Source organism: Rhincodon typus, chromosome 2 (genome assembly GCF_021869965.1).
Source record: "Rhincodon typus isolate 14 chromosome 2, sRhiTyp1.1, whole genome shotgun sequence".
NCBI lineage: Eukaryota > Metazoa > Chordata > Chondrichthyes > Orectolobiformes > Rhincodontidae > Rhincodon > Rhincodon typus.
In genome coordinates, this window is record NC_063333.1 from 138,257,146 (window position 1) to 138,328,904 (window position 71,759).

Consider the following 71,759-nt stretch of genomic DNA (forward strand, 5'->3'; position numbering starts at 1 on the left):
AAACAATGTCAGGTTTCAGCATCAGTGCCAACACCAGCACTTACTGAACAATAAGTGTCCATTGACATCAGTTTGAGTACCGCCAGGGTCACTCAGCTTCTTTTCTCATGGCAGCCTTGGTTCAAGCATGGATAAAACAGCTGCACTCAGGAGGTGAGTGTGATCACCCTGGACATCAAGGCAGTATTCAACCAAGTGTGGCATCAAAGAGCCTTAGCTAAACTGAATGGGAAGCCAGGAGAACTCTCCACTGTTTGGAGACATACCAAGCACCAAGAGTGATAGTGTGGTTTTGGTGGTCAGATATGTCAGTTGTGGGACATCACCGCAGAAATTCGTCAGAGTACAGTTCTAGGCCTAGCTACCTTAATCAATGCCCATTCTTCCATCATAACGTCAGAAGTGATGTTCACTGATGACCGCACAATGTTTAGCATCATCCATAACCCCTCAGATACTGCAGCAATCCAAATCCATAAGCAACAAGACCTGGACAATGTTCACTATTGGGTTGACAAGTGGCGTGTAACATTGGTGCCATATGAGTACTAGGCCAATTAAATCTCACATCTCTTGACGTTCAATCAATCCTCATCATCAATATCTTGGGAATTTATCATTTACCAGAAACTGAACTGGATTAGCCATATAAATACTTCAGCTTCAAGAACATGCCAGAGGCTGAGAATTCTTTGAGCATTGGAGGCTGAAGGGTGACCTTATAGAGGTTTATAAAATCATGAAGGGTATGGATAGGATAAATGGACAAGGTCTTTTCCCTGGGATGGGGAAGTCCAAAACTAGAGCGCACAGGTTTAAGGTGAGAGGGGAAAGATTTAAAAGGGATCTAAGGGGCAACTTTTTCACACAGAGGGTGGTGCATGTATGGAATGAGCTGCGATAGGAAGTGATGGAGGCTGCTACAATTACAACACTTAAAAGGCATCTGAATGGGTATATGAATAGGAAGGGTTTAGAGGGATACGAGCCAAACACTGGCAAATGGGACTAGGTTAATTTAGGATCACTGGTCAACATGGACGAGTTGGACTGAAGGGTCTGTTTCCACGCTGTACATCTCTATGACTCTACGACTCTAAGTAACTCAACCTAATGTGTCTCCAAATCTTGTCCACCACCACAAGGCACAGGTCAGGATGGAACATTCTCTACTTGTTTGAATGTGTGCAGCTCCAACAACTCTCAAGAAATGTGAGGCCATCCACAATAAAAGAGCCCACTTGTATGACACCCCGTCCACCATATTCAAGTTTCCTTTTCTCCATCACCAACGCACAGTGACAGCAGTGTGTACCAACTACGAGATGCACTGAAGCAAATCAACAAGGCTCCTTTGAAATCATCTTACAAACCCAAGACCTCTACCATCGAGAAGGAGAGGAGCAGCAGTCACACAGGAATACCACCACCTGCAAGTTCCCATCCAAATAACACACCATACTGACTAGGAACTATTTTGCTATCACTTCACTATTGCTGGGTCAAAATCCTGGTACTCCCTGCCTGATAGACTAATAATGGATGTACCATTCTAATTCTTCCAGTACTGATTCAAGGTTCATTAAACTGAAACATTCTCCATCCACTGATGCTGCCTGTCTGCTGAGCATTTCCAGCATTTTCTTTTTTCATTCCAGATTTCCAGTATTTGCAGTATTTTGCTTTTGGAATATATAACTCACTGATAGCCCACAAAAAATCGTTAATAATAGGTGTAACAACCCAATATCATACCTGTAATTAGTAGCAATCGTATAGATTTTCATCTAGTAATTATAATCAGAATCCTCTGGTACTACACAAACAGTATTCAGGTTACTTAGTAAATATGACATGTAATATGATTTATGACTTCTTGGACTTTGGTTTGAAATCAAATTCTATGTGAGGGTGAACGCTCTTAAATGCAAGGCTATAGATTTGGAACATATTATGTCACAGAGCAGCCTAAAGCAAACTAAGAGATTACCGAAAGAGCAGCAGGTTTAGCGTTTCGAACAAATTTCATATTGGATTAAACCCAAGACCAACGTTTGTAAACCAATACCTGAGTTCAAATGTAATTGAACAAGAGTTTTTATAGAAATTACAACACAGGAGAAGGCTATTCAGTCTCGGTACCAGTCTACTACTGGTATTCCCTGATATATTCTCTCTTCCCAAGATCATTTTACATTTCTCACTTACAACTATTTACACGTTACATTTTAAATGATGTTGTCATCTCTGTCTCATAGTCCCAGATAGTTCTTATGTTAACCTTCTGTTCAAAAGAGGTTGTCCCTCCTTGGTGCTTTAATTGACAGTTCTCGGTCCCCTTTTTCTCCTCTTGCCTACAAATGCAAGAATATTTCACTATTTACCAACAGCAAATTCCACAGGTTTATTCATCCCTTAACTGGCTGCTTTCCTCAGTAACACTCTTGCACTCATCACATTACTGTTGTTGCCTGCACGCTGGAAACCCTGGGTCCAATGTCAATCTAATTCCTGTTGATCACCTCTCTGATCTTTTGCCCAGCCTCCATCAACCACTGCCCAATCTCCTTACCCCACTCCCTCTCTCTCCCAAAGCCCCCATTCTTGAAGTTTCTCCATTCTGCCCCTCTATGCATGAGTCTCCAAACTCCCCTTCCCCCATCTCCCTTTAGCCAACACCCTGGGTCCTCTTGCACCATTGTTCCACAGCTTCACAATTCTCTCCCTCCTCCCCTTGGCAACTTACTCATCCTGTCTCCAGATACTTCGAAACAGGAAATGTTGTGAGTAACATCACCAAGATAGGGCTTTCTCTACATGCTAGGCTGTGGCCAGCTCGAAACAGAGTGCAGTATGAAATTTAAAGGATGAAATTCGCCATGGGCCTGAGAGATTCCTGCTCTATTTTGGGATAATCTCAAGGATTAGCAATCCCTGTTAAAAATAATATAAATTCAAAACTTAATACATCTGACAAATGCACAGTTGCAACCAGCAAAACCAATATAATGCTATACTGCAGAGTTGAAATGGTAGAAGACATGCTAGAGGAAGCTGTAATCAAATTCTGTTGTGCTCTGGTGAGGCTGCACCTTTGGTCCTGACTCCAGTCTTCATCTTAGAGGAAGAAGAGGCTAGGTGCTGTACACTGCACAGAAACATTTAATTGATTTGGAGTGCATGATAAATGCAACCCAACATTGATAAACATCTAGCACTCTCTCACGATACAGCATTTTAATATTAAGCCATGTTAACTTATTTGTACCTAATTTACTTGTAAATTACAAGTATCAACACACTTGCTGTATTTTATTTCCAACATTGTCTGTTTTTATTTCATATTTCTCATTTATATTGAACTACCTAGTTGCCTGTTTTCCCCAGTGGCTCATCACATTAAATGAGTAAGCAGCTGAGCTTCAGATAGGCAGGATCTAAGTTCAGTCCTCAGCAATTGTCTTAATATCTCTAAATTAGGAACAAGAAGAATTCTAATGATTCCAGGACAAAGTTAAATTTAACTGTGAGGAAATTTTACAACACTTGTTAGGTTCACACAATAATAACAGCAGCAAGGATAAAAGAAGCACTGCTCAGGGAAAGGTTAACACCTTCAGCAGAGCAGAAAGGAAAGAGAGTTGCAGAAATAAATGTTCTGTTGTTTTCATCTTAACAACGGTGTGAATGTTGCAAGGAGATTTATAGACTAGAGAACAGGAAAACTGATCTCTTCTGCTAGATCTGCCATTTTATTGAGTTACCTTTTGGGGTTTTAGAAAAAATATTTATCATTTTGTGCGAGAATTGCACAATATTCAAGTTAATGCAAGCTAACATGATTTCATGTTTAAAAAACACACCAATACAGCACTTTCTTTTCATAACTGATTATCAATGATTATCAATGTAAAATTAGTATCACCATTAAAGTTTGTGTTATGCATGGGCCCTTGATGAACCAAAAATAACTTCAAAAATGTCAATATAGTTTAATATGCTGGAAAAAGTATTGGGGGAATTCACCTTTAATTGGGATAATAGAAAAACAACTGTGTGTGCATAATCTCTTGGAGCGTGCAACTGTTTTAAAGTTGCATGTCAATACTTTATTTCTGCCTTGAATGTAGGCTAGTGAACTGGTAGGATCAGAAATGACGGTTATCTCTTGTTCCCTGAGCAACACAGGAGACATCACTGTTAATAGAATAGTTGACAAAAACATTGGTTGATTGCTCAGACTTCCTGAGAAACATTAGTAGCTAATGTAGGTCCTCTGTTCGAGAAGAGAAATAGGGATAAAGCAGAAAACTATAGACCAGTGAGTCTCACATTGGTGGTTGGGAACCTATTGGAGAGAACTCTTAGGGATAGGATTTATGTGCATTTCAAAAAGTGTGGCCTAATTAGGGACAGTCAGCATGGCTTTGCGCAGGGCAGGTCATGTCTTACTAACTAGATTGAATTTTTTGAGGATGTCACAAAGGTGATCAGTGGATGTGATCTACATGGATTTTAGAAAGGCTTTTGACAAGGTTCCTCATGGTAGGCTCATTCAGAAGATTAAGATGCATGAGATCCACAGTGACTTGACCACATGGATCCAGAATTGGCTTGCCCATAGCAGGCAGAGGGTTGTGATGGAAAGGTGTTTTTCCTGGCTGGACGTCTGTGACTAGTGGTGTCCCACAGGGATCCGTGTTGGGACTTTTGCTGTTTGTGATATATATAAATCATCATAGAATCCCTACAATGTGGAAACAGGCCCTTCGGCCCAACAAATCCACACCGACCCTCAGAGAATCCCACCCAGACCCATCCCCCATAACACACCTAATCTACTCATCCCTGAACACTATGGGCAATTTAGCATGGCCAATCCACCTAGCCTGCACATCTTTGGACTGTGGGAGGAAACTGGAGCACACCCACGCAGACCTGGGGAGAATGCGCAAACTCTACACAGACAGTCGCCCGAGGGTGGAATTGAACCCAGGACCCTGGTGCTATGAGGCAGCTGTGCTAGCCACCATGCCACCCCTAGCCACTGTGCTGCCCCTTGGATGACTTGGATGAAAATGTAGATGGGTGGGAGAGTAAGTTTGCAAATGATACAAACATTGGTGGAGTTGTGGATAGTGTAGAAGGTCGTCAAAGGATACAGTAGGATGTGGATCAGTTGCAGATATGGGTGGAGAAATGGCAGATGGAGTTTAATCTGGGTAAGTGTGAGGTGCTGCACTTTAGGCAATCAAACGTTAAGGAAAAGTATACAGTTAATTGCAGGACCCTGAACAGCATTGGTGTACTCAGGGATCTTGGGGTTCGAGTCCATAGCTCCCTGAAAGTGGCCGTCCAAGTGGATAGGGTGATAAAGAAGGCGTATAGCATCCTTGACTTTATTGGTCAGGGAATTGATTACAAGGGTCAAAATGTCATGTTGCAGTTTTATAAGACTTTGGTTAGGCCACACTTAAGGATTCGCACTCAATTCTGGTCGCCACATTACAGGAAGGATATGCAGGCTTTGGAGAGGGTGCAGAAGAGGTTTACCAGGATGCTGCCTGGATTAGAGGGTATGAGCTATTCGGAGAGGCTAGAAAGACTTGCGTTGTTTTCTCTGGAGCAGCAGAGACTGAGAGGAAACTTGATAGAAGTTTATAAAATTATGAGATGCTTAGATAGGGTTGACAGTCAGAACCTTTTTCCCAGAGTTGAAATGTCTAAAGCTAGGGGCATGCATTTGTGGTGTGAGGGGCAAAGTTCAAAGGAGATGTAAGGTGCAAGTTTCTTACACAGAGATTGGTAAGAGTCTGGCATGTGCTGCCAGGGTGGTGGTGGAGGCAGATACGATAAGGGCATTTAAGGGACTTTTAGATAAGCACATGAATGTGCAAGGAATGGAGAGACATAGACCAAGAGCAGGCATAAGGGATTAGTTTAATTTGGCGGCACATTTGGCACAACATTGTGAGCCAAAGGGCCCATTCCTGTGCTGTACTGTTCTGTGTTCTATGTTCTAACAATTAATTTGGGAAGAGGAAGATTCGCACTTAACCATTTCAATGTAACATTCTAAGTTACCAAATTGGGAAACATCTTGGAATCAGTCTACAATTGCCCTAGTTCACTTAAATTTTGGAGGCTCCCGTGGTACACTGCTGGTGTCCCTACCTCTGGGCTAGAAGGCCCAGGTCATAATGCATCTGAAATGGTTGATTAAGAAAGCTACAATTGTCCTCATTAACTTCTGCAATTGCTTAATTGTGGAAATCAAACTTTTAACCTCCAATTAGATTAGAACTTTAAGTTAAATATGAACAATATTTAAGAAGAAACAGGGATCAGAGCAGCTCAAAAAACTGGAAATGCAAGTGACCCAAAGTTCTGGCAAATTTAACCATTATTTACGTGGTGTCTGTCTTGATTGCTGCAGCTGGTACCTCAGGGTATCTGTCATCTCTGTTAGTATATGACACAGGGTAAGGTTTGTTTGCCATAGTTCACCTCTAATTATCATTTGCAGAGGATAGATCACAGATTTGTCTAAGCAGAAGAGCTGCATCTAAACTAACAAGATGGTTTATTGCATAATAGCAATGACTACATTTTGTATTACCAGTCAGACGTAATTTCTAAGAACTCTTGGGATATGTAATAACATATCTGCTCCCCCAGAAGGTTAGTGTCAAACTCCCTGTCTCCACACAAAGACCGTGTGTAACATCATCAAATAGGGCAGAACTAATGCAGCTTAAACATTAACTCTTTCAGAACCATTACCTCAGACAACGATTTAAATATTTTTGTTTTCTGACTGGTCATGCATGTGTAGGAAAGAGGGTATGAGCTATTAGGAGGGGCTAGAAAGACTCGGGTTGTTTTCTCTGGAGCATTGGAGGCTGAGGGGAAACTTGATAGAAGTCTATAAAATTATGAGATGCTCAGATTGGGTTGACAGTCAGACCTGAGAGAAGGGGGCAGGACGGACAGACATCAGAGGCCAGAAAGGGGTGGAGGATGGGCAATGGAGTTGGGCGTGGAAGAGATCCTTAACTCAAAAACATTTGCCTCACCTAAGTAAGTCATGAACTTTTACATTGCCTGTAAGAACTGGAACTTGTCCTCAACTTGTTGAATCAGGAATTTTGGAACAACAGTTCCTGGAATGCTTATACTATAAGCATGAGATCGGATCCTTTAATTAGTGGAAGGCAATGATCATAACCGTATGGCGCTACTAAATATCACAAACCAGTAGCTCAGCTCAATACCTTTGTGATATTGGAATCAATGCGGATCAAGAGGCAAACTCTCTGCTAGTTTAAGTCAAACCCTGCCACAATGGAAGATGGTAGTGTTGTTGGAAGTCAGTCATCTCAGCTCCATGACATCTCTGCAGGAGATCCTCAGGGTAGTGTCCTAGGCCCAACCATCTTCAGCTGCTTCATCAAGGACCTTCCCTCCATCATGATGTCAAAAGTGGGGATGTTTGCTATAATGATTGCACAATGTTCAGTAACATTCGCAGTTCCTCAGGTACTGAAGTAGTCCATGTTCAAATGCAATAAAACTTGGACAATATCCAGACATGGGCTGAAAAATGGCAAGTAACTTTCACGCCACACAAATATCAGGTAAAGACCATCTCCAATAATAAATGGTCTAAACACCACCCTTGGCATTTAATGGTATTATCATCACTGATTCCTCATTACCAAGATCCTGGGGGTTACCATTGACCAGAAACTGAACTGTATTTGCCACATAAATACTGTGGCTACAAAAGCAGGTCATAGGTTGGGAATACTGCAACAGGTAACTCATATCCTGACTCCCAAAACCTGTCTGCCATCTATAATACACAAGTCAGGAGTGTGATGGAATACTTCCCATTTTCCTGGATGAGTGCAGTTCGAACAACACTCACGAAGCTGGACACCATCTAGGAGAAAGCAACCCACTTGATTGTCACTTCATCCACAAACATCTACTCCCTCCATCATTAATGCTCAGTCGCAGCACTGTGTACAATCTTCAAGAGGGACTGCAGAAATTCACCAAAGATCCTTAGATGCACCTCCAAACCCATGACCACTTCCATGGAAGATTAAGGGCAGCAGATACATGGGAACAACACTACCTGCATGTTCCCTTCCAAGCCATTCACCATCCTGACAAATATATATCACCATTCCTTCACTGTTCCTGGGTCAAAATCCTGGAATTCTCTCCCAAACAGCACTGTGGGTCAGCCTACAGCATAGGGACTGCAGCAGTTTAAGAAGGCAGCTCACCACCACCTTCTCTAGGGCAACTAGAGATGGCGAATACATGCTGGCCAGCCTGCAATGCCCATATCCCATGAGTAAATAAAAAAATTGCACTGTCTTGGATCTATTATTGTCTCTGACCATCCTGTTGATCTTGAAACTCATCTTTTCTGTCATTTAGCTTTCTCCTCTCTACTGAGTGTTTTCTCCCAAGATTTATTTCAGCCCTCCTTAGCTTCAATCATTAAGTCGTAGTCAGGAGGAAAGACCTAGCCAATTTTTCACCCAAAGACATGGACATCAAATTGCAACAAATGTATTGTTTTCGTCAACTGGTTTCAGTTAAGACATTACACAAATATTGTTTTTTGAGTATTGTCTATTCATTTGAGAGATTTAAAAGTATACACTGGAGTATTTGATCATGCACGGACATAGCCAGTCTCAGCCACCCAGAAGGACAAGGACAATGGACAAATGGCAATACCATCATCTGCAACTTCTCCCAGCCACACACACTTCCTGACTTTCAAGTATATCACTGTTTCTTCACTGTCTATGGGTCAAAAACCCGGAACTCTCCAACAGTGTGAGTATACCGTCTTTTTCTCTGACAATCCCTCAGCATCCAGGATTACATGCTTTCACTCTAGAGGGGTGGCTTCTATGGTGGCTGAATAGTCCAATCCTGAAGCTACAGGTTTGGCCACAAGTGATGTTGAGGAGGCAGGTGGGTGAGACATTCTGGATTCTGCATGCTCTTTCCACTGCTTGTTGTTTAGCCTCCAAATGCTCTACTTGGTGATGCTCACAGTGGTTGGCACCTTCGAGGATGCTTCTTCTCTAGTTTGTGCGGTCTAGGGCAAGTGATTTCCATGTGTCGGTAGAGATGTTGAATTTGTTTAGGGAAACTTTCAAGGTGTTCTTGTAGTGCTTCCTTTTCCCTCTTAGTGATCACTTATCATTGCAGTGTTCAGAGCAGAGTACTCATTTAGGATGTCTTGTGTTGGGCATGCAGACAATGGAGCCTGTCTATCTCAGCTAGTCGTGCATGATCGATACTGTGATATTGGCCTGGGAGAGGATGCTTACGTTGGTATACCTGGCCTGCCAGTGGACATTGCTGTCAGGTTTTGCAAGGGCAGCTCTGTTGCTAACTCTCCAAGGATATGAGGTGTGTACTATACATGGTCCATGTTTATGACGTTTCTTCACTTCATGCTTATTGACGATAAATATGGCCAATCTCTAATCTTATCAATATTGTTTTATTTTGCTGAATAATTAACTGCATTGCTGAAAAGAGAGACATGTCAACCAAAGATGTTCATTTTGCACATCATGCCAAACACAAGAATGACAAATTTAAAATGATTACGACAATTTATGCTGTGTGATAAAAGGGCACTGATTGGTTACTTAGATTCCAAAATGGTCCCAGTAGATTGGAAAGTAGCTAATGTAATGCTTTGCCTTCAAGGCAAGAAGGAGACAAAATGCAGGAAACTATAGGCTAGTTAACATAACATCTGTCATAGGGAAATGGCTAGAATCCAATATTAAGGAAGCAAATCAGAATGCGATCAAGCAGAATAGGGCTGATCAGGCTTTGTGAAAGGGAAACTGTATTTATTGGAGCTTTCTGAAGAAGTGACAAGGAACATGCATACATATATGGTGTAATAGGACTTTCAAAGCATTTGATAATGTGCCACATCAGAGGTTACTACATAAGATATAGGAAGTAACATATTAGCATCGAGAAAAGATTGATTAGCTAACAGGATGCAGAGATTAAGGATGTTTTTTTTCAGTTGACGAACAGAAACTAGTGAAGTGCCACAGGGATCCGTGCTGGGGCCTCAATTATTTGTAATAGTATGTCAATGATTTACATGACAGATATGTGGCAGCTAATTTGCCAATGACACTAAGATAAATAGGAAGATAAGTTGTCAAGAGTTGAAGATTGTACAAAGGGACAAAGACTGGTGGTGGGAGGGCAAAAAATTTGCCAGATGGAGTATGTTGTGGGAAAATATTATTGGAAAACATAAAATGGGGGTGGCATAGTGGTTAGCACTGCTGCTTCACGGCACCAGGGACCTGGGTTTGATTCCAGCCTTGGGTGACCATCTGTGTGGAGTTTGCACATTTTCTCCATGGTGCTCTGGTTTCCTCCCACAGCCCAAAGATATTAGGTTAGGTTGAAGAGCCGTGCTAAATCATAAAATCCCTACAGTGTAGAAACAGGTTCTTTGGCCCAACAAGTCCGCACCACCCTGACCCATTTCCCTCTAACCTACCTAATGTACACATCCCTGAACACTATGGGCGATTTAGCAAGGCCAATCCACCTAGCCTGCACATCTTTGGACTGTGGGAGGAAACTGGAATGCCCAGTGGAAACCCATGCCCACACAGGGAGAATGTGCAAACTCCACACAGACGGTTGCCCGAGGCTAGAATCGAACCTGGGTCCCCGGTGCTGAGCGGCAGCAGTGCTAACCACTGAGCCACTGTGCTGCCCCCAAATTGTCCATAGTATCCAGGGAAATGCTGGCTAGATGGATTAGTCACGGTTAATGTGGGGTTACAAGGATTTGGTAGGGGTCTGGTTCCGTGAGGGGTGTTCTTCGGACGGAAGTTGCAGACTTGGTGTGACGAATGGTCTCTTTCCACCCTGTAGGGATTCTCTGAATATGAACTGGTCCACTTTGGCAGGAAGAATAGAAAAACCACATCTTGGTAGTACAGTTGGATCTGGCTGTCCTGGCTCAAGAATCACAAAAAGTTACTCTTCAGGTACAGCAAATGATTAGGAATGCAAATTTAATGTCATTTATTGCAAGGGAAATGGGATGTAAAAGATAAGTTTTATTGCAGCCGTACAGTGCCTTGGTGAAGCAACCAATGTATGTAATTGGGCTGCAGATAGCCATGCAAAAGAACAGTCTTCAGTTGGTAAATCGAATACGCTGTTCCATTACTCGCAGAAGACAATTCCATATATTTTCCTAATCATCCTGTTTAAAGAAATATTACTCATCTCTGGAGCAGATAGGATTTGAACACAGATCTGTAGTCTTAGAAGAAGTGATACTCCCACTGCACCCCTAGAACCCTCTAGAAGACAAATCCAAATTACTATGCCACATTGTGCGCAACTATATTTCTTAAAATCATTCCTGAATGGCCTGGATAAACGTTGGGATTCTGAAGGAAAAGATTTATAGTTCCTTTGACAAGCCAACAAAAGCAAACCGTTTTAAGAAATCAATGCAATTGTTTATATTTGACTCTGCCAAAATGCTGTAAACCAAGTTACTGGCAGAAACAAAGTCCCTTTGCGTACATCCTGACTTTGGGAGGGGACGTGAAAAGGAAGCTGACAGACATGTGACGTCATATGGTGGGGTCCGATTGCATTCTGGGAATTGAAGTCCTTGTCTTGGAGTCGGTGACGTTACAGGACTACAACCCACCAGAGCGCATGCGCCAGGCTCAGCTTCCGGGAGTTCAGTGGGGGATGTTCCGGCTCTCTGTCTTATCGATAGCCCAAGCAGAGCAAGTGCCAATGTGAAAAGTTTCCATTTCATGACGATTGGCTCTACCTGAGGTCTGTAATCCTATAAATTGACTGTTGACAAGTTTATTGACAAGAATTTAAACTGTTGTCATATTTTGTCCCTTTGTCCATCTCTGGATGCGAGGGTCAGCATTTCCTGTTGCCCTGGTTACTGGTAGTTTTCCGCATGTTTTGTTGCTGGGAGTACTGTTTAATATCTGCATCATTCTCTTATGTTACTGTAAGCATAGCTATCTGCAGAATGTTTATCTTTAAAATATGTTGGCATTGCGGGCCAGCTTTTTTCACCAAAGGTCAGAGACCTTTTTTCAGGAATCTATCAGACCAGGTCGTGCAGTAGAACTCCAGTCTCTTTGCAAAGGAGTCCTGTTTATTAAAACATATTTTTAATCAATCTGTCCAGACATTTTATGACACGTTCTGTTGTTTTGTGTGGCACTATCACCATGATAAATGGGACAGATTTCAAACAAATCTAGCAACTCAAGCCTGGGTATGCATGAGGCCCTGTGGGCCACCAATAGCAGCAGAATTGTACTCCAGCACAATTTGCAACCTCACGGCCTGACGTATTCCCCCATTCAACCATTACTAGTAAGCCAAGGAATCAGCACTCGTTCAGTGGAGAGTGCAGGAGGACATGCCAGGAGCAGCACCAGGCATACCTAAAAATGAGGTATCAACATGGTGAAGCTGCCAAACAGGACTACTTGCTTCCAAAATGGCATAAGCAGCAATTGATAGACAGGATAAATGATCACTCAGCCAACAGATCCAATCGAAGCTCTGCAGTCCTGCCATATTTAGTTGTGAATGGTGATGGACAATTAAATAATTCACTGGAGGAGGAGGTGCCACAATATTGCCATCTTCAATGATGGAAGAGCCCAGCACATCAATGCAAATGTAGTGGTGGCACAGTGGTTCAGTGGCATGCACTGCTGCCTCACAGCGCCAGGGACCTGGGTCCGATTGCACCCTTGGGTGACTGTCTGTGTGGAGTTTGTATGGTCTCTGTGGGTTTCTGCTGGGTGCTTTGGTTTCCTCACACAGTCCAAAGATGTGCAAGTTATGTAGATTGGCAATGCCAAATTACACATAGTGTCTAGGGATGTGTAGGCTAGGTGAGTTAGCCATGGGAAATGCAGGGATAAGGTCGGGGTATGGGTCTGGGTGGGATGCTCTTCAGAGGTTCAGTGTGGACTTTTTGGGCCAAGTGGCCTGTTTCTACACTGTAGGGATTCTATTCTATTCTTAAGTGTTGAAGCATTCACAGTAATCTTCAGCCAGAAATACCAAGAGAATGATCCATCTCTGTCTCCTGCAGTAGTCCCCAGCATTAGCGGCACAGTGGCTCAGTGTTTAGCACTGCTGTTGCCCAGTGCCAGGGACCAGGGTTTGATTCCATCCTTGGATGACTGTGTACAGTTTACACATTCTCCCTGTGTCTGCATAGGTTTATGCTGGGTGCTCTGGTTTCCTCCCACAGTCCAAAGATGTGCAGGTTAGGTGGATTTGTCATGGTAAATTGCCCCTGTGTCCAGGGATATATTGACTAAATGAATTAGCTGTGGTAAATGCAGGGTTACAGGGATGGGGGTGGTGCTGGGTCTGGGTGGGATGCTCTTCAGAGGGTTGATCCAGACTTGATGGGCTGAATGGCCTCTTTCCACAGTGTAGGGATTCTATGATTGTAGATCCCAGTCCTCAGCTGTTTCGATTCACTCCACATGATAGCAATGGTTGGAAACACTGAACACTGCAAAGGCTATGGGCCTTGACAACATTCCGGCAATAGTAGTGAAGACTTGTGATCCAGAACTTGCCACTTCCCTAGCCAAGCTGTTCCAGAACAGTTACAACGCTGGAATCTATCTGACAATGTGGAATATTGCCTAGGTATGTCCTGTACTCAAAATGCAAGACAAATCCAACCTGGGCCGGTTACTGCCTCATCAGTCTACACTCGATCATCAGTAAAGTGATGGAAGGTGTCATCAACAGCTTCCTGCTCAGATACAACCTGCTCAGTGGCACCCAGTTTGGGTTTTGCCAGCTCCTGACCTCATTATAGCCTTAGTTCAAACATGGACAAAAGAGCTAAATTCCAGACGTGAGGGAAGAGTGACAACCTTTGATATCAAGGCTGCATACGACCATGTGTGGCATCAAGGAGCCCTAGCAAAACTGGAATCAATGGGTATTGGGGGGCAAACTCTCTGCTTGTCAGAGTCATACCTGGCACGTAGGAAAATGGTTGTAGTTGTTGGAGGCCAGTCATTTTAGCTCCAGGACGTCTCTGCAGGAGTTCCTCAGGGTGGTGTCATAGGCTGCTTCATCAATGACCTGCCCTCCATAATAGAGATGTTTACTGAAGATTGCACAATGTGCATCACCATTTGCAACTCCTCAGGTATGAATCAGTCCATGTGCAAATGTAACAAAATCTGGACAATATCCAGGCTGGGCTGATAAGTTGCAAGTGACTTTCATGCCACACAAATCCTAGGTAATGGCCATCTCCAATAAGAGACAATCCAACCACTGCCTCTTGACATTCAGTGGTGTTACCATTACTGAATCTCCCTTATCACCATCCTTGGGATTACCTTTTACCAGAAGCTAATCTGGATTTGCCACATTTTTTTTCCTTTATTCATTCACGGGATGAGGGTGTTGCTGCTTAGGCCAGCATTTATTGCCCATCCCTAATTGCCCAGAGGGCAGTTATGAGTCAACCGCGTTTCTGTGGGTCTGGAGTCACAAGTCGGCCAGACCAGGTCAGGATGACAGTTTCCTTCCCTAAAGGACATTAGTGAACCAGATGGGTTTTTCTGACAATTGGCAATGGATTCACGGTCATCATTAGACTCTTAATTCCAGATATTTATTGAATTTAAATTCCACTATCTGCCATAGTGTGATTCAAATCCAGGTCCCTAGAACATTACCTGGGTCTCTGGATTAACAGTCCAGCAATAATACTACTAAGCCATTGCATCCTCCATAAACATAGTAGCTACAAGAGCAGGTCAGAGGCTAGGATAACCGCGGTGAGTAACTCATCTCCTGATTCCTCAAAGCCCGTTCACCATCTACAAGACGCAAGTCAGGAGTGTGATGGAATACTACCCACTTGCATGGATGACTGCAGCTTCAACACCATTCAAGAAGCTTGACATCCTTCAGGATAAAGCAGCCGACATGAATAACATCACATCCACAAGCATCTACTGTGTCCACCATCCACACTTAGTAGCAGCAGTGTGTACAATCTGCAAGATGCACTGCAGAAATTCAGCAAAGATCCTCAGACAGTTCCTTCCAAAACCATAACCACTTATATCTAGAAAGACAAGGGCAGCCGATACGTGGGACATTACCATCTGCAAATTTTCCTCCAAACCACTCACCATCCTAACTTGGAAATGCATCACTGTTCCTTCACTGTCTCTGTGTCAAAATCCTGGAATTCCCTTTCTAAGGGCATTGTTGGTCAACCAACAACACGAGGCCTGCAACATAGAGTCATCCAGCACAGAAATGGACCCTTCGGTCCAATCAGTCCATGCTGATCATAATCCCAAACTGAACTAGTCCCACCTGCCTGCTCTGGCCCATATCCCTCTACACCTTTCCTATTCATACATCCATCCAAATGTATTTTAAACATTGTAATTGTACCTGCATCAAGAAGGCAGCTCACCACCACCTTCACAAGGGCAGCTAGGGACAGGCAGTAAATGCTGGCCCAGCCAGTGGTGTCCACATCCCATGAATGAATAAATGAAAAAGAACAGGTTGGACTTGAACCATGTTATCTGATAGAAACACTATCACTGCCCACAACGTCCCATCTGAGTCCCCTTATATGTTCACAGACCATATGACACCTTTTACAACAAGGAGTAAAATTAGAAGTTCAGGGGGAAGGGCAGAATACTTGAAATGGCTTATCTCGGGTAGTTCAATGACCAAAATATTATTTCTGTTTTAATTCTTTAAAGCTTTCTGTTCCATTTGTCCTTTGGAACAGCTATTGTTAAAATTATGTTATAAATCATAAACATTCTGTCACTTTCACCACAGGCAGAATGCATGGGGTTGTATTGAAGTTATAAATTGAACTGTGAATCCTTTTATTAGTAATGGATCTTGTATACTGTTGCTAATGGTAATAAGAGTCTGGCAGTAACTAGACTCCAACAGGATTGGGCCTAGAACTGTGGCACTGGCTTGGAAGGAAATGTCTGCCAGTATCTTTATGTACATGATTTTAGGTCAATATGGGGATAAAAGTTTGTCTTTACGATGATGAACATACACAGGAGCAACCTGAGTAACCCACTTTTACTGAAAGTTTCATAAGCCAAGGAAATATACAGTGTTGCACTGTGCACCATACTTTAACCGAGTGTGGGATGAAAGAGAAGCAAGGCCTGTTTAATCCTAACGATAAATTAATTGTGATTAATAATGGAAAATCTCATGCTGTAATCATGCCAGCATCCTTGTTGAAGTTATTGACGCAAGGAATTTCAATCCCTGATTCCTTTGTCATTTTGATTTATTTAATTGCCTCATTTTCAGCAGCTGCTATAAGTAATATCGTACTTCATAATCTAAAATTGCAAAGTTAATTGTTTCTTTGGTATATTTTCTGTCATGAATTGGATTTTAAAAGCTATATTCTACAATTTTCCACATCGTAAACTTTGAAGAAGGATTTACACAGCTGTAAGAACTAGACCTGTAGTTAATGAATGGCTTTTACAGTTTGCCATATCAATTTGTGATCTATATTTGCAGATACTATCATTTTAAAGAAGATGAATGAAGCTAAATTTGTGTACCAGAACATTCCACCAGTGACTTTACATTTGTCAGAAGAGACTACCACATCCAGTGTATGTGTAAGCAATATGGAAAATGTTGAGAACCAGTTTAAAGATTTTGTGGAAATATTCCTTGTCGAAGTTTACAGATGTAAAATCTGCACATATGCCAGCAGCCTGAAGGTCAAAATGAACTCCCACATTGAAAATCTTCACAAACCCAAGAGCAATGATCAGCTTTCTAAGAAGGTAACGAGCACATGTCACACAGAACATGACTCCTCGTACAGTACTGATGTAGAAATTGACACTGAAAGTAAAGTGGCTGAGGACATTATTGTGGACAATCTAGAGAGGATGTCATTTCTTCTTCCTATGTACAGGATGCTTCACAACATTAGCCCCGTGTCCTGTGAAATGGGACTGGGAGGGCACAATGATAATCTTCACTCTGCTGATGCATGTGAGGTCAGCACACTGTTTGAAGTGGAGTCTACGCCTTTTCAGTTAGATGGACCTCACTCTGTGGTATCAGGGCCTGTTCGGACAGCTGTGGCTGAAGATGATGAGGAAGCTCAGTCAGAACACCTTATGTCACTAGGCCTTTGCCGGATATCCAATAGTAATAAAACTCATACAATGAACGTGGAAACCGGTGATGATAGTATCATTCTAAAGAAGCAAAGGCATCTTAGTAAAAAAAAACGGAGTGTAAACCGACGCTCCAATAATACTGGAAACTCTCAAACTGGCTTGAAAAATGAATGCTATATTTGCAAGATGTGCAAACTAGACTTTAAGTCAAAAGACATTTATAACCTCCACTTGAACTGTCATGATAGTGACACAGGTTTTAAATGCATGTATTGCAGCTCCTGCATGACTGAGTGGACCTTGATGGAACAGCATCTCAGGAGCCACAATGCCAAAGGGTTGAGTTACAGTTGCTCGTTCTGTAAAAAGGTTTTCGCCAGGCGGAATGCTTGGAAACTGCATGAGGTCACCCATCAACAAAAGTCAGGCCCCTTCTACTGTTCAAAGTGCCCATCTTTTTATTCATCTGAGCATGTGAGAGACTTGCATTCTGCTTGCCATTATGAAGAGGCTTTTAAGTGTACAAAGTGTGACTTTACTGGTAGGTTTATTCATTCCTGACTCCTCAGGACAAAAAGTTCCTGACTCATTGCATTTTATTTGCAGTCAGCCTTCATCTAGATTTTATATATTAAATATTTTTTATTCATTGCTTCTGATGAAACGCTACTAAAATGTGTTCTTAAAAATAGGAACTTCCAATTTTTTAAGTAACAGTGCTTGGAGAATGTCTCTTCACAATAGTTTACTGCGTCAGTATGACTCAGGTGCTCTGAATTTCTTTACTATGTTTTTGAATAATTTTGAGTATTCACTGGGTAAATAGACTTTAAGATATGGTACTCAACTTGTTGGTCAGATGCTTCCTCATTTGATGCCTTCATTGTGTCCAATCACTTATCTCATGTACTGTAGTAGTTAGGTAACTACAGTTGACCTTAGCATTTGAGAGGAGCAAAATCACCCAGCATTTCCTCTGCTGCTTCCTTTCTAGTAACTCTTGTTGAGAAATGCACATATGTGGGCACAGGGCTGGGCTTGACTGTGATTTTTGCAGCTGCCTTTTTCCTCTTCAGCACCTCAACACATGATCCAAACTCCCAGATGAAGCTTAGTCATGTGGCAGCACAACCAGAAAACAATGAAGACCCATTGGACACCACCCTAGCATGTCCTGCTGCATTGGTGAGGGTTATGGGAATGGGGAAGAGAATGGTTGTGTATCTATCTCAGACATCATAAGGTTCTTCATAAAAGCAATAAAACAAGTCATAGTGCCCATAGTCTGTACTGAGCTGGATCTGCAGCCTTAATCACTGATGAAAAGTATTGCAGAAGCTGAGAATACAGAGTTGAAACAGACAAAGCTGGAAACAAAAGACAACAGACAAATTAATGTTTGTGTTTCTGGTAAGGATCTTCATCAAAGCTGAAAATTGTTATTAATGAATAGCTTTTAGAATGAAACAGGACATGGAGGAGGAGCTGAGGAAAAGAACTCGACATACCAACACACATGATGGGCTGAAAAGCCATTTTCTGTGTTGTAGCCACAGCTAGTATTTATTCAATTTAGATTTATTCATACAGTGAAACATGACAAACGCATGCTTCCTAACACAACTACAGAAGTGTCAGTATTTGTCTCCTTATATGTATTTAAGTAACAACCAATGTGTTCACCATCTGCATATATGTGACCACAACTGACAAGCAATTAACATATCTGTTCAACCGCAATATGCTTTGGTATTGCCCAAGTTAAATACTGTATAAGTTAATTTAATAGCCCGTGCTACAAAAGTTGTCTATTGTAATATGGCCAACAATATGAAAACGTGACTGTTGACCTTGCCTCTGTTGGTAACACTTCCACCTAAATCAGAAGGTCACAGATGCAAGATCATTCCAGAGACTTGAGTATAATCTACACTCCAGTGTGGTGCTGAGTGAATGCTACACTGTCAGAGGTGCTCACTCTTTTTGAGCTTCTTAAGCAGAAGCTCTGTCTGCTGTCTTGGATGTAAAAGATCTCATGCCGCTATTTGAAGAGAAGTAGGGATCTGATCAATATTTATCTCTCAACCAACATCGCTAAAAAGAAATTATCTGGTCATTTTTTATTTATTCATGGGATGTGGGCATTGCTGGCTGGACCAGCATTTATTGCCCGTTTCTAATTGCCCAGAGGGCATTTAAAAGTCAACCACATTGCTTTGGTCTGGAGTCACATGTAGGCCAGACCAGGTAAGGATGGCAGATTTCCTTCCCTGTGGGACTTGGCTACATCTGTCGAGATTCCAACAGTGTCTTAATTGGGTGAGAAAGTTTTAAGAAAATCCTGCCCTCGTAAAACAAATCATACGAATGAATATTTCTTCTTTAAATCTTACACCATCAGAATACTTGTTTCTTGTTTAAAATCAATTACAATTGCATAATGTACAGTAAGAGTGCACAACTATGGTTACAGCTTGTGATTATTTTATTGGACCTTTAATTCAGAGCCTTTTGACTAATAATCCAGTGAGCATGAGCTCAAATGCCTCCCTTTGAGTTTCAGAATTTCAATTCAGTTTTAAGATTTGGAAATAAGAAGTGACACCAATAAAAGTCATGACGCTGTCAGATTGTCATAAAAATCCAATTGTCTCAATAATATGAGGAGTGACAATAATTTGCATTCCTTACCAAATCTGACCCGTTTCTGACTCCAATCTCACAATAACATTCTTGAATTTTAATTGATCTCTGAAGTGACCTAAAAAGTGTTAAGGTTTCAGATGGTGTCACTGCTGGACAAATTGGATCCCAGAATAAGATCTGGCTTGATAGCTCATATATATTTGTTTAAAATGGGAGAGTGAGCCCAGTGCAGAGGTGAGCAAGTTCTGAGGTGACATCAGCAAGGTAGGCCCAGCAGCGAACCGTGGCGCCTGAGGATCAGCGATTTTGATACCGGCTGGGTCCAGCACTAGTGGAGGTGAAACGGTGGCGGAAGGACACCATGGTAAAGGCGAATCAGCCCAGCAGCAAAAGATGGCCCCTGAGGATTGGCAACTTCAATGTTAGTTGGGTCTGGCAAGGAGGTGGTGATTGTGAGCTGGCTTGGAACTTGTACTTAGACGGACTTCTCTTTAAGCTAGTTCTTTTCATTTTCTCTTGGTCTTAAAATATCAAAATGGCACCAGATTATGATGACAGATGAAAGCTTTTCACTGTATTTTGTTTTATTTCACTGTAAAATACACAAGACAATAAATCATCCCATTCCATCCCCTTCCCTTCCCTCATCAGATTTTTTGAATAATGAAGCAAATGTTTATTGCATAAAAGGTAACAGAAAACCAGCTAGGCTATCTAATATAGACTATAGTTTGAAAAATCTTAAAACAGATCTCAAACAAAGTCTCACCTTATCCCCAGTACCATCACTTTACAGCTGTTCAAATCCAGAGAAATTACCCTTCTATATAAAATCTTTAAATTGGACTTAACTAATTTTCCTAGGTTCTGACCTATCACCCATGAAGTCTTTCACATGAATACTGACAAAACTTAGACTGTCTTGGTCTTTTAATAATTTCCATATTTCTAACCAAACACCTTTGTCTGGAAGTTTCACAAGTTAAACTTTTACACCAAGGTGACTGAACTTTCCCTGAATGGTCTCACACTCTACTCTAGGAGAGGAACTATGTTAACTTCAACCCCAGTCAGGTCTTATCAAAAACTGCCCTACAAACTTTCAATCTCTAAGTTTCTGAACTAAAATCATTCCTTGATTATTCTTTTAAATAAACAAGTTAATGCCATTTAAAGTTCACTCCCTGTATCGTAAACCCCACAATATCAAAATCTTCCATTAACACTCCAGGGCACCTGCCCTCTGATACATTCTGGATTAGGTCATGGTTCTGCAAAAACCCTTTTTTTTTTTTAAAGCCTTCACAAAATTAACCACTATCTATATTCGACTAGTTTGAAATCTAAATCTAAAAATGATAATATATATAAATTGGATACCTTTTATTGAACAAGTCACCCACTTCTATCCAGTCACTTACTTGCTTATCATGGCATCTAGAAATGGCTAAAATGTATAAATTAAAAGTAATGATGCATTTACCAAGGGTTTTGGGAGAAATAGAGGGTTTAATTATCATTAAAACTTTGAGTAGAACAATCAGTTGTATTTACATTTTAGGTCAGCACTCAGGAATCTATTTAAACAGTGATGTACTGAAACCTGTACAGACTATTTTTAATCATCGTCCTTTTGACTTCATGTGAGTAATGTCGCTGGTGATCTGTGAGTGTATAGATACGTGGAGTCTGTCAAGTTTTGAAGTATCGGATATATTTGTACAAGGGAACTATTTTAGTTTTATTTGGACTTGTAAATTTACATACACCTATTTATATACAAATTGTCTTTACCAACATTAATAGATATCCAGATAACCTCAGCTTTTTTTTTAATGAATAAGTAGCAGTTAAATAATATGGCCAGGTTAACTATAACCATACAGTATCTTCATGCTGTGTATAAAATTGTTCCATAGCAGGAATATTGCGTAATGTCAGGCTTACCAGAAGTAATGCCACGGTGGTTTTGCTGAGTATCTATATATTGAAGGAAATACTGGACATTTCAGTGTGGTGGTGTGATCATTAGAACCAGATTTACTACCAGGCAGGTCTTCTGTCACTGCCTCCATGCAGTTATTGGAGCTATTCTGAATAGTGTGGGTGTTCTCACAGTCAGTGACGTTGGTGATCTTGGCAACAAAGAGAGATGATTTTGCAGCTATCTGTTTCATTAAAAAGTCTTATCTACCTTTTCAAGTTTATTTGATAACTCACCTATGAAATGCTTTGGGATATTTTTATATATACTGAAGGTGTTAGAAATGAAAATTGTTTTTTCTCCCTTTTTCTGTTATGTGAGTTCATTGACTCTTTTCATAATTGTGCAGGTTATGGCAATCCTGCAGTACTACATTCAAGTTATTATAACTCATTGATGAGATATGACAAAGACAGACAGGTTATTGCCCAACATTAACAAATCCAATAGGGATTGCCAGACAGTGACTAGCCAGGAATCATGGATGCCTTCCCCCACTAAACTGTAACACCACAAAGAAGTATACCTTTTATTGCCTGCCCTAGCTGAGAACTGTTCAGCACCAATGTTTTTGGGAAAAACATACATAACTATTTATATGACCATATATATTTTCCATATACAAAGCAGGAATACTTTCCTCCTATCTCTCAAAAAAGCACTGCCTTCACCTTTGAGATATTGATCGAAGCATAAGCACTGTAATGATTTACAACAAACAGTGTTTTCTTTTTTTTCTTAGATGAAGCATGGAGCAAGGTTTATAAACATCTGTGTAACCATGACAATAGTATTAAGCCACATGGATGTACCAACTGTGGCAAGAGATTCTTCAGAACGTAAGTGTTTCATTTACTTAGTGGTGTAACTAACTAGAGTCAGCATGCGTAACTTGCTGGATGTATAGTCTGCATTTTTCTTACCCTTGAGCCAGGAACAGAATGGGGATTGTGGAAGAATTGATTACATAGATAAGCTAGAGATAGTAGGAACTGCAGATGCTGGAGAATCCGAGACAACAAGGTGCAGGGCTGGATGAACACAGCAGGTCAAGCAGCATCATAGGTTTGTTTTAATAAAACATCTGCGAAAACTTGCCATTTTCCTAATAATTTTATGTTCCCCAAAAGCAGGGTCTTTTGCAATGAAAAATCACACGTTCCTGTTTGTTTAACAGTGCAGTTCAAATACTGCACGAATCCTGAAAAGGTTTGACAGTTGTCATAAAGTGTTCTCTGCATTTCATTTCTGGCATTCAAAGTTCTTTACAAAATGTCAAGACTTAACTGGGAAGAGTATGCCAATAATTGTGCCCCACTTCACAAACTGTCACAAATGTATAAATGTATAAACTTCCAATGAGACCAACCCAAATGACCAATTTGCCTGACTGCTCTACAGGACAAATACATGCTAGATCTTGTCAGTAATACAATAAAGTTATTTTTCTAACACACTTTAATTTGAACAAGAGCAGCGAAAATAAAAGATTGCTAATCTACAATGCAATTTAAACTATACTTAAACTTCATAACTCCAAATACACACACACTCATTCATGATTAAGATAGACAAAAGACAAGCCATTTAATGCTTATACCATGGATGGCAAAAATCATATATACAAGGTTAACAAAATTCTGAAGATCAAAATTCCAGACCACAAAGTAGGATGTTATCTTCTCACAATCCTTTGGTTTTAGCAATGATGATCCACTGTTGTCTGAAGGGTGAAGATCATCTTTTGATTCGATGGTTGATCTGCTGGACTCGAGTCTTTTCTTGTATGGATTCTTCCTTCGAAACTTTCTTGGTTTGTCTGTCTTTTCGCCACATGGTGAGAGAGTGGGAGAGATGGATGGTTTCTGTCTGCAGGCTGAATGTTTCTCCTCCTCTGTGGCTCCTGGCTCCTCTTAATAAATTGCAGCTCAACCAATCAGTGGGCGTTGTCATGCAGAATTTCCTTAACTCAAAAAATTCTTGGAGCTGCTCAGTTTTAAATTCTCCTTGTTATAGCTCAATGTATGCAGCATTTGTTTTTTTTAAAATTGTCCTGGTATTTCAGTTATAGTAGTCCAACTTCCATTTCAGTTTATAGCCCAATAAAATTAATTATTGGCCTGTTACAACTATTTCAAGGCACACAATGCCCATTTGTTAATTGCAGTAAAAATCAGCTTAATGTACTACTGATGACAAGGCAATGAACACAACATGAGCCATCACCCAAGACCTACAGCCAGAAAAGCAGTCAATACTACTTTCTGCATGTCAGATTGTATGTCAGGGAAGACATTATTATCCATGAAAATACACCTATTTCTATGGCTCATAAAATGCATTCTCAACATCTGTAAAACACAATCCCTGTTTTGAATAAAACCAGAAAATGCTGGATACATTCAATGGGTCATGCTGCATCTGTAGAAAGAGAAAGACAGAGTTAATATTACAGACCAAAGACCTTACATCAAAAGTGGAAAAAGTCAGAAAAGAGGAAAGTTTTAAGAGAAAGGATAAAAGTGGGGAAACCAAAGGAGAAACCTCTAATTGGCTGGAAGGCAACTGTATGTATTTCATTTATTGTATGTTCAGTGGTGCATTTCATCTTGTGATTTGCTTCAGTTGGGACTGCACAGAGTGACTCATATTTGGTAACCCATTTGAACTTGCTTTTTGGGTAGGAAGTTTCCCAAGTCTGACATTCACGTTGACTCACTGTTTCCAAAGGAACCACAAAAAGATGTGATTTTCAGGAATGCATCACAACATTAAGTGAAGACTTGTAGTAAAAGATGAATCCAGCAAGGATGTACATCGGAGTAGCATAATCATTACAAAAAATCACTGCCCAAAAACAAGAAAGAAACTGGGTCAAAGGTTATGACCAGAAACTGTTGAACTTGGTGTCAAATCTTGAGGGCTTTAAACTGCTGATTTGGGGCAAGAAGTCCTAGACTGAAATTTAAGTAAAGCCCCATAAACGCCATAAAGCCCACACAGAGATTATTTAAGAGATCAACTTCTTTGGGCCTCGACTGATTTTGACTCTTCCACAGATTTGACCTCTTGAAAAAGTTACAATGGCTTCCCTGCTCAGGAACATTGTTAAAATAGCAGTCAGATCCTAATAAAGCCATGTGGAGTAGGATCTGTATATTTAACAAAGAGTCACCTCTCTCCCACTGTTTTCGACCTCATCAGAAGGGCAGGTACGATTGGAGCATTGGCGACCTTGTTGCCTTGATGATTTCATCTGCCTGCCTAACCTTAACTGTCTCAGATAATATTAATTTCTCAGCAATGTCCACACCCTGATATGAGGGGTAATAGATTCTCTGTGGAACCACTCCAAAGCAAGGATATACATCTTTAGGTGGAACAAAGACAAAAAAACTGAAGGGAAAATTAATGTTTTTATTAAAGTGAATCTAATTTTTAATGAGCTTATTGTTCAATCATTGGACCTATTACTTCAATGAACTGTAAGTCTGTTCAAAATACAGCAATTTAAGTATGAGCAGGGTGATGTGCTTCTTTTTTTGCAGCATGAGATGGAATTATTTTCTGCTTTTGTCAGAGTTGAATTGAAGGAACATATGGCGAGGCATAATGAGGCAAGACCTTATCTCTGCCAGTTTTGTGGACGGACATTCAAGTATAGAAGGCAGATGAATAAACATCGCAGACATGTCCATCAGATGGCAAAAGAAGAAAGGAGAGAAAATGAAAATGATCCAACAAGTAAACAGCATGTGGAGAAGGAGCCTCAAAATAAGTCAAAAAAGCCAAACAAAGAATTTGACTGCAGTATTTGTACCAGGTATTAACTCACCATACTATGAAATACTAAATGCTTTTAAATAGCATCTATTGCCTCTTGAAACATAGGGGATATTAGCAAAGGAAGTTCTGACATACTTACCTGCATTTTTATTACCTTGGGTCACTGTTTCTCTCATTGTTCCTCCTGACGTCCAGTTCTTTTGCTCCATAGAATCCAACAATTCCAAATCTAAGCTGTCCTCATGTCCTCCTCCAAGTCCTACCATCCCATTTCCACTGACATACGTCAGTCTGCAATACATTCAATTTAAAATCTTCAGGCTTAAACTCCCAAGTCTCTCTCACTTGGCCCTGCAAATTTCAGTATTTGCTTTTGAATCATAAGGTCTGTTGACACTGTTTTCCTTCTCGTCCTCCCTTTGCCTATCATTTATGTCAGAGCTGTTGACTGCCTGGGTTTTCATCTGTGGAACTCCTCCCTAAGTCCCTCTGCTTCTCCTCCTTCTCAAACCGCATCTTTTTGGCTACTGCATGTGCAATGCTTCTTGATAAGCGTGATTGCTGCTGCATGTGAAGTAATAGCCTGTGGTGATATCTATAGTGCTTTTTGGTGAGCATGTGCACCGAAAAATCAACAACAGTGTTCAGAATCCATGCTAAAACACATTATTTAAGAAAGTCCTTCAACATGCAATCCTTATTAAATGGGAGATACCTGTACCAACATATGAAATTATAATTTAAATAACTATTTCATATACATAATTTTAATCACAATAATATTAATTTCTCAAAATGACATGCTTTGCATTGTTTCACTATGGTATCCCTCAAGAATTTTTTATTATTCTCTTCCTATTTTCATCTATAAGCTGCTGTTTGGGAATGCCATCTGAAAGCATTTCAAGTTTTCACATGTACGTAGCATTCCAACTGAGGAATTATCCATTGTCCATGTTATTAATCAATCATATGACTGTATCAACGAAGAAGTACTTTGACCCACAGTTTTGAAAACATTGTGAGCAATTTCTATTTCCAAACATCAGATCTGTTATCACCCATTTTGTTCCTTAGTACAAAGTTAACATTACCCTCTTTTTAACAATGAAATTCATTTTGTCCTTCTCTGTATCTGACCAGTTAGAGGAATTTAGGCCAAAAACGCCTTTTGAAAGTGGCCAGACCTTGTACATTTTTTGTGCACAAACTTGAGGAGGAACTGCACTGCAGTGATATCACCAACTAGAACAGTTACAGTTCAGAAATCATTTTCTCTCACTAGATATGTAGATAAAAATTGTTTGATTGTTCAAACTTCCCCAGATTAATTAGCCTGAATGAGTCAGGTTCTAAATCAGGCCTGTTAAGCAAGAATCAAGATTTGCACTTGCAAGATTTGGTGGCCTTATTTCAGTTAATTGGTACAGGGTGGTTACTGTATCTGCTATTCACAAGATAATATACATTTTTTCATGTCATTAAATCAAAGATTCTGATTCTGACTCTGACATAATTTGTCACAGAGGCAGCTAATGATGGTATGTACCGCAGGCAAATTAGCCTCTCGTTTCTGGAGATGTTAATTATTCAAATAATTAGCCTACAGAACTTTTGAAATTATTGATTTAATAACTTACCTTTAAGTTAACATTATCTTAACTTGTTGAATAATTGCTAGAGATAAAATTTATAATTTACTCTCTGCTGGCCATGCTTCTCTCCAGTGCTTCAGTTTCCAGGGAAAACAACGCATCATTATTCTTGGTGATTAAAAACAGTGCAGTCAATTACAGCAACACTTCCAGTTGTCATTTCGTACTGGAATACACTAGCAGTTTCTCTCAGAATTCGGTCAGATACAGGGAGGTGCCCAATGATGGTGATGTGCTCCCCTTGGTGTGGGAGCTGGATGTTACCTGGAGCAGCTGCATCACAGCAGTGTTGGCCAATTCTCTGGAGTATGATGCTTGTTTATCTTCTGAACTCCTATTTCTTTGATCATGCCCTTCTCCAACATTCTGATTACATACCTCTTAAAGGTAAAAGTTATATCATTTTAAAAAATGGCAAAGCCTAAATGAATCAATGTATTCAAACATACCCATAAGTTGCCCTCATCCTTTCAGAAACTGTTCACCCAATTCTGTCATTAAAATCCAACCTCTGTCAAGGTTACTAGTTTTTCTTATTCTGTGCTTTGTGGGGTTGGACTTTCTGGGTGTTTTTTTCAGGTTCTTCACCATGCATATCCTTTTAGGCCTTCTAGTGATTAGGAGTAACAGTCGCTCATTCACATTCCCCTGTTACTGACAGCATCATAATCCAATGAGTGAGAGGAAAAGAGCTTGAGGACTTCCAATAAAAGTCACTGGCAATCCTTGAAGGAACATTTTGGTAACTAAGAACCAGGTCAGGAAAAATTACAAACTACTCTGTACCCTCAAAAGGTAACAATTCCACTATAATGATTCTCCTTGTTTAGATACAGTTGTGCAACTCAGCCTGGCATGCTGGGTGTGGCCATGTCTTTTGTAAACTTTACGCAATAAATGGTCAATGTGAAGTAAAGTTGCTGGGAGTGGTGCTGCTTAGCTCAATCTCAGGATGCAATTTTACCTCACTTCCAGCTTTTGTTCATTTATCTGGGTCTCGTAGTACTTCATAGGGACGCAGGGTCACACGAGAGGAAGGTTAGTCACATATTGTAATGCCTGCTTGGATAAGCAGTGCAGTAACTTGCATTCAAAAACGCAAGACCATAAGACATAGGAGCAGAAGAAGGCCATTCAGCCCATCGAGTCTGCTCTGCCATTCAGTGAGACTATGATTGATCTGATAATCCTCAATTCCACTTTCCTGTATTTTCTCCACAACCTTTGAATTCCTTACTGAGTGAAAATTATTTATCTCAGCTTTGAGTATATTTAATGACCCAGCCCCTCCAGCGTTAAAAAAATCCACAGATTTGCTACCCCCTGAGAGAAGATCTCCTAATATGCATCACTGTTGCTGATCAGAAATGCCACTCTTAACGTTTATCACTATACAGCCCTCTGCTTTAAAAAATTCCACAAATTTGCTACCCCCTGAGAGAAGATATTTTTCTAACGTGCATCACTCTTGCTGATCAGAAATGTCACTCCTAACATTTATGATTATGTTGATAGATGAAGATCGAGCTGAATTTAATGACCATTTAATAATTAATACAGAAATGTATAGGAAGAAGCAATACTTTTGAAAGTATTAACGCACAAGTACAGTAAATCTTAAATTTTATCCTTTACAAGCCCACACACAAAGATTACAATTAATTTTTCTAAAGTTATGGTGTTATTTAAAAGAGAAACTTCTAATTCACCATCATAGCACACGTTGCAGAAAAATGTCTAAGCACTGCATGGAATAAATTCTACAGTATTTCTAAAAGCATGCACAATGAATCATAATAAGAAATTTAGGAGAGGAGACACAAAACCTGGTTGAAAGAATGAATTTTGCGATGGACAGGTTGGGCTGAGTGGTCTGTTTCTGTGCCATATATCCCTGTGTAGAGAAGTAGGAAGGCAGAGGGATTTCAAAAGAAAGAGGATCGGAGATCTGTGAATGTTGTTGATTCAAAAATGATGTGAGGGGTAGACCAAATAACTATAGTCTGGTCAGTCTGACCGTGCTGGTGGCTAAGTATCAGAATCAATATTGAGAAATAGGATTAACTGTTACCTGGACTGGCACAAATTAGTCAGGGAAGGTTGTCTCTTGCAAACTTAATTGAATTTTTTAAGTAGCAAGGAGGATTGATGAGAGTAGTGCATGTTGTCTGCGTGGACTTTAGTAAGGTATTTGGCAAGACATGACAGACTGTAAAGAAAAATTAAACCTTTGAAACAAGGGAATGTGGAAATTTGAATCCAAAATTGGTTCAGATAGAGGAACCAAAGGATAATGGTTATGGATGTTTCTGCAAATGGAAAGTGGTTTCCAATTTTGTTCCACAGGGCTTGTTGTTGGGTGATTATTGTTGTGATCTTCTTTAATAATTTAGACTACAATGTGGAAGACATGATTGGCAAATTTGAAGATGATACTTAATTTGGTTGGGTAATTGATGATGAAAAGGATGTCTGTTGACTGCAGAATAATATAGATGGTTTGGTTGAGTAGTCAGATAAGTGGAAAATGGGATTCGTCTCGAAGTTGCAAAGTTATGCATTTAGGTGAGGGCAGGTGAGGCAAACAAAGCAAGGGAATGGACTGTAAAGAGGTGGGTACTTGGAGAGATGGAGGAAATGACAGACCTCAGAGTGCATGCCCACAGGCCCCTGAAGGTTGCAGAGCATTTGGATAAGATGATAAACAAAGCACATGGGATACTTAGCTTCATTGGGTGAGATATTGAATACAAAAGCAGGACTGCAATGCTGGAACCATATAAGACACTGTTGAGGCCACAACTGGAGTTTTGTGTACAAGTTCTGGTCACCACATAACAGGAAGGACATGATTACACTAGAGACCGCATGGAGGAGATTTACAAGAACGTTGTCAGCGCTTGAAATTGTAGCTATGAGGAAAGATTGAATAGGCTGAATTGTTTTCTTTAGAACACAGGAGGCTGAGAGGTGACTCAAATGAAGTGAACAGAATAGTGAGGGACCTGGATGGAGTGGACAAGTCAGATCTGTTTCTTCAAGCAGGGAGGTCAATTACTGGGTGCATAGATTTAAGGATATGAGGGTGGTAGCTACCTAGAATTTACCGCCCACTATGGTGGTTGAGGCAGAAACACTCAATGCATCGAAAAAGAGCCTGGATCCACATGTCAAGTACTGTAACCAGCAAGGCTAAAGACCAGGTACTAGAAAATGGGATTAGATTAGGCAGCTAGTTCATTTAGCCAGTGCAGACATGAGGGGTTGAATGTCCTCTTTCAATGCTGTAACTTTCTATGACTTCTTTCTACTCTGAAATGAATGACCTGTTTGATTGCTATTTCTTTATTTCAAATTATCCATTCTCCAGACTCACTTTGTTAGCTTTTATTTTTCCTTTTCTTTTTAATGTAGAAACTCTGACCATTTGTTTTTATGTTTCTGACTGTACTTTAAATTTTCCCTCCATATTGATTTTTTTGCTTTCTAAATATTCTGTCCGATCTTCTGACCTGCCACTTGCCTCTGCATCATTATATGTGTTTTATTTAAGTTTGGCAGTATCTTTAATCTTTCTGCGGGGTTGACGGTGGTGGCCAGGCCAGAGTTCCCAAAAGATAAGCAAGAATACTATTTGCGTGTGCAAGCTATGATGTTAATGGTCAGTATTACTGTCGTGCAACAGGGCAGTGGAAACAGATAGTTCAGCTAACCATTACCTTGGTCCTGCGGTGTGCTTTTCATTATGTCAGGGTTACCAATATTTTGAACAGTCTGTATGGACCACTTCTGAGGAAGTTGCCCGTCTGAATAAACATAGTCTATCCTTGGATCATATCCCTCAGCTTTATTTCCACGGCTCTATGAGAAAAAGGAGTGGTCTTCCTTTTCTGTCAACTCTCTTGACATCCTCAGAAGTCTGCAAGAAAAATGCAACGCCAGCAAGTCTTTCATTGCAATAGGAAGTGCCAAAGGCCCTTAAGGATGAGGCAGCAGCTGTTCGAGAATTGTTCCTTGAATATCCTGTTGCTTCACAGTCTCCACACTCCCAGCATTATACTGCTGTCCCTTGGTTCATCCATGGTGTGAGTCACACTAATGGCAGTGCATTACCGCATGTATTGGTGCATACCTGAACCTGTGCCCTTCCAGCTGTATTGGAAAATCTAAACATTCTGAACTGTTTTGAAAGAAATTGCGAAGGATTGAATAAAAACCAAAAGAACTGCGGATGCTGTAAATCAGGAACTAAAACAAAGTTGCTGGAAAAGCTCAGCAAGTCTGGCAGCATCTGTGAAGGAAAAGATCAGAGTTAACGTTTCGGGTCCCACGACCCTTCCTCAGAACTGATGGTGGCTGGTTCAATAATTTTAGGGCCTAAACTCTCCCATGTCCCAGCCCCCTAACCCCACACGCTACCTGTTATTAGTCACTAATAGTCCCCATTAACAACTATTCACCCTCCCAGCCTGATCATTATCAACTCTTTGTCCAACTGCTTTTCTCTCTCTTTAGGCCCTATCCCATTGTTTACTCCCTACCGCATCCCTCTCCCCTTTATTCTGCATATAAACTGACGTTTTCCCAGCCACCATCAGCTCTGAGGAAGGGTCACCGGACCTGAAACGTTAACTCTGTTTTTCCCTCCACAGATGCTTCCAGACCTGCTGAGCTTTTCCAGCAGAGATAGTAGGAACTGCAGATGCTGGAGAATCTGAGATAACAAGGTGTAGAGCTGGATGAACACACAGGCCAAGCAGCATCAGAGGAGCAGGAAGGCTGACGTTTCGGGCCTAGACCCTTCTTCAGAAATGGGGGAGGGGAAGTGGGTTCTGAAATAATAAATAGGGAGAGAGGGGGAGGCGGATAGAAGATGGATAGAGGAGAAGATAGGTGGAGAGGAGACAGACCGGTCAAAGAGGCGGGGATGGAGCCAGTAAAGGTGAGTGTAGGTGGGGAGGTAGGGAGGAGATAGGTCAGTCCAAGGAGGACGGACAGGTCAAGGGGGTGGGATGAGGTTAGTAGGTAGGAGATGGGGGTGGGGCTTGAGGTGGGAGGAGGGGATAGCTGGGAGGAAGGACAGGTTAGGGAGGCAGGGACGAGCTGGGCTGGTTTTGGGATGCGTTAGGGTGAGGGGAGATTTCGAAGCTTGTGGTTGCAAAGGATTGAAGATCTTCCAGAACACCTAGCAAATAATTTTGTGTTTCTGTAAGAATGTCCCAGTGATAGATTCACACAGGTCATAAAGGAGAATACCTGTATTCATTAAAGAAACTGCTGGTTAATGTAGCATGTCATCTCATTTGAGTTGAGGCATGCAGCAGCTATTTTTGTTGTTTAGTGCATTCCAGTAGAGGGCAGCAAAGGATAACGTTTCCATGCTCTCCTCATCAGTCCCTCCCAATTCAATATGAACGCGGATAACAAGGTGTAGAGGTGGATGAACACAGCAGGCCAAGCAGCATCAGAGGAGCAGGAAGGCTGACGTTTCGGGCCTAGACCCTTCTTCAGAAAAATGAACGCAATCACTTTTGTCGTAAAGTTAAAAGTTGCTGGCTCCCTAGTTACCTGAATGGTTGGTTCCACTAGATAAAGAGTGGTAACAAATCCATTGGAGTGGTGAGAATGTGGAGATATACATTTAAGGGGAAGTTAGGCGAGTAAAGAAGAATAAATGATGTTAATTGGGCAAAAGTTTTGCACCCAACCAGTTGAATTAATCAAGTATAAGAAGGAGATAGGCATAGATGGGACTGCCAGTAGGTGGGGTTGGATGGGAGAAGACTTGTGTAGAGCGTAAACGCATGAGCTGAATGGTCTGTTTCTGTGCTGCAGTCTTGGGAACATTTTTCATGAACTTCAATTATAGCTTAGGTTTTGAAGTGGAAGTAACCAAAACCTGTTAAAACCTTTTTTTAATGGATAGGTTGCAAAGTTTGTCTGTCCCAGAAAAGTGTCTCCATATCAAAACAAGTTGTGCTTTCAAATTCTGATGCTGAGACTGATTTTTGACACAGTTATAGAATATAGCTTGTATAACGTAGCTCACAGTTGGTTTGATGTTGAATTTGTGTATATGGAATTAATCCTCTATAACAAGACTGGACACATTTACCTCACACATGTTATCAATAAAGATGTACTCCTTCATCCCCTCCTAATCTTTTCCGCCTTTTCGGAAGATGCTTACAACAACAGTTCATCAATATTGCCGAAGACTCGTTTTCGTCAATTAGCTATGCCCCTAGCTAAGAGCCAAGACACTGGTACCTACTGTCAAAATGGAAAATTGGCCCAGTATGTCCTGTCTTGTAAAAACAGGAAAACAGAACAAATCTGGCCAATTGCCACCCGATCAGTCTGCTCTTGATCATCAGCAAAATGATGGAAAGAGTTTTAATAGTGTTACCAAGTGGAACTTGCAAAGGAACAACATGCTAAATGAGGCTGATTCTGCTACGTTGATGATGCATGTCATGTTTGACTCATATCTTAATTTGTTTTCCTCTTGGTCCTAATTGAATTACTATCTTTTGATCTCACTAATTCCCTTTATAAAGTAGCAATTGTGTGGCTGATGCATAGGGACTTTTGCCAGATTTCTTTTGGCTATATTTTTTATAAAAAAAAGCTGTTGTTTCAATTACACAGGCAAGGTAGTGTGTTTAGGCTCCTTGACCTTTGCCTCCATACTGGTTATTCATCAAACTTCTATTTACTTAATAGATCTGATGATCAAGATACATCACCTAGAGGACAGTTTGCATTGCAGAGTTAGTACGAAGAGAGTCAGCCTTGGCTCAGAGTTTGTACTCTTGTTTTGGAATCAGATGGACATAAATATAAGACCCCGTTCCAAAGACTGGAGCTCCTGTCCTAGACTGCACCTCAGTCCAGAGGGTCTATCGCACTGTTGGTGGTACCATCTTTCTGATCAGATACAAATCGAAGCCCTGGTTACTGTCAGTTAGACATATCAGATCCCATGGTCGCATTGAAGAAAAGCAGGGCACTCTGCAGATATTCTGGACAATAACTTATTTTAATCATGTATATCTGGCTGTTGTTACATTGATATTTGTGGGATCTTACAGTGTGCAAATTGGTTATCGTGTTTCCTTCACTGGAAGATGTCTGATTCAAAAGTCTTTGAGAAGGTTTGATAGAGGTACGCAAATCATGAGGATACTGGACAGAGTGGATAGGGAGCAACTGTTCCCATTGTCAGAAGAATTGAGAACTAGAGGGCACGCCCTTGAGGTGATTGACAAAACAAGCAATGGATACATATTTTCATGCAGCATGTGGTTAGGATTTGGAATATATTGGATGAGCATGTGGTGGAGACAGGCTCAGTTGAGGCTTTTGTGAGGGAATTAGACAGTTACCTGAAAAGGAAGAATCTGCAGGGCTACAGGGAGCAGGCTGAGAATGGTCCTAAGTGAATTGTTTGTTTGGAGAGCTGACACAGCCACAATGGATGGAATGGTCACCTTCTGCACTATAATAATTCTGTGAAATGACTGTACCAAATCATCCAATATTATCATGTTTCACCCTTTTACTTTTTCCCTCACCTTTCCCAAAGCCTACACAGACTCTTACAGTTCTTTGAATGCTATTTGTCCTCTGATCGCATGCCTTATTTGGGAGATAAATGCGGGAGTTTGAAAGATTGTTTGATCATCATAGAATGGTAGAATCACAGAATCCCTACAGTGTGGAAACAGGCCCTTCGGCCCAACAAGTCCACACTGAACCTCAGAGCATCCCACCCCATCCAGACCCATCCCCCTATAACCCACCTAATCTACACCTCCCTGAACACTATGGGCAATTTAGCTTGGCCAATCCACCTAACCTGCACATCTTTGAACTATGGGAGGAAACCGGAGCACCCGGAGGAAACCCACACAGACACGGGGAGAATGTGCAAACTCCATACAGACAGTCACCCGAGGCTGGAATCGAGCCCAGGTCCCTGGCGCTGTGAGGCAGCAGTGCATACCAAGATGCATACTCCCACGTCATCTCTGAAATTCAGCTCTTTTGTTCATGTTTAAACCAAGGCTGTAATGAGGTCAGGGCCAAGTGGCCCTTGCAGAATCCAAACTGGGCATCACTGTGCAGGTTATTGATGAGTAGGTGCTGCTTGATAGCACCTTCTATCACTTTACTGATGATCGAGAATAGACTGATGGGGTGGTAATTAACCATGAACAAAAACAGAAGTTGCTGGAAAAGCTGAGCAGGTCAGGCAGCATCCAGGAAGAAAGAGATCAGAGTTAACATTTCTTGTCTGGTGACCCTTCCTCATTAACCATGTTGGATTTGTCCTGCGTTTTGTGTACAAGACGAAGCTGGGCAATTTTCCACACTGTTTGGTAGATGCGAGTGTTGAGTCATTGTATGCGGTGATAAAAAAAATTAAATCCAAATATTATTGGATAGGAAAGCATGTTAACTTAGCAAGCTTGAACACGTTTGCAGGTAGGATGTGGAAAAGTTGATTGGTAATGATATTTGCATGTATATTTTAGAATTATTTCAGTATTTTGAGGCATAAAGATGCTTTATAAATGCAAGTTGTTTATGTAGTGCTGTTTTTGTTAGTGTTAATAATTTAATTCAGTTTTATCCAGTAGGGTAAGAGTTCAATAAAGCCATGCACATTAATGGTACTAAACAATAGTAACCGTGAAATGTGAATGAGGAGTGCAGCGAAGTGCTTTGTGATGGTGACAAGTCTGTTTCCTGTTGGACAGGAAATGCTCCTCCAAGTTGGCACTACAGAGACACATGGGAACACACACTGGTATAAAACCATTTCATTGTCAGCACTGTGATTATAAAACCAGGCTAAAGGCATCACTGATACAGCACATGAGAGTTCACACAGGTAAGAATCACAAGTGTTTTCTGTTGCCGAATATGTGCTGTAAAATTTTGTCAACATTTGTCCAAGAAAAAAAAGAAATGATTTTAAGTGTGCTATTCTGTTTTGTTAAGGTGTGAGGTTCTATCAGTATCTTCTCTCTAGTTTCCCTTGTGTTTTCTATGGATCTGGAAGCCCGAGCAGCAGGACCAACATGCTGTCAACTGTCGTGTGGCATATTCAGGAATTGATCTGGAAATAACTACAATTACCCCTCTCATAACGATTAGACATTACTCCCCACTCCTTCTCCTTTCAGGGTGTCAGAGGTGAGGAAGTGGTTGAGCCAATGAACAATGGCAAGTGGAGGGTCAAACGTATGACACTTAGCAGTTTAAAAGTGTAGCTGCAGATACCTTGGGGACTGTTATTTACAGGAGTGGATGTAGAAGGAAGTGCAGTTTGAAAAGAATGGGGGGGATGTGGGTGACAAGGACACAAAGAAGTTGTAAAGAATGGCCTTGGTATTAATTGTGTTTTGAAAGACAACAAGGTAGAGGAGATAGCCTTGAATGGGCATAGCAAATGGCAAAAAAAAGTTGATGGAGAATAGGTAAGGAGTCAATTCAAAAACAGTATGAAATTAGAGTACTTTTTCGGAAACATAATCTTTTTTTCTTTGTTTTATTCATGCAAATCAAGAAAGGTGCAATTAACAGTTCTTCATGTTGTGATTTGCTTTAATAACAATGATTGCAATTCAGAAAGTAGTGTTTTAGTTATAAAGTGCTGTGAAACATCAGTTGCTCTCAGTTGTGGGTGGGAGCTTGAAGGTTAGGGTTCCTTTGCGCCTACAAATTTTGTTCTCAATCTAACCATTTAAGATCGTGCATTTGGAGGGTGCTATCAAAGAAATTGTGGGGAGTTGCCATAGTGTTACTTGTAGATATTACACATTGCAATCATGTGGTGCCTCAGTGCTGGAGGGAGTGACTGTTTAAAATGGCGATATGAATGAAGCGGCTATTTTGTCCTGAATGGTGTTTAGCTCCTAGAGTGTTATAACTGCCCTTATTCAGAAAAATTTGAAGGATTGCTATATTTGCAAATTATATTTCATAACCATGATGCATTTCTTTCAGGAAGTGACATCTGCTGTGTGTGAGCTGTGGAGTTACTGCTCATATATTTCTTGTAAATATTGTGGTATGTCAGTGCCAGATCTTTGCTGAGCAGTGAGTATTCAGGTTCTGAGAGTTTACTTCTCTAGTTTGATGCGTGATCAAGGATGGTCGTCAGGGAGGTGAACGTATTGAGTACAGTGTGATTTGTTACTGTAATACTTAGTCTGGTCAAAGCTCAGGAGAGCAAAGAGCAATAAAAATGAAGTCAACAATAATGAAATGCAAGAGGCTGAGTCTACATGTCAAAATCTGCTGAGGCTGAAAGTTCTACATATGTGAGAGAGAAGAAATGGAAGAAATTATACTTTTAAATTGCACAAGCACATCTGAATGAGGTTGTTTTATAAGACAAGTTTTTTTTTTCTCCCTTTCCAAAGGTGAGAAGCCCTTCAAGTGTACAGTCTGCCAATATGCCTCCATTGATGCCAGCTCTCTAAGGCGGCATTCCCGCACACATTCTACTGAGAAACCTTACAAATGCCAGCTGTGCTCTTATAGTTGGTGAGTAGATCCATTATCATAATTCATTCCTGACCTTATTTACCCTTCCCATTTCAATTGGCCTTGGAGCAGGAACAGGGACATCAAGCCAAGTGATGGAATAGAAACTGTAACCCTGAATGAATATTGGATTGTAATGGCTGATGAAATCGAGGACTCATCAAGAACCTTTTGACCCTTAACATTGTTGAAAGTTTACATTTCCTTAGAGAGCATCAGCTGAAATCAGAAATTCTGTGTGGGAAGATCTTTGACTGTCCGTGGTGAGAGTGTAGTAAGAAAATATATCAATTTCTACAAAGAGACGTAATAAACCGTGGCCATTGGGGTGGCAGTTTCAGAAATCAACTGCATCATTCTCTGTTTGGGTGGATTCCACCCCAGCTGCTGTAGGGAGCTTCCTTTCTCATTACAAGATTGCTTTAATGGTCAAACATAAGTGTTGTTTCTCTTCCCCTCCCTTCTGGTTTCAGTTTACATAGCTTTTCCTACGCTGTATTCAGTTTTAGTGCTCATTTCTAAAGCTGAGAATGACTTGACTTTCTTACAAAAATTAAGAAAAGTCAGGCAGCTGTATGATCAACATTGAGGCAGGAAGGAAACAAGAGGCCAGATTCTGGCATTCGGATCCTGCAGATCTTAGCTATAGAATTGATATATTGCAGGAAAATGGTTAGATCAACAACAGTTAATGTTTTCCTGGATAGTATAATTTGTATTTTGTTTGTGAGTGTTTATTAAATTTGCAAATTGAATACCAGTCCTGCAGTTAACTGTATTGTGTGGAATGTCATTGATCTCTGTGGATCAACGTTCAGACATTGGTCTGTGTTGAGTTGGCTGGTCACAGTTGGGGTGTCAGTGTAGGTATTTTATTCAGCATCGTTGTTAGAAAGAAGTTAGGAAACATTTATGGACTCTGTTTGGCCACTATTCAATAGCGTGAACTGCAGTGTATTTGCCCTGCTAATGATGAATTGGTGTACTCTTCCAATTGTTACACTGATTTAAAATGAGACAGGTTACTGTCAATACTACAGACATAAAACCCAGGTCTAAAAATTGCAAATTTAAAATTATTGTTGTTATTTAAAAAAAGAATGCTGAGGAAAATAGTTCTGGAACTCTTCAGCTCTCAGTTTCATTCTTCATTTAACAGTAAGAATTATTTTCACACCTTTGTCTCTAACAAGTGGATTAGATTTATCTTTTTAACTGGGAGAAGAAGCTTCAAATTTGATTCTGGGTGCCCCTTCCAGGTGTATTTTTAATCTGGGCAGCACATAAAGTAGGTCAGCTGCCTAATCCACCACATTTCCGCCCTCAAACTAATCTCAATAATACACAAGGTGGCCTGGCATAAAAATTGGCTCTGAGGAAGGCTCACCACACCATAAATGTTAACTTTGATTTTTTCTTCACAGATGCTGCCAGACCTGCTGAGCTTTTCCAGCAACTTCTGTCTTTGTTCATAAAAATTAGCAGCCTGCCTGCAGTAAGGAGATAAATAATTGGGCTAAATGAACAAGTAAAAGACAATTAGGCTTGTTAGTGAGTCTTTTAACTAGGATAATACACTGTCCTCTCCATAATATGGTTGGCAGGCTATTTTTTATGGCCTGGCTGAAAAAGGGGGAAAGAGAGCAGATCTCTCCTTTAGGGGTGTGGCCTGTGCACATTGGGAATCGTCTCTTGCCTTCCTTCCAAACAATAACCCCAAACTCCCTCCCTGTCGCAAAATCCCACCTGCCCCAAAACTTCTTTCTGAGGAAGGCACCTTCTCATCCTACTCCTTCCTTCACTACTGGGTTCTGATATTACCAAGTCTGTTGCAGCTCCTGATGATGGGATTTCCTGTCATCTTAAGGATGGGGGTCCACTGCCAACCACTTTAGCCCACGCCCACCCTGTTGTGACTGTGGGATGGACTTGCAAAACAGTAGCACCAAAAATATGCAATTATCAGTTAGTAAATGGGAAGTTACATTTTCCCCCAGATACAAGGACACTTGCTATTTGCATTTTGTCTCTTTTTGTGTAACCATCTCTTGCTTATTTACTCTGTCCTTTGTCAATTTTGATTTAAGTTGCACTCTTGACCTTGTGAACATTTGTTGCAGTGTTTTACTTTCTGTTTACTTTGCTATCTGTTTTTTGTTCTCATATTTCTTCGTTTGCTATTCATTTTTCTCACTCTAACTCTAGAGCCCCCTTTACTGCTGTGTTGATCTTGTTTAGTGTGTCTTTCCTATTCTGTTTTCCAAATAGAGGATCTTCTTTTATCTTCTGCTCCTGAAACACCAGCAAAATGAGAGGCAATAAAAATGAATATATTATAGAAATGGTTGTTAATAAAATGAGATTTATATTGAGGGAAACAACCATATACCCAGAAGCATCTTTGGAATGAGAACACGTTGTTGCTTAGCAACTGCAGAATATCATGTTTTTTTTACTGTTACTTCTGAATTTACTTTAATGACTCTCCTATGATTTTTTTACACACTGCTGATTACAGCCTTAATTTTCATCTTCCCTGACAGAATCCTTACTGGTGAGAGTGAATTTTTATATGGTTTTTGACATGCTGTTGGTGCACAATTCTGTCTTTGGACTTCACTTCAATGAGTTCTCTGAAAACAAAAATTGCTCATGTCTTAAGAGAGAAAGTAGTGGATTTGTCTCTTCTTGAGGTTTTCTTTCCAATCTTATTTTCAAGCTTACCTTTGACTTTTATACGTGAAGGTGGGTTAATATGAAAAAAATAAACGAAAAGTGACCGATCAAATGATAAGTAATGCTAGAAATTATTTGAACTGAAGAATAAGTCAGCATTCTGAATTCAAAAGGGAGAGGGTTTGCTTAAAGGAGAGAAGTTTCTCAAAATGGAGCTGCTTCTATTTAACTCTGAGGTTTGGATTTTAAAACTGGTTTAATTTCAATTATAAATTTAACAGGTTGCAGTGTCCCTACATTCATTCAAAATGCTTATTTGCTTTTATAGTAGCAAATAAAAATAAGTCCAAAACTTTGTGAATCTTTGGAATTCTGCACCCCCCAGGGCTGTGGAGGTTGAATCATTGGGCATGTTCAAGGCAGAGATCAATAGATTTTTGGAATCTGATGGCAGAAGAGATATGGAGGTATTACCACTTTCCTGCACTGAGGGTAGATAATCAATAGGATCTAATTGAATGATGGGGAGAGCTCAGTGCACTGAATCACCTTTCTTGTTCTTATGTTCACAAAAAGCAATAGAACGTAGGAAAAAACTGACTTTGTTATCCACAACTTGGCTAGTGGTATAAGCTGCCAGTTTTCGGGTTGCTGTGGACTGACCATTCAGCCCACCAATGCTGTTCTTTCATCGTCCAGCTGCACAGAGCTTTCCAAACAAGCAGACTTGGGAACAGGCTTGCTCACAAGTGCAGGGCATTTTTGAGTTGCCGTGGAGCTTTGGAATGTACCCCAAATACTGTCAGTGGTGAAGATTACAAAAACCAGGCAAAATGGCATTGCTTCTGTCCAAAGTGCCTCCGTATAACATAAATTATATAGTACAAATATCTGTTGAAATGATAAATTTAATCAGTTTTGATTCTCCTTCTGTTGTGCAGCATCCAAAAGAAGAGCTTGGATCTTCATGTGCGCAGGCATCACACAGGTGAGACCTTTGGTTGCCACTTATGTGTCTACTCCTCTCCAGACAAACAGCTTTTGCAAAAGCATCTGAAGAAACACCAGAAGGAGATGGAAGAAACTTTAAGGAGCATTCAAACGACCCCTCGAGGGGAGCCATTTGCAACAGAAAATTTTGTGGGAGCCCATGACATCCTGCAAACTAGCAAATCTTAAGAAACTGTGGTCACATATCTGTAGACGAGAAGTTTCTCCCCACTATTTTTAATAGGCTAGCTGGGCCAGCTGTTACCATCTCAGTACTGAAGGAGCTGGCAACACTAACTAAATTCACTGATGGCTTGGAGTGTGTTCCAAGATTGTTAACATTCTGAAAGGAGCTTTGGTATGTTAAGAGTTAGAATGTGCCAGTGAATTGTGAGAAAGTTAACTGTACAGTCTCTTATGCTTACAAAAAAATAGTGTCTCTGTTTTCCAGCCATTTAGACCTTTTCTATTCGAGTGTGCTCAACCCCAGCATTACCCCACTACTTAGTTACTTTTCAAGGAAGAGTTAAAGCGGTGGGTTTAGTTTTATAAGGACTGTATTTGCATAAAGGCTGACCCAAAAAATTAAAGAATAAATTAAAAATTAAAACACAAACCAAAGAATGAAGAAGCCTCTTGATCAAATCCACTGCTCTATAATTTTAGCATGTTGTTAATAAATGTGTGTGCCAATGCACGTGCTTGTTAAAAGAAAGAAGAGGTGGTTAGGAGCAACTTTGACTTTCTCTGCAGCTTTTCTGCCACATTTGGTTTCGTCATGCATTCTGATGGTCCAACTGTTAAACTTTCCACTGTCACAATCAGCCAGAGCTGTGAAATGTTTCCACCAACACACAGCCTGCAATTGAATATGGATGAGTTGCACGAATGAAATTGCATGATTGCTTTTAGGTTTTGATAATTTCATTATTACCCAAACCATCAAATGCAGTGAAGTTATTAATTTAAGAAAATAAACTTATACAGGCACTTAGAGTTACAAAGCAATATACAATGAGGTGCTAGTAATGCATTTTTACCTGAAGAAGAATAGCTGGAAATTACATTTAGAAATATTATTTGAGCACTTAATGCATTGGTATAGTGGTATCAGTCTTGATTTGGTAGTAGCTTAGACCTCTGACCTCTGAGTTAGAATGTCCTGTGTTCAGGTTTCACCAAAGAAACCAAAGGCACTGGAACATATAATCTAGCATGACACTTCGGGACACTACTGAGAGAACACTGCCCTGTTTGCTGTCTTTGATGGATCAGTTCCTTGAAGAATAGGATTGCAAACAGATGCAAAATTCAGTGTTGGAAATGATGTTGAACTATTTGACCTCAAGATGAAACATGGGCCATACTTCCAAAGAGGATCAACCTGTAGTACAGTTGATCCTTAATACTTGGCTTGCAATCCAGAGAAGTGCACAGTGAAATGGTAAGAAATGTGGAAGTTGGAAACCATAGAGTTGTAGATCAGGATGAAATGTGGAGTTCTCATGTTGTATTTCAGGTAAAGAGATGTAAAAATCCAGTGGCAAATGATACAGCGGTCTGATTTAAGACATTGACTCAATGTGCCCATGAGCACTACCATGCGAAACCATTGTGTTTTCTCCTTTTTAAAAGTTTTGGAAATGTTTCATGTATTTGTATAGGTTTGTTTTGTTTGAAGCTTGGCTTTCAGTTCTGTAAGACAGTATTTAGTATTCTGAAGGGAAGTTACATTTGCATACTAATTTGCTGATTTCAGCATCTTTTTTGGAATACAGAAAGAAACAAACTTCATCTCCTGAGAGTCCGTGAATTTGGAGTTGGCGAAGATCCAGCTCCTTTGTTGTTTCTCATTTCTGAAACAACTGAAGCCTCTTGTCTTACATTAGTTCTCTCTGCTCTCAGTGCACAGTTGACAGCACAGAAGAAACAAAATTATGGTGGTCTCCACATGACTGCAAGCCTCCTGATCTATCACTGGAGTCTCTCCTAGTGGTCTTCAGAATGTGCTAAACTGGCTGAATGTGCCTGTTCCCTATGACTTTTCTGATCTCTGTGGCTAGATACCACACAAGGCAGTGAATTCACCCATCGAGCCATCTGGGCAGGCTGGTGCTTATTGTAAATTTTCCCCAGTCAGCCTTCAGCTGCTCAACTAAGTCAGCAGAGGAGAGGGATAGAACCAGTAGCAATCCTTATTTTACAGATTAATGTTCCCAACAAGAGGGTATTTATTCAAATGAGATATTAGAAATTAATTCCTTCTGTGTTTTTGGGAAATGATGCATGGTGAGAATATTTTGTCTACAAAGCTGGAAAAAGATATACAACAAGCAGTTATTGTTGCAATGTTCAATATCTTTCAGAATATATTCTGAATGTATTAACTGCTTTCTATAAAATTTGGAGCTAAATAGTATATGGATTGCATGGTATACTGCTAATACACTGTGATAAGAAGGCCCCAGTTCAGTATTTACTTTGAGTTGCACAAGTTGATCTTATCTGGAATGAGATTATTTTTTCATGCAACAAGACAAATGCTGGGAAAGCCACATGTATTTTCCATTCCTAAATGGCTGCTCAAGAAATGGGAAACGCACTAATGACAATGCCTTTCAGAAAATCCTAACTGTTTTACAATTAATCTTATAATGATTTTGAAGTTTATGGTGGTTTATAGTGCACTCACTACTATAACATAGGAAGCATTATAGCTGATTTGCGCAAAGCAAGCTCCATGCAAATGATTATCAAATAAATAACCAGATCTTCAATTTTAGATGTTGACTGAGGAATAAATATTTTCCAGAATGCAAGGAGAATCCTACTTCAGACACTACCGTGGAATCCTCCATGTCAACTTTGGTGCAGAAATTTAGGCTAATGTTCCTATACGTACTGAGGGTAGCTGCACAGTCTCAGGTGCCATCTTCTGCATCAGACATTAAACAACCTCACCACCAGTTAAAAGGAGAGCAGGGATGTTAACCCTGATAGCTAGCTGACATTCTGTGCATCAGAATGACAGATTATCTGTTCACTATCACTTTGTTGCTGGTCGGAGTTTGCTGTGGCCAAATTGGCTGCAGTTTCTCCTACATCATAACAATGACTACACTTCAAAAGCATTTGCTTGGGTCTGAAGCATTTCGGGATGTCCTGAGGTGTTTTACAAACGGAAGCCTTTTACTTTTTCTTTTACTTGAGAGGGCTGACAGGATCTCTGCCCAGTATCTCAAAAAAATGATTTTTTATAGCCTGAATAGCTTTGATGGGCAGTTCGAAGGACACTGAGATACTGGTGTCCTCTTCTCCCTGAAGATTTTGACTTCTGTTGATGTACAGTTCCATAGGCATTGTGTATTAATTTTCCTAAAAAGATTTTGTTTTCCAAAAAAAACAATATGACAATTCTAAGGAGGTGGATCACACATCTGCTTTGTCAACCATTCACTTAAATAGAAGTAAAATTGTGTTGGATCTCATATTCCTGAGAATTCTGTGTTGTTGTGATTACGGGTAGAGTCTCTGGTTGTTTCTGCTGCTCAGATCCCCAACGAGGTTAAGATATCATAGAATCCGTAAAGTGTGGAAACAGGCCATTCGGCCCAACAAGTCCACACTGCCCCTCCGAAGAGCATTCCACCCAGACCCGTCCCCCTAACCCTGCATTTCCCATGTGTAACACACCTAACCTAACCTAAACATCCCTGGGTACTATGGGCAATTTAGCATGGCCAATCCACCTACCCTACACATCTTTGGACTATGTGCGGAAACTGGAGCACCCGGAGGAAACCCACGCAGACACTGGGAGAATGTGCAAACTCCACACAGACAGTTGCCCAAGGCCAGAATCAAATCCGGGTTCCTGGTGCTGTGAGGCAGCAGTGCTAACCACTGCGCCACCGTGCTACCCCTATAAGATGCTGAGTTTTAGCAATCTTCAAATTAAACAAAGAACTGGAGATCTGAAACAAAGACATAAATACCTGGAAAAACTCAGCAGATTTGGCAGCATCTGCAGGGAGGAAGCAGAGCTAATGTTTCTAGTCCAGTGACCTTTCTTCAGAACTGAAAGTAGACAGGGCAACGTGGTATTTATGCTTATGATGTGGGCATCATGGTGGGTCAGTGGTTAGCAGGGACCCAGGTTCGATTCCACCCTCGGGACCGTGTGGGGTTTGCACATTCTCCCCATGTCTGCACACGTTTCCTCCGGGTGCTCTGGTTCCCTCCCACAGTCCAAGGATATGCAGGTTAGGTGGATTGGCCATGCCAAACTGCCCAGTCATATCCAGGGATGTGTTGGCTAGGTAGATTAACCATAGGAAATGCAATGTTACAGAGATAGAGTAGAGGGTGGGTCTGATAGGGATGCTCTTTGGAGGGTTGGTGTGAACTCAATGGGACCAATGACCTCTTCCACATTGTAGAGATTCTGTAATTCTATGACAAGGTTTTTGAGGTAGCTGAAAATAGGTTGGTTGCGCTGAAAGCACCCCATGTCTTGATAGGGCCTGCATTGTGGGGTGGGTAAAAGACATGGAGGGAGGTATTCATGTACCAAAATTATTGAACACAATGTTGAATCCTGAAGCCTGAAAGGTCCTCAAGCAGAAGTTGAGGTTTTGTCTTCCAGCTTGCACTGAGTCTTGCTGGAGCACTGCAGCAAGCCTCAGACAGAAATGTTGGCAATGGGCACACTGTGGTGTGTTGAAGAGGCAGACAACTGGAAGCTTGGTGTCATTTTTACGGACAGAATATAGATGTTCCACAAAGCAGCCACTATCCACGTTTCATCTCCTCATTGAAGTAAGTACTGCATTACGAGTGGTGAATAGAGTAGATTAGATTGAGTGAAGTGCAGATAAGTCATTGCTTCACCTGCTGTGGGGCCTTGGGTAGTAAGGACGGAGGAGATAAAGTGTTGCGACTTTTACAATTGCATGTGCCATGGGGCTGTGGGAAGATATTCAGAGTGGAGGAGGAGTCCAACCAGAGTGTCCTGGAGGGAGCGATCCTTGTGGAATACTGACAGGGGAGGTGAGGGTTATATGTGTCTGGCCATCTTAATGCTGTTTGGCCATGAAGTGTTAACAAAAGTCAAACCGGGAGAGGGGAGGGATGGTTGGATCAGGTTGAATGTCACCCTGTGATGCATTAGCAGGCAAGTTGTCAAGAAATTATCTAACTCTGCTTTTTTTTGGTCTGGATATTTTAATTTCCTTTCTTCTAGCCTTAAGAATTCTGTGAAGAGAGGCTGGCTACTAACTTTTCTAAGATTAGTTTCTCCATGGTAATGGACGAAATGGTTCTGATGAAAAGTCATGTCAACCTGAAGTATTAACTCTGTTAATCTCCACAGATTCTGTCTGATCTGTTGACTAGTTCCTGCAGCTTTTATTTCTTTTTCAGATTTCCAGCATGCACAGTATTTTGCTGTTTGTATGTAATATAATTACGCAATTCTTACGTATCTGCACCCCTTTCTCAGTTGAACAGGAATGCCCATAATCTGAAACTGTGGCTAGTGGCATTGTGGTCAGTTTACAAGGGAGGTTAGCAGAGTTACCCCTGGGTAAGAAGTAGCAAGGGTAGTGGTAGTGCCACTGGACTAGTAATCCAGAACTCTAGGCAAATGGTCTGGGGGTATGGTAGATGGTGAAATTTGAATTAAATATAAATCAAGAATAAAAAGCCAGCCTAATGATCACCATGAAACCACTGTCAATTGTCATTTTAAAAAAAATCCATCTGGTTCACTCATGTCCTTTAGGAAGGGAAATCTGCCATCCCCATCTAGTGTGCCTTCATGTGGACTCCAGACCCACAGCAATGTGGTTGTTTCTTAACTGCTGCCTGGGGATTATGAATGGTGGCTGGTCTAGCCAACGATGCCCACATCCCATGAATGAATAACAAGAGTTCCTGTTCCCTCGGTGTCCTGTCTTATCCATCACTATCACCACAACCACCCCCCCGCCACCCATAACTTTACCCCCACCTGGATCCCTGAGACAGTAACAAAGTCAAGAATAAATAAATCCTATCAGTGATCATCAGAACCGAAATGTGTGAGCATCTGGCTTCTGAAATAATGGACATACCAACAGGCCACAACATGGCTAGAACTTAACATTGCCCATTGTGTTACAATTGCATATTAATTATGTGGTATCAGCAGTGTTTGTGTTTGAAGTTGGGGCAATTCATCACCCTAATTGATCAGCAATGCTTATGAAGATTTGTGACTATAATTGTTTGTTTTCTATTGAATGGGTACATTAGGAGGTTAACGAGTTGATCTGATTAACAATTTATGTGAAAATGATTTCTACCGATCGATAAAGTGTTTCTAGAAATCAAATCTCATGTGATGATATTTTGACTTGATATATTGCATTAATACCCTGTAACTGGCAGGAAAAGCATGTTTGGAATCAAGTGAATATTTTGAACTATTCTGTATGTCTGAAAATGTACAATCTAACTAAAGTGCCGTTTGACAGAATTTCTCATTTCAACTGAACAAGGTGATTTTTTATTAGGAGAGACAAAGTAAAACCCAAGTTAGACGGTTTTTATTTGAATTCCTTGTTTGCACAAGTTGCTGTATTGTTTAAACAACGCAAAGAGCCCTTGGTAAATTTATACTGATGTGCAGCAAGGAACATTGTACAACAGCAGTGTTGACTCTGAGTGGAATGTAATCCAGTTCTTAATATTTAACAGTGTTTGAGAAAAAGGTCTCAGGCGGTTAGTGTATAAGTTGGGAGTATGAAGTGTGTGGAACTTGTGAACTGGCAGCAGAAGGAGCTGTTCAAGGAAAATCAGGGAGCTACAGAAACAGAAAATGAATAAAAAAGGGACTACAGCAAGCTTTAGATCACAGTATCTTTCAAAACTCTCTTCCACGTCATACCCAATATTTGCCTTGAATGTAATGTGCTTTTGGCGATTTTGAAGGCTATGTACATAAACTATACCTTTCTAATAATTTTGTTGTGTTTTTTGTTCACATTATGTCAGCTGGACCTTTTCAGCATTTTTGTTCTTTAATCATTTTTCAGTCAGTTCACTTTTCCTATTTAATAAGATTCCATTAAAGCATTTCTTCCCAATTTTATTCCACATTCTACCAAAAGAAAACAGGCCTCCAACATATAGCATTCTACTTCCCCAATACCTTTTCAAACCTATCTGATGTATAATGAGTAGAATGTATTGTAAAATTGCCAATAAATCCAACTCCAATGATGTTCGCTTCATTCTACAAGTCATGGAATGTACCCTGGGAAAATGCTGTACTCTGGGTGTAGCCTTTCAGTCAGCTGCCTACCTCTGTTTAGGGTCTGAGTGCAAACAGGCAAAATGCATAGACTCATCCCTCTTCGGAAGTTCTGAAGAAGTCATACCAGACTGGAAACGGTAACTCTGTTTCCCTTTCCACAGATGATGTGTTTCTCCATTCTCTGAGTCTGTCTTCCATCTGTCATACTGTCTGAATAATTCAGTGGTGCTTTCAGACAAAAGAAGGAAGCAGTGGACAGAAAATAAAAACAAATATAAAATGAAAAGAGCCCAGGAGGGAATAAAACAAAAGCAATAAAGTGAAATTTACTCCATGTACCTGTTGTGTAAATCGAACTTAGGGCTGAATATTCTTTACTTTTACATTAATTTCACTGCACTCCCTGAGCAGATTGGCAAATGTACAGGCACCTGACTATAGTTGTAGGCTGTGATATCCAAAGGTTGACAGCATTCAATAGTCTGCTGTTCACAATTAAAAATGAGCCATACGATTTTTGAAAAAGAACAGATTTTTCCTGATCAACTAGAATAGGGCAGATGTTGTTTTCTAATTAATATTAAATAAATCACTAACATCCAATTAGTCTTTTTGGCAACTTTTACATCTAAGCAGGAGTTTTTAACTGATCTCTGAGCATAGACACCAAATTCCCTTTAGTCCTCCATAAAGTCTGACCTCTCGCATAACAATTTGATGAGGAGTGAAGGAGAGCATGCCAACCTAAAAATGAGGTGCCAAGCTGGTAAGGTTGCAAGACAGGGCTTATTGTCGATTTCTTGCTCTGTGGTCATCTGTTGTACATCCTATTGTGTCTGTGGGTTCAACTGCAGACTTACATGGCTTTTCACAGTGTGGGTAAGGATAAATTGTCTGATGTTGTTATGTCACCCATTCATTTTAGTTTGTCTTTTTATCTTTGGCTGACTGCATTCTATACCATTAAAGAAAATAACGTCACTATTTGAGATCACTCCCCAAGTAGCTTTTCTTGGGCATTTTTCTTCCAGCCTGTGCTAAATATGCCATTTCCTGAATTCACCTTCAAGGAGTCCTTGAGCTTTAATCTTTCTGTATTGTCCAGGTAGTGCCAAAGTGGCCTAAGAGCCCTCCCCTTCTTCCTCTCCCACAGGTCCAACCAGTCCCCCTCCACCGACACCCTCACCCGCTTAACTGAACTCGTTCTCACCCTTAACAACTTCTCCTTCAACTCGTCCCACTTCCTACAGACTAAGGGGGTGGCCATGGGAGCCCGCATGGGCCCAAGCTACGCCTGCGTCTTTGTAGGATACATGGAACAGTCCCTCTTCTGTACCTACACCGGCTCTAAACCCCACCTCTTCCTCCGTTACATTGATGACTGTATCGGCGCTGCCTTGTGCTCTCACAAGGAGCTCGAATAGTTCATCAACTTTACTAACACATTTCACCCCAACCTCAAGTTCACCTGGACCATCTCTGGTACCTCTCTCTCCTTCCTGGACCTCTCTGTCTCCATCTCTGGTGACGACCTGGAAACTGATATCTATTTCAAGCCTACCGACTCCCACAGCTACCTAGACTACACCTCCTCTCACCCACCTTGCTGCAAGAATGCGATCCCCTACTCACAATTCCTCTGCCTCCACCGCATCTGCTCCCAAGATGGGGCGTTCCATTCCCGAACGTCCCAGATGTCCTTGTATTTCAAGGATGACAACTTACCCCCTTCGGTGGTCGAAAACACCGTTGACCGTATCTCTTGCGTTTCCCACACCTCTGCCCTCACACCTCCTCCCCACAATAACAACAAAGACAGAATCCCCCTTGTCCTCACATATCACCCCACTAACCTCCGGATTCAACGCATCATTCACCGCTACTTCCGCCACCTGCAATCTGACCTCACTACCAAGGATATATATTCCCTCCCCACCCTTACCTGCCTTCCATAGGGGCCGCTCTCTCCATGACTCCCTCGTCCGCTCCACACTCCCCACTAGCCCCACCACCCCCGGCACCTTTCCCTGCAACCGCAGGAGGTGCCACACCTGCCCCTACACCTCACCCCTCACCTCCATCCCAGGCCCCAAAAAAACCTTCCACATCAGACAGATGTTCACCTGCACATCCACTAGTGTGGTCTATTGTATCTGCTGTTCCCGATGTGGCCTCCGCTACATTGGTGTGACCGAGCAGAGGCTCGGAGACCGCTTTGTAGAGCACGTGTGCTCGGTTCGCAACAAACAACAACACCTTCCAGTTGCGAACCATTTTAACTCCCCGTCCCACTCCCTGGATGACATGTCCATCCTGGGCCTCCTCCAGTGTCACAACGATGCCACCCGGAAACTGGAGGAACAGCATGTCATATTCTACCTTGGAAGCCTACAACCCAATAGTCTCAATATGGACTTTACTAGCTTCAAAATCTCCCCATCCCTGACCTTATCCCATGACCGACCCTCCCTCTCTTCCCCACCTCCTTGACCTGTCCGTCTTCTCTCCCACCTATCCGCTCCTCCCACCTCACTGACCAATCCCCACCACTACCTTCCTGCTATCACCTACCACCATCCCACCTACCTTCCCCAGCCCGACCCCAACCCTCTCTATTTATTTCAGAGCCCCCTTCCCCTCCCCCATTTCTGAAGAAGGGTCCTGACCCGAAATGTCAGCCTTCCTGCTCCCCTGATGCTGCCTGGCCTTCTGTGTTCCTCCAGCTCCACGCTGTGTTCTGCCAAAGTGTATGTTGTGAGCGCTTAACTGCCCTAGGGATTTTATTGTCATTCTGAGCACAGAAACAAAGAAGTCTTGCTGTTGTCTGGACCTTTGATGAAAATGCACTTGGAGTGCTATGTACAGTTTTGTCTCGTTCCCCAGGAAGAATATACTTGCCATTGAGGGAGTGCAAGATTCACCAGACCGATTCCTGGGATTATATGATTATTCTGTGAGGACAGATGGAGGAGATTGGGCCTATAATTTCCATATTTTAGAAGAGTAAGAGAAGATTTAATTGAAGCATACAAAATTCTTATATGTTCAACAGAGTAGGTACAGGAAGGATGTTTCCTCAAATTGGGAGCACCCAGAAGCATGGGGTACAGTCTCAGAATAAGAGGTAGGTTATGTAGCACTAAGATAGGGAGTGATTACTTCATTCAGAGGGTGATGAATCTGGAAATTTCTGTCTCAGAGGTCTATGGAGGTTCAGCCATCAAGTTTATTCTAGACAGAAATTGTTAGATTTCCAGGTATTGGTGATATCAAGGGATATGGGGATAATAGGGGAAAAATGGTGTCAAGGTATGTGATCAACTATAATCTAGTTAATTGGTGGAGCAGCATCAATGGACTGATGGCCTATACGTGTTCCCATTCCGCGTGCTCCTATGGGTACTCCATCTCAATTGGGCTGTGATGCTGAGTACTTCAATTCCAGATAATTCTGCTCTCTGAAGCACCTTGGGTTGTGATTATAACTAGACCAGATGCCAAACCACACCAGTTTTCCTCGCCTGGTTACAAAATACTGGGGTATCGATTTCCCACAGAGATCCCTGGCTGTGGTGAGGGTACATGGTCAGCAGTAAGGGAAACACAGGAATCAGTGGAGACATTGAATATTTCTCACAAAGCAAAGCCATAGAAGATGTAGGATCAGAAGTGGGACATTTGGCTCATCGAGTCTGCTTTGCCATTCAATGAAATCATGGTTGATTTGATAATTCTTAACTTCACTTTCCTGCCTTTTCCCCATAACCCTTGTTTGCGTTAATGATTAACTTGACAGCTTTCTGCAGTAATGAATTCAGTAATACCTTCTGAAATGAAATAATTCCTCGTCATCTCTGTCTTAAACAGATGATGCTTTACACTGAGCTTATGCCCTCTGGTTGTGGATTCTCTCACACAGAGAATTATATTTCTTATTATACTCCTTATACATTCATGACTGTGAGGCCCAATTCAGCACTAACTCCATTTGCAAATTTGCTGATGACATGACCGTGGTGTCAGATCTCAAACGACGATAAGGGAGAGTACAAGAAAGAGACAGAATTTAAGACAAGATAAGATAACAATCTCTTTTTTGATGTCAGCAAAACAAAGCAGCTGGTCATCAACTTCAGGAAGTGGAGTGGAGGCCACACCCCTGTCTGTATCAATGGTCCTGGTCCATTCACATTGACACTGCAGTCAAGAAAGCGCACCAACACCTCTACTTGCTCAGAAAGCTAAGGAAATTTGTTATGTCCGCAATGGCTCTTACCAATTTTTATGGATGCACCATAGAAAACATCCTAGCCAGATGCATCACAGCTTGGTACAGCATCTGCTCTGCCTAAGACTGCAAGGAATTACAGAGAGTTGTGAACACAGCCCAGTCCATCAAGAAAACCAGCCTTCCACCCATTGACTCTGTCTACTCTTCCCGCTGCCTCAGGAAAGCAGCCAACATAATCAAAGACCCCTCCCACCCCGGTTGCACTTTCTTCCATCGAACAGAAGATACAAAAGCTTGAAAGCACATACTAACAGATTCAAGAACAGCTTCCTCCCCGCTGTTATCAGGATTACGGATGGACATCACAAATATTAGAGTTGATCTTCCTCTCTGCAGCTGTAGCACTATATTCTGCATTCTGTTCTATTACCCTGATGTACTTAAGTAAGGTACGATTTGTTGGAGAGCACACAAAATAATACTTTTCACTGTATCTCAGTATGTCACAATAAGAAATCAAATCAAGGGGAAACAACCTCTCTGCATCTACCATGTCAAGCTCCTGAAAAATCTTTTATTTTTCAGTGACTTTCCCTCTACCTCCATACCTAGGATTAACTGAGTGAGCCTTCTCTGGACTATCTCTGATAAGGGGATGTTCCAATAACTCCATTCCAATGAATTAGCATATACCACAAAGTGGGTGGGTTGAGGTAGCTGATGGGTTGCCAGCAGTTGGACTGCCATCTCATTTCATATCACAAGGAATCATTAGATCACTTTCTTACTGGCAGATACTGTCGCTCAACAACCAGCCACCTAGCCTTCTGTATCTAGAGGTGAGTCATTGCTAATCCATGCTGCGTTCTAAGGGCATGTCCCTACTGTTTTCATAAAATGACAAGACTGATGTAGAGCAGAAGGCATGAGTGTGTTATAGGCCACGTTTTTTGGACTTATGTGGATATTACTATTATGCATTGGACAGACTGGCACTTAAGGAAAATTTAGCCCTATATCTGCCACTTGTTGGATGAGTTAAGTGCGCTGCTGATTGCCAATGTGGAAAAAAAAATTGCTTGAAACAATCCAGTAGCAGAGAAAATGATGCAGCCCCTTAAAAAAAATTACTGAACGCATTCCTCTCTTGGTACACGTCTAGAAGTTTTGCATAAATTATTGTGTCTGTGTCCCGAATTCCGTAAAGGAAGAATTAAGACACTGCCAAGTAGGTGCTTTTTGATCTGTAGATGCAAATGGCCAGTCGATAGAGAAATAAATTCAGTGGATGTCCATTGAAGTTGTGGATTGACTTAAACTCCAATAAGTAACAAACTGCAGCCAGAGTCAGAGACAGCTCCAGAGAAAAGCAAAGTACTACATATGCCATTGCCGTAAACTGTAAAATGTCTGAAGGATACTCACAAGGACACCAAACATCCAAATAGCAATACATGCTTTAAATTAAAGTAAGATTTTCAAAGGTTTAATTAGGAGGATATCTCGAAAACAGAAATTACTGCTTTGAAACCATAGCCTGGCTGCAGAATGGGAGCCTGTTGAACATCTTCTGAAATCAGCTTCAGGCTGACTTGCCCTATTGTGATCTCTACTTCTCCTGCTGAAGTACAGTCATGTAACTTCTCCCATAACATTTTATATAAATATATATGAAAGTAATTGCATGTAAAATTTAGTTCATGGCTGTTATGGCATTGCGGTGAACTCATTCCTCAGTTTCATTTGAAAAAAAATACAAAATTAAACAATTTACAATTCTCACACACCATCCTGCAAACTTAGAAGGGTCAGATTAAAAATATTTCGTGTTTGATTTGAAAACAGCATTTTACCTCATTGGAGAAAGAATATTAGGTACAGAATGGGCTGCTGTCTATGTTATTGCCGCTGACATGGCAATTGTGGTTTTAGTTATAATTCCATCTTATGGCAGTTGTGTTGTCTGCAACACGCCTCGTTCCAGAAAGCTATCTCAGCTTCAGTAGCACAAAGAAAATTGTTCTATATTTACAAAAAATATATTTCTATATTTGTCCAAATTGGTGGAGTATGCATCCAATTCTATTGTCCAGGCATAAACAATGAGTAGTTCAAGCAGAAACTGTAAAACTGACTTGTGAAATGTTCTTTGGTCTTAATGAAGCCCAAGTAATTCTACTATTAATTTATTTCAATCTTATGCTCCTTCTCCTGAACATTAAGAGAAAAGGAGCAAGACTAGACTATTCATCACAGCTTACCTTCTGACTTAACACTTTCCAAGCCACTCAGCATAGAATTCTTACAGTGCGGAAGCAGGCCATTCAGCCCACACCAACCCTCTGAAGAGCATCCTACCCAGATCAACCCCTCTATTCCTGCATTTCGCATGGATAACCTCCCCTGCCTGAACATTCCAGGACACTATGGGCAATTTATCACTGCCAATCTACTGAACTTGCACATCTTTGGATGGTGGGAGGAATCCTGCACAGCCACAAGGAGAGCATACAAACTCCACACAGATGGTCGCCTAAGGCTGGAATTGAACCCAGGTTCCTAGAGCTATGAGGCAGCAGTGCTAACCACTGAGCCATCATGCCACCCATAGCCTTTGATTTTCTGAGGAATCAAAGATCTGTCAGCCTCAGTTTTGAATATATGCAGTGATCCTCAGTCTGCCAGAATTAAGAATGCCAATAATTCATGATCCTCGAAATGAAAAAGTTTCTCTTCATCTCAGTCCCAAATGATCAGCCCCTTATATGAGTCAGCCTTTATGTTCTGGGTTACCCACACTGGAGGAGCAATCTCTCACTGTCTGCTCTAACAAGCTCCTTCAGAATCTCATGAGTTTCAATCAGATCATCTTTTCTTCTTTTAAACTCCAGTTGGAGCAGCAGCAGGAGAGGAGCAGAGCCAATCATCAAGATTATGGACATTAGCAACTTGGATGTGAATGGGGAAGGTATAAATAGTTAGTTGACAGATGACACACAAATTGATAGTAAGGAAGATGGTCTCAGGCTACAGTCTGATATCAATCAGCTGGTAAATGTTGCAGAGCAATGGTAGATGGAATTTAATCCTAGGCTGGATTTGTTTAATCCTGGAGCAGAGGAGGCTGAGGAGGGATCTGATTGAGGTATACAAAATTATGTAAGGCATAGACAGAGTACATTGTGAGAATCTCTTCTCTGTGGCAGATATATCTAAAACCAGAGGGCATAAGATGAAGATGAGGAGCAAGTGGTTTAGAGGAGATCTAAGAAAACAGTTTTTCACTCAGACAAGGGTAGAAATATGGAATGTGCTGTCTGAGGAGAGGATGTAGATGGGTATACTCACAATGTTTAAGAAGCATCTGGATGAACAGTTACAATTTCAGGGCATAGTAAGCTATGGGCCAAGTACAGGTAAATGGGATGAGTGTAGTTTGGTGTTTGTTGGTCAGCACAGACATAGTGGGCCAAAGGGCCTGTATCTATACTATATGGCTCTCTCTCTATGGTAATAGATGCAGATGTATGCTAGGGTTCCTTCATGCAAAATTAAACATATGATCTATCAGGTCACGTTTCATTCTAGGATCTGAGTTGTCCAGCATTATCATCAATTTAGATAATAACAAAATGCTCTGATGAAGGGTCACTGAACCCGAAACCTTAGCTCTGATTTCTCTCCACTGATGCTGCCAGAGTCGCTGAACTTTTCCAGCAATTTCTGTTTGTGCGCCTAATTAACTAATCATACAGCTGCCACAAGTTAATTTGTTTCAGTCTCTCTGGCAAACAAAGTTAAACACTATAAAGAAAATTTGACTAGATTTTAGAAAAAGATCATTCACCAAGTTGCCCGAATTAAATAAGTATATTTTTATAGTGATTCTCCATCAAGCTTAAGGAGGAAAATGAGGTACAAGATGTTTCTCTCCTGACAGTTTAAACAGTGAAGGGAGTGCTGCAGAGACCAAGCTGTCAATGCTTGCAGCAATAGTGTTCAGAGTTATTATTCTATTAGACTTTGTTGTTCCTATGGCATGATGATGTTTTCTGTGAGAAATTCACTTTAACAAATGGACTATATTTGCAAATCATATCGTTCATTTGGTTGAGATATTCTGATACTGAGTCCTTGCAGTTGGACAGTCCCCTGCACATTTCTGTGTCTGGCTGCATGAGCTGATCTTAGCAGGAGGAGTAAGAGTCTGATACTGTTGACCTTGATCTCTTGTAAATAGGAAAGGGCAAACCAGCCAGGGCTCTCCCCTCTGACATTTGTACAAATGCACATAGACACTGGCTGTGCAAATGATTGAGCTGGGCTCTGATACCTTCCATGTCAAGCCATCCACGTTCACTCACCAGACTCATACGTGAAGACTGGCCAATTTGGAAAAGAATCAGAGGACACCCAGTACATATACCCAGCTAAGGGTCTATGCTTTCAGAAAAGGAAGAGGGTCAAAAGAGAATAGAACAAATAAATCACTTTGCGACATCAGTACTATCATGTAGAACCCGTTAGTTGTAAAGACCAAAAATGGATTGCATTCCAGTGGAACATCACTCACACTAAACATTCCTTCAGGGGAAGTCAGTAGGCCCGATGGACAAAAGAAGGTTACCTGCAATATCAGCCTGAGAGAACTGCTGCAGTCTCATAACAACATTGCTCATTTATTTTCTTATGTATCTTACCGCCTGGGGCTGGAAGTTTCTTTCTGCGGAGACATTTATGGTGGAGTTGGAGTGAGCAGAGATAGGGCCTGAGACATGGGATGGGTGCATAGGCTGCTAGTAAGCAGGGCCTGCTGTGCTCAGCTCAGAGTCAGAGGTTGGGTTTGGGGGTGAAACATGGGGGATGGGGCCCTGGAGCAGCACTGGGCCCCATGATTTCTGTCCCTGTCCTTGGACGCAGAACGCACTTTGTTGTGTTGCTGCCTCTCTGGTGTGACTCTTGACTAGCCTTGTTGTACTAATCACATCTGCTGTGTTCCAATTTGTTTCAGTTGTTGCATTGGCTGAACGTTGGGGCTGCATTTCACCGCCCCGATCATCCTGTAAAGGGAGGGATGGCAAGCAAAGAGGCAGGCTTACACCAAGCATGGGTTCAAATCTCATGGCAACTGATAGAATTTAAACACCAATTAACAAATCTGGAATTGAAAGTATCTCTCAGTGACGGTGACCATGACAGTTATCAGCAATTATTGGAAAAACTCATTTTGCTCATGAGGGTGCTTTTGAGAAGGAAATCTGCCAGCTTCATATGTGACTCCAGCAACCCACAGCAATATGGTTATCTCTTAGCTACCCTCTGAAATGGTCGGGCATGCCATTCAGTGGCTTTGGTGATGATACCCACATCCAATGAAAGAGTAATAAAAAATTGTGAGATCAACAGAAGCTGCACCAGGGGTGAGGAGAGCCCAAATAAGGTTGAGGGTGTTTTTAGACAAACATTTTCTTTAAAGAAGCAAATCTCCAGCGACTCTCAGACTTGTGCAATTCTCTGGCGGAAGCCCAGGGACATGTGTATCAAATATAAGTGTTGTCAGGCCCATTTATTAAGAGCAATGTTCATTTCAGCTGTCTGGGATGAACAAGTCCTGCCTTGTCGGAAATTAACCCCAGTTATGTAGAGGAAAGCAGAAAGGTCTTGTAATCTAATAATTTCGTCCAATTCCAATACAATTGTATGTCCTTCCAGTGCTGGATTGACATGTCACCTAATTCTAACAGACTATACCACAAAGAATGTATTTAGTCTGTCTCCAAACAAAGGCCAGCTTCCAGAAGAAAACACAAAAAGGAAATATTTGAAACTGTTATTAAAAACAGTGTCTGTCTCGAATGGTTTCCAAAAAGACAAGCCTTTCAAAACAACAAAAGTTCCAACTGAGACTTTCCTATCCGAGCCAGGCTTTTAGGTGAATAGAGGAAAGTTCATTATTGAATTTGTTAATTCCCACTATCGGATTAGTTAACTCGGGTGCATTTTTGAATAAATCTCTGAAAGTCTTCATTCAGTTGGTTGAATTAATTAATTCTGAACATGCTTCCAGTTAATGAAAGAAGCAACACTGATCTAACATGGAGATCTGTAACAGCACAGTTGACAAAATTGAAACAGTTTTGTCTCTGTGCCAGGGAATTGGTTTCGTTTATGAATGTCAATACAGAGTGAGTCTTATCCTGTATAATGCTTCACTCACACAGAAGGACCTGGTTTATCCTGATGCACAGGGAGAATTTTCCGCTGAAGTGACACCAGTTTTGCAGCATAACTTTAGCTAGGAATGGAAATTTGGAGAGGGCCCCAGCCCAGATGGGGTATCGTTCTCCCTTGGACATAGGGCAGGGTTCATCAAAGGTTGGGATTCAGGCCCCCGAGCTGAAGTTTTGGGGCTACAAGCTCTCAGGCAACAATAGCTGCTATGAAGCCCGTTCTAACAATTTCCTACTTTCCCAGTCCTCATCAAGGGGTTTGTGATGATTTTCAAGTCTGTAAATGGGGTCCCAGTGGGGAAAGTGTGGGCAACATTGACTTAGGGTGTAACCCAAAACTCTAGTAAAAATGTGACCTAAAATAAAGCAGCAGTGGCATATTTTCTGTCAGTATCACTGTAGCAACTTTGCATTTAAGGAACATTTATATGCAAATGACTTTTTAAAAAACTTAAAAGCTGTTCACATCAATTGCCATTCATATCGTTTGTAGGGTGATTTATGTATGGTTCCCAGTGACACTTCACAGGGTTCTGCAAGAGATTTTGGGCTCTCAGAAAGCAAGGGCTTTTATTTTCTGGTGCAGATCAAGGAATCCTCCACACTTCTTCCACATGATACCCTCCCAGAATATTCCGAAACCCCGCTGGAAGCTCACTTACTCAGATCAGCCGAGGGTCAGAGGTGAATCAGTGAGACAGATGGAAATCTTGCTCTGCCACATTTACAGTGGCACAACTCCCAGACAGAAAAATCTTGGCTACAAAGGCCAAGCCATTCAAATCTAATGTGGGCTTTGCTGAAATATGTATTTGTTTGGTAGCTCTTGAAGTTAAGAGATTTTATTGAAACATAAAGAAGAAAACAAATCTGCAAATGCTGCCAATCTGAAATTAAAATGCTGATATACCCAGCAAGTCAGTCCCAGGAAAAAGAAAAGACTAGTTAACAATTTGGATCATAGGGTTGAAGATTGGCATGAGTAAATATTTGTTTATGGATGAAATGAAGATAAATTAAAATTGAAAGACATTCTGTTGAGAGGAAATGAATCATCTGAACGAGGTGTACATTTGAAGACTGTGTGACCCTGACCCAACTCATTACTTTAACAACATCGATTCAGATAGGGCCATAAATGTAATAACATATTACAGGAGTAATTGTACGCTAAGGCGCATAAAGAGGTATTAGGACAGATGACCCAATGTTTGATCGGAGAGGTAGTTGTTGAGGAGTGTCTTAAGGAGGAAAATGACGTACAAGGTGGAGAGAGATGGTATTCCAGTATTTAGTGGGGTACAGGGGTGGAGATGGATGGAATTTCAGTATTTAGTGAGGTACAAAAATGATTAGGGATAGAATTCCAGTATTTAGTCAGGTACAGGGGTGGACACAGATGGAATTCCAGTATTTAGTGAGGTACAGAGGTGGAGAAGTATTGGGACAGAATATTTAAAAATTCATCCATGGGATGTGGGCATCGCTTGCTAGCCCAGTATTTGATGCCCAGATGGCAGTTAAGTCTCACCCAGATTGCTGTGGGTCTGAAGCCACATGTTGGCCAGACCAGGTAAAGATGGTAATTTTCTTCCCTGAAGGACATTAGTGAACCAGATGGATTCTAGCACTTAGGGCCTAGGTAGCTGATTCTTCATCCCATTCCCAGCTTGACCTCTGTCTTTGGCCTCCTATGCTGCATACTCGCTTCAGGAATTGTATTAATGCTGGATTCTGTGCAGCCCTCTGGTCTGAATACTGACTTTAGTACCATAAGACCATAAGTCCATAAGATATAGGAGCAGAAATTAAGCCATTCAGCCGATTGAGTCTGCTCTGTCATTCTATCATGGCTGATAAGTTTCTCAACCTCATTTCCCAGCTTTGTCCCCGTAACCCTTGATCCCCCTGATAATCAAGAACCTACCTATCTCTGTCTTAAATATACCCAATGACCTGGCCTCCACATCCTTCTGTGGCAGGGTATTCCATAGATTCACCACTCCCTGGCTGAAGAAGTTTCTCCTTATCTCCGTTCTAAAAGGTCTTCCCTTTACTCTAAGGCTGTGCCCTCAGGTCCTAGACTCTCCTACCAATGGAAACATCTTCCCAACATCCACTCTGTCCAAGCCATTCAGTATTCTGTAAGTTTCAATTAGATTCCCCCACCCCCTTCACCCTTCTAAACTCCATCGAGTATAAACCCAGAGTCCTCAAACGTACCTCATACGTTAAGCTTTTCATTCCAGGGACCATTCTCGTGAACCTCCTCTGAACCCACTCCAGGGCCAGTACATCCTTCCTGAGATATGGGGCCCAAAAATGCACACAATACTCCAAATGTGGCCTGACCAGAGCCTTATAGAGCCTCAGAAGTACATCCCTGTTTTTATATTCAAGTCCGCTCAAAATAAATGCCAAAGTTGCATTTGCCTTCCTAACTACTGACTCGACCTGCAAGTTTACTTTGAGAGAATCCTGGACTAGAACTCCCAAGTCTCTTTGCACTTCAGACTTCTGAATTTTCTCCCCATTTAGAAAATAGCCCATGCTTCTATTCTTCTTACCAAAGTGCATGACCTCACACTTTCCCACATTGGACTCCATCTGCCACTTCTTTGCCCACTCTCCTAACCTGTCCAAATCCTTCTGAAGCCTTGCCACCTCCTCAATACTACCTGTCCCTCTACCTATCTTTGTATCGTCTGCAAACTTAGCTGGAATGCCCTCAGTTCCTTCATCTAGATCATGAATATATAAAGTGAAAAGTTGTGGTCCCAACACTGATCCTTGTGGAACATCACTTGTCACCAGCTGCCATCCTGAGAAAGACCCTTTTAACCCCACTCTCTGCTTTCTGCCAGATGGCCAAACTTCTATCCTTTACACCTTTTTCACCTGCTCCAGTTCCTCTGCAGTAGTGATGCGGTGGAGTGGGTTTGGGAGAGGATTAGATATTCGAGCAAAAATACAGAGCATCTGAGCATTAATCACTCCACCATTCACAGCCATGCCTTCTGCTGCCAAGCCTAAACTCTGGAATTCCCTTCCTAAATCTCTCTGCTTCTCTCACTCTTCTTTTAAGAAACTCCTTAAAGCCAACCTCATTTAGCAAGCTTTTGGTGTTTGGTCCAATATCTCCCTGTATAGTCTGGCATCAAAGTTTGTTTGACTTCACTCCTGTGAAACGCCTTGAGATGTTTTACTCATTAGAGGCACTACATAAATGCAAGTTGTTGTTAATTTTGTATCACGGAGTTGGCCTGTTTTAACCTTTGAGGCTAGCAGCACCACTTTGATTTCCCAGCAGTTTTCTGTTTTTGCATGTCAGAACTTCTAACTTTGAGTTTCATTTTTCATTTTCACAATTTTTTTTGACTTGATTTGATTTGATTTATTGTTGTCACGTGTACCTAAGTGCAGTGAAAAGTTTTGTTTTGCGAGCAGTCCAGGCAGATCAGAGCAAACAAAGACGTACAGATCAGAGGGCGCTTAAACTGAGCGAGGCATACAAGGTTACAGCTGCACAGGAGGTGCACAAAGCAAGATCAACATTATTTGAAGTTAGAGAGGTCCATTCAGTCTAAAAACAACAGGGAAGAAGCTGCTCTTGAACCTGTTGGTGTGTGTGTTCAAGCTTCTGTATCTTCTCCCTGATGGAAGAGGTTGGAAGAGAACAATTTCCCATGATTTTTTGACTTTTTCTTTGTGTGAGCTTTTTTGTGCTCTTTTTGCATTTTTAATCTTCCATTCCCTCACTGACAGTTGTTTATACAATCAAGTAGGTTGCAAGTTATGATCCTCTCAACGGTTGGACAATGTGTTATTTCATCCCCCTGTCCCTCCCCACTCCCGTTTTCTGGTAATTCATGAATAATTGTTCGGTAAAGATCAGTAAAGAAATTGTCGCTAATCGTAGCTATTGCTGACAATGCTCCCGATCTCACACACAGTAAGAAGACACAACATTATGTTGCTTCTTACTGTGTGAGAGAAAGCAATTGGATGTTACTCTTTCTAAATTGATATTTCAGCCTTGCTTTCCAGCATACACCCACCAACTAGCACACTCATCCCACAGACTATTTCCAGTACAGCTTGATGTGGCATCAAAAACACACATTATCATTTAAATGCCAAGTTGTGCTCACTTTATTCACATACTGTTATGGTTCAATATAGTCTGATTTATTCTCTTTTGTGCTATTTGTCTCTTTCTTCTTTATTGTGTTCAATTCATTTCAACATTTCCATTTTGTTGGATTTGAGTGTATGAGATGAACAAAAATCTTTCTTGCATTTGTATAGTGCCTGTCACCATCTTAGGATGTTCCAAAGTGCTTCACAACAAATTAAATACTCATTGAAGTGTAGTCACTGCTTTAACATAGGAAACATTTACTCGGAGCCAGTTCTCACCTGCAGTCAGGTGATAATCAGTAGGACATCTTATTTTTTTGAGATGTTTTGAAGGATAAATATTAGTCAGGGCAAAGGGGGTAACTCACTACTCTTCTTCAAAGCAGAGAAATGGAACCCATGGTGTAGCTGCCACATAAACATTAATTAAAGTGCCTCCTTTCATTAAGTCTGATAGCATTTCTACTTGTGTGTGTGTGTGTGTGTGTGTGTGTGTGTGTGTGTGTGTGTGTGTCTGGGTGTGTGTCTGGGTGTATATGTATGTGTGTGTAGTGGTATTGCAAATAAGCATTTTCTTGTGAAATCATACAGTGATTGCAACCATGAAACTGTCATGGCTATGCTGTTTCTTTGCAAGATCAAATCATTTAGTCACAGTCCTCTGCCCTTTCCCTGCAATGTTAAGATGGAAATGGATCCTTTAGTTGAGCCAGCAGTTCTTGGGGACCTTCACCATCCTCCAATGGATGGCGATTCTCACTGATCCTGGTGGCCTGTTAATTATCTACTGTGGCAGAATGGGGGCTGCTCTCACTTTCGGTCCCAGTGCGGGATTTCAACCTCTCCCCACCCTGAAAAATGCAGTCCCTTGTGTCAGATTTTCCTCACCTTTATTCCCAATCCCTTCATGGGAATACAGCTCCTTCAGCTGTGAGGGACCAGTCATTATTTCTGTGTGCAAATTAGAAAAAGGAAGCTGGACAGCGCTATATTGCTACAATATACCAGGGCAATTTTTTTTGTCTGCGACTTGAAAATTAAGTGAGATTGTTTGGAGTATGATTTTGCTGGAGAAGACCACACTGTATGAAAAACCAGCATCACTGTCCCCTCTGTGTCTAAGTACATTGTCTCCAATCCCCACAATTAACTTCCCAATTTCCAACCACAACACCAGCCTCTGATACGTTGCCCCCACTCCTTGACTTTCATTGACCAGACCCCTCAGACTGATTGTTGCCCACTCCCCTTGACTTGGACAGTTTCTTGACTAACTTACTGTGACTCCCAGGATTGAAGAGATGCAGAATCTCTGACCCTGGCCTCCCCAGGAGGCCAACTGACCATGTCCAAACCGTGGCCTGAGATCACACACTGCTCTTGATTGACTGTGGCGACACCAACTGACCAATGACCTTTGACCTGACTGAACACTACTCCCTTCACACTTGGAGACATGGCCGTTTGCCTGAAGCACATGCCATGTGTTGCCATGTGAGCTGCTGGCACATGGTGTAGGTGAGAGATTGATGTGGCATGGTGCCCTATAGCAACACATCCACCCCCTTGAGTGCTCACTGCTGATAAACCAGGACAAACTGCCCAATTTTGTGTCTGCATTAAACGGCAAAGCAAGACAGAAGAACTGTGAGCTTTTAAGTTTGGAATGAGATGGCAAAGGGCAGGCAGAGATACTAAGAGGGTAAGCAAAGAACCCTGGGCTGCAGCCAGGTCCAACATGTGAAACGGGACCGTGTCCCTGTACACAAAGCAGGTTTGCAATGTAAAGTATCTGTAACCTCCAAAGTGCAGCCCTGAATTGGAGAACTATAATCCAACTTAATAAAAATGTACCACAATGATATGTTGAGGCCAGTGTTTGTCTCCGCAGAAAGTTGCTCTTGATGGTCCTTGCCCAGGGGGAATGCCTAGAGATGCTGATGACTGCTAGAGTGGGCTACAAGATGGAGCTGCTGGGTACCTACTCTGACTTCAATGTCATTTCTGTCTAGTTTCTCTCTGCCACATGGGAGAATATCAAATGAGACAAGATTAGGTGCCAATGAGATGTAAATGCTTGCAAATAGAAGTCTCAAATAAAACAAAGAACCGGAAATCTGAAACAAAAACAGAAATTGCAGAAGAAACTCGGTAGGTCTGGCAGCATCTGTGGGAAGCAAGCAGAGTTAACGTTTTGAGTCCAGCGACCATTCTGAAGAAGATGACAGATGCTGCCAGACCTGTTGAGTTTCTCCAGCAATTTCTGTTTTTGTTTCAAATTGAACTCTTATGGATCACTAGCAAGACTCTCTAAAGTTTGGGCTCCTGCTCTGCACCCTCTTCCACCCATCATGCTTCAGCTCTGCCTTGTCTTCCAGCAGAGCCTAGTTTGTTTAACCCGTAACTGCGATAAAACTGCTCAGCATTCAGCCTATACGAAATCCAGGACAAGGGAGCGGATGTTCTGCAAGGGATGTTCCCCAAGGTTCGGTGTTGAATCCCTGCTGTTTGTCTTATACATTAACAAATTGGACTTGAATGTGGTGCACAATTGGGAAATTTGAAGATGACACAAAAATTAGCCGTGTAGCGGATAGTGTAGAGGATAGCTGTAAGCTCCAGAATGATTTGCATGTGTTGGTGGAATGGGCAGGGAAGTGGCAGATGGAGTTTAACACTGCTGAGGTGACACATTTAGGGAGGTCAAACAGTAAAAGGGAATACACACTAAATGGGAATATACTGAGAGGTGTTGATGAAGTGAGAGATCTTGCAGGCAAGTGCACAGGTCCCTAATGGTATAGGTAGATAAGGTTGTGAAGAAGGCATATGAAATTCTCTCCCTCATTGGCAGAGGTATAGAATACAAAGTAGGGATATAATAATGAAACTGTATAAGACACTGGTGAGACCACAGCTGGAGTATTGTATGCAGTTCTGGTCACCACAGCGCAGGAAGCACATAATTGCTGTGGCGAGAGTGCAGACAAGAGTGTTTACTAGAATGTTGCCAGGCTTGAAGAATTGTAGCCATGAGGAAAGATTGGGGAGACTAGGGTTGTTTTCCTTGGAACAGTGAAGGCTGAGGGACGATATGATTAAGGTATACAAAATAGCGAGGGGTAAAAGTAGAGTACACGGGAGGTACCTGTTTTACTTGGCAGAAAGTTCAAAAACCAAGGGTCATAGATTTGAGTTAGATGGCAGAAGAATGAGAGGGAACGTGAGGAGAAGCTTTTTTCGCAGAGAGTGGTGGGTATCAGGAATTTGCTGCATGAGTTGGTGGTGGAGGCAGAGACCCTAAACTCTGTTAAAAAGTACCTGAATCTGCACCTTAGGTGCTGTAATCTGCAGGGCTAGGGGTGTGTGCAGGAAGGTGGGACTGGGGTTGGCATCAACAAACTGGACCAAATGGCCCCCTTCTGTGCTCTTTCATTTCTCTGGTTCTATGGCTCTAAGGAGTCTGTAATCAGTCCTCTGTTTGAAAACAAGCCAAAAGACACTTGGAGGTCAGCCAGCACATCAAATGACAGACCAGTAACTGGCCTGCAATTAGTGGATAAGCCCTTAAAATAGCAAATGCTGAAGGCCCCTCCTGTCTGTTAGTGCCATTGGTTTATGGGTGAGTCAGCTCTTTGCCAGCCCAGTTTTACCGGATTCTATAACAAGTGTAGGATCCTAATTTGAATATATTAATCAGTGATTGAAACAATTCTGAATACCCATGCCTTAGCCTGATCCAATATGGAAAGTAGCACATACACTCACTTTATCAGAGTGTGACCTGCCTGCATTGTTCGATAATTCAGTGTTTCATTGCCTTTGACTGCTCACTGTGCGTGATTAATTAAGCATGAGAGCAAGATTTTAAAGCATTATGTCAAGCTCCTGTTCAGATATTTAACCTACTGTGTATCTTCTTTACATATTTCTGAGGCATAAAACAAAATTCAGCTGACTGTACTTTGGTGTGTTTCTTGCACCTGAGAAATGAATGCAGAACATTTGAATTTCTGCAGGTTTAAGCCCTTCAGCTCACCCAGGTTGTGATAATACTTTCCCAATATTCCTGCTGAATCTGGCAATGTTGTCAATTCAATTCTGTTTTTGGAGCATTTCTAGACTCTGTTTCATTTGCAGCTTGTAGCAGAGAAGTTCACATCCTGACCTTCCTCTAGTAAAGTGCACATTTCTGAATTTCCAGCAAGCTGCTGAAACTTTGATGAGAGATCAATAGAAGTCATAGATGAATGGCTGATTTCAGATATTTAAGCTCTATTGTTATGGACCAGACCAGACCCCCTCAAAATATATTAAGAAGGTAGCCATGACCCTAACATTTTCTTATTTCAAAGGTAAATGCGAGGTGTTCCAGATGCAATTTGAATGGTCAATCTGGTCAATGTTAAGCAAAACACAATTTATTCAAATACTATAGTTAAAATACAACAAAAGAAAGAAGGAACTGGAATCATTTAACTCTATTGGAAAATTTAACAGAATAACAGATATAGTAACTATTACTAATTAACTGTTTCAATATAGCAACATCCCATAAATACACCCTTGGCAAAAAGACAAATTCAGAAAACAGAATTATCTCACATGACACTCCCAGGAGGAAAAACATTCAGAGAAAACCCAGTGAGTGTAGTAGCCAAGAGAGATTCAATGCCTTGTAACTCTGCTGAGACCCCAGCAACAACTGCTGAAAGCTAACTAAAAATCCTGGATCTGTGAGAGTTTGACCACACCCACTCAGGCTGCTTCTATTGTTCCAACTTTTTAAAAAACCCAAAGCCTCACAAGTTTGTTATCTTCTCACAGACTGCTCCACACTTGTCCCCAGTCTTTCTCTAAAAAAAAACAGGACAAAACACATGTTTTAAAGCTTCCAAACTTTCCATTGATACCCATAAAAGATAAGCCAGCTTGGGAAAATTCATGGAACCTATATGAAAGAAGAACCAACAACAGATGTGAGGGAAATGCTCAGCAAACATAAACATTCTATTGAACAGAAAGACACTGAACCCAGGTTTGAGTTGGTGAGTCTTAGGTTGAGACTTGTGTAAGAAAACTCAACCAGACTTTTAAATAAAAAAGTAAAAATAGTTTTAAAAGAGCTTGGAAAATGGCATATAACACTCAGGCTGAAATGTTACACTTAAAAAAATGAAAATCCTAACAGGGTCATGACACAGGACTGGGAGATCAAAACATGAAGATGACTACTATTGGCATAAGGATAAGTAGTTCAGAATATCATGGGAAATGACAGTTTAGAATGCTACTGGAAGCATAAGGAAAAATAAGATTAATCTTTTAGAAGTTCAATAAAGCTTTTAAAGCATTCACAGCCTTTTGAGTGAAGAACATGATCTAACAGTGACACTCTAAATGAAAAAAAATTGAGAGCCAAGGTGAGGCTCAGAAACAAGGAAGAAATTCCATTTCAACAAAGCCATATAAAGAAAGAAGCAATTTTATAAAAGAAAAATGGAATAAATTTGTAGGAAGATTTAAATGCCATAATGCACCAAATCTGACATAAGATTGGGCATTGAGGAGAAAGTGATTCTTGAGATATAGTTCTGCTTCAAGACATCAAATCCGTGCCATGCGTTAACACACAGCCTTATTCTATTGGAGATATAGCAGATAATATGATTACAATTCAAGCAAGCATCAGACAAATTTAAGGAAGCTTTCAAAGCCTTTGATAATTATTTCAGCCTCAGAACAAATAAGATTTTGGAAAGGCACAAGTTTAATGGAAGAATTCAGCACCCAGGTGAATCAATAATAGATTTTAATCAATGATTTTAAAGGGTCATTTAAGGGAATGCAACTATGGAGATTTGAAAAACAATTGATTAGCAACTGCATTGTTGTTTGAATAGCTGATGCATCTCTATGAGATTTATTATAGTCAAAAGAAGATCTCACTCTGAAAAAAAATCAATACAACCAGTGGGTCAATCAGAGATTCAAAAGCAAAATAGAAATTTCTCTGAGTCTAAATGTCCAAGATTATCAAAGTGTGCAATACAGAGAGAAATTTTCCAGAACTCACCCAGCTAAAAGCTACAAAAGGAGATACCATGCTAGGAATCTATCAAAACTAAATGAAGGTCAAAGACTATGGATCAGAAATCAAATCAGAGAAGAACTAATTGTCCAGAGAGATTTAAATCAACAACGATCTTACTTGGAACACACAAGTGGTTTTATAAGAAGTAATAGGTGAAATATTATTCCAATATTTCAGAACACGGCAAACACTTACTTGGATGAACCAGATGTTGAACCTAAAAACAGGAAGAACCATATGCTATAGATTCCAATGAAAACCTTCAAACCAGGAAAAAAAGAATTACGAGGAAATATTAATGATCATCTGGGCACATCAAAAACACAATCAGGGAGACTCCAGAAACCTCCTGACAGATCAAATCTATGAAATCAGAGACTTGGAGGAGATGGTGCAATATTTAAATGTAATCACAAAAAATAAATATATGCAGAATGACAATCAGAATGAAGACTTGGGGGTAGATGTAGTGTAAGAAGATTTGAAATTGATAGAATGCGAGTGAAATCACCCTCTGTGATGTTTTCGGAGATGATATGGTAGACTTCTTACACAGCCTTCAATAGAGACCGGCATGTTTCCAGTACCTTCTGTAAATAATTAACAGTTGGTAACAAAATAATTACTGTTTAAAATACAGAAGTTTTAACATCTTTACTAATCCGATCTGACTAATTATTAAGGGAACAAAACTTCGAGCCAAACCTTTCAACAAACGTTTAATAGATGCTTCAATTTTTCATTTAAGGGTGCAAATTCCAGCAATAATATCTGAAAGGCAGCATGAATGTTTACGCTCTTCAACTGGTGTAATGTCTATCACCCCTGCTATCTTTGCTATGTTCCTCCAGAGTTTCTCAGCATCTCTGAACCCAAACAGCATTCCCATATCTCAGCCAATGATGCAGTTTACCTGCTTGATGGATCATGTGGGTGAGGGCGTCCTATATCCTTCATTCCCCCCGGATCTAATGTCCTTCATCGCCCTCAATTCTACGCTGACAAAACCGGCTAGAATCAGAGTCTCGCTGCGTAAGGAGTCATTGGCACATCCTATGCATCTCACTATCACTCTGTAGTGCAGTGCCTTTAAAATCAACAAACTGTGGGTGCCATTTAGTCACTTGAAAATGAATACCATGCCAAGCATGTTGTAAGCTTCTAAGTTACATTGATTGCAAGTGGATCTGCACAGAATATATTTGAAAGGGATCACTCTCCAAGAAAGTGTAATGAAACTTTTTGACAGAAAAGATATACATTGATGAAATACATCATATTTTTGATGGCTTAGAGTTAGAAGGTTTGGGAATATAGCTGCATTATATATGTTATATATTATACAAGTTCTTGATTTATTTATCAGATTGTTTGTTCTCTTGGTAACGGTTCTGATAAGATTGGTAATTGTTTCAGATGACAAAGTTTGCATGGACATGCACTCAAAATACACAAGGAGATTAAGAACAGGTGCTGTTTGAAGGTCACGATTGAGTCTGCAGTCTGTAGGGAAAGTTTGGGACTTGCTTTGTAAATAAGCAACAAATGCAGGAGTATTGGCAAACAATCCACAGCAATATAAAGATTCCAGCCACTGTTTCTTTCTGACAGTAGGAGCAAGATTACAATATAGTGTTTTCACTCTTGAACAAATGAGGCTTTCCCCAGAGAAATTACTTGTGAAAAACAATTTTACAGTGCAACAACTTGCCGTGCTGGAGAGAATTTTTCTCCTGGCGGAAAGACTGAACATATTTGCATCTGGCTGGAGCAGGACAAGGGATGGAGAGTGGGAGCTGTATGTGGGTGGAAAATGGTGAGTGGAAATAGATAACGATATTAATCATGATGGGCTGAATGGCCTCTTTTGGTGCTGTGGAACTCTGAATCTTTGACTGTAATAAGTCAGATCTCAGATTTAAAAACATCAATGGGAATCCACTAAAAACTGAAGACTTTACAAAGAATATAATTTATACACAGAATAAACATCTGGCTTAGGTTATTAAAGCTGGGAGCACTGTTTCCTCTGGGGTTTTAAGACACCCTCCCCACCCCCAAAGTGATTATTTTGACAGGTTCTTCCAGAACCAGAGATAGTAGGAACTGCAGATGCTGGTGAATCCGAGACAACAAGGTGCAGGGCTGGATGAACACAGCAGGCCAAGCAGCATCGCTC

General features: G+C 41.1%; 1 protein-coding gene across 2 annotated transcripts; it reads left to right on the forward strand.

The window, feature by feature from the left end:
* The first annotated feature begins 11,743 nt into the window (after window positions 1-11,743).
* Window positions 11,744-45,243, forward strand: si:dkey-154p10.3 (oocyte zinc finger protein XlCOF6). Of its 2 annotated transcripts, XM_048614123.1 has the most exons (7): window positions 11,746-11,892; window positions 16,672-17,832; window positions 22,664-22,760; window positions 25,502-25,744; window positions 36,128-36,261; window positions 37,799-37,922; window positions 41,540-45,243. In XM_048614123.1, exons 2-7 carry the CDS (start codon window positions 16,692-16,694, stop codon window positions 41,775-41,777), a joined length of 1,977 nt encoding a protein of 658 aa, XP_048470080.1. In that variant the 5' UTR covers window positions 11,746-11,892; window positions 16,672-16,691; the 3' UTR covers window positions 41,778-45,243. The 2 variants fall into 2 exon arrangements, with proteins under 2 accessions (XP_048470084.1, XP_048470080.1); XM_048614127.1 differs by lacking the exon at window positions 25,502-25,744 and having other exon boundaries at window positions 11,744-11,892.
* The last annotated feature ends 26,516 nt before the right edge of the window (window positions 45,244-71,759 follow it).

Bases quoted from the DNA above. Each gene is read 5' to 3' on its own strand.
- si:dkey-154p10.3 (XM_048614123.1), top strand. From the start codon at position 16,692: ATGAATGAAGCTAAATTTGTGTACCAGAACATTCCACCAGTGACTTTA. The intron at 22,761-25,501 runs GTAAGTGTTTCA...TGCTTTTGTCAG, and splicing joins GGCAAGAGATTCTTCAGAAC to AGTTGAATTGAAGGAACATA. The intron at 36,262-37,798 runs GTAAGAATCACA...CCCTTTCCAAAG, and splicing joins GCACATGAGAGTTCACACAG to GTGAGAAGCCCTTCAAGTGT.